At 43.7% G+C, this 71,777-nt stretch overlaps 3 protein-coding genes across 25 annotated transcripts; all 3 read left to right on the top strand.

Moving 5' to 3' along the window:
• The first annotated feature begins 41,320 nt into the window (after window positions 1–41,320).
• On the top strand, window positions 41,321–50,907 carry LOC103633066 (probable E3 ubiquitin-protein ligase ARI2). The gene is made up of 7 exons (XM_008654751.3): window positions 41,321–41,883; window positions 41,981–42,013; window positions 42,136–42,412; window positions 43,140–43,620; window positions 49,146–49,694; window positions 49,777–49,949; window positions 50,075–50,907. The coding sequence occupies exons 1-7, from the start codon at window positions 41,713–41,715 to the stop codon at window positions 50,212–50,214; spliced, it is 1,824 nt and encodes a 607-aa protein (XP_008652973.2). The 5' UTR covers window positions 41,321–41,712; the 3' UTR covers window positions 50,215–50,907.
• A 3,416-nt stretch (window positions 50,908–54,323) lies between these two features.
• LOC100281512 (ternary complex factor MIP1) lies at window positions 54,324–58,587 on the top strand. 3 transcript variants are annotated; one of them, XM_020551201.2, is made up of 11 exons: window positions 54,324–54,886; window positions 55,095–55,158; window positions 55,287–55,373; window positions 55,748–55,864; window positions 56,039–56,458; window positions 56,608–57,014; window positions 57,129–57,228; window positions 57,323–57,379; window positions 57,474–57,560; window positions 57,669–57,797; window positions 57,898–58,587. In XM_020551201.2, exons 1-11 carry the CDS (start codon window positions 54,864–54,866, stop codon window positions 58,267–58,269), a joined length of 1,863 nt encoding a protein of 620 aa, XP_020406790.1. In that variant the 5' UTR covers window positions 54,324–54,863; the 3' UTR covers window positions 58,270–58,587.
• Window positions 58,588–62,801: 4,214 nt separating this feature from the next.
• LOC109942998 (uncharacterized) lies at window positions 62,802–65,827 on the top strand. 21 transcript variants are annotated; one of them, XM_023301178.2, is made up of 8 exons: window positions 62,802–63,204; window positions 63,562–63,615; window positions 64,221–64,245; window positions 64,353–64,399; window positions 64,669–64,705; window positions 65,263–65,288; window positions 65,391–65,465; window positions 65,542–65,805. In XM_023301178.2, exons 1-7 carry the CDS (start codon window positions 62,971–62,973, stop codon window positions 65,406–65,408), a joined length of 441 nt encoding a protein of 146 aa, XP_023156946.1. In that variant the 5' UTR covers window positions 62,802–62,970; the 3' UTR covers window positions 65,409–65,465; window positions 65,542–65,805. The 21 variants fall into 21 exon arrangements, 20 of the variants coding, with proteins under 20 accessions (XP_023156946.1, XP_035819017.1, XP_035819010.1 ...); XM_023301180.2 differs by having other exon boundaries at window positions 62,817–63,204; window positions 65,270–65,288; XM_020545685.3 differs by having other exon boundaries at window positions 62,817–63,204; window positions 65,270–65,352; window positions 65,426–65,465.
• Window positions 65,828–71,777: the final 5,950 nt, after the last annotated feature.

The following is a 71,777-nucleotide window of genomic DNA, read 5'->3' as shown; positions in this document are numbered from 1 at the left end:
GGAAATGGGAGCCCTTTGACTTTTTAAATTCTTGTCTTCCCTTCGAAAGCCAAGCCCATCCTTAATTGAGGGGTGTCTACCAATAGTGTAGGCATCCCTTGCAAATTTTAGTTTATCAAAGTCGTTTTTGTAAGTCTTAAGTTGGACATTAAGACTTGCCACTTCATCATTTAATTTTGAAATAGAAGTAAGGTGCTCAACACATGCATCAATATTGAAATCCTTACATCTATCACAAATCACAACGTGCTCTACACAAGGACTAGATTTACTAACTACTTCTAGCTTAGCATTTAAATCGTCATTCAAAGTCTTCAAACTAGAAATAGATTCATTGCAAGTAGATAACTCAGAAGATAGTAATTCATTCCTTTTAATCTCTAAGGCAAGAGACTGTTGAACACTAACAAATTTGTCATGTTCCTCATACAAAATGTCCTATTGCCTCTCTAGCAGTCTATCTTTTTCATTCAAGGCATCAATCAACTCATTTATCTTTTCTACTTTAGATCTATCTAATCCTTTGGACAAGCTAGTGTAATCTACTTCATCATCACTAGAGTCCTCATCACTAGAAGTAGAGTACTTAGTAGTTTCTCGAGAGTTTACCTTCTTCTCCTTTGCCATTAGGCAAGTGTGGCGCTCGTTGGGGAAGAGCGACGATTTGTTGAAGGCCGAGGCGGCGAGTCCTTCGTCGTCGGAGTCGGACGAAGAACAATTCGAGTCCCACTCTTTGCCAAGGTGCGCCTCGCCCTTCATCTTCTTGTAGGTCTTCTTTTTCTCCCTCTTCCCATTCCTTTCTTGTTCCTGGTCATTTGTATTATCGGGACAATTTGCTATGAAATGACCAGTCTTACCACATTTAAAACAGGAGTGCTTTCCCTTTGCTTTGCTCTTGTTGGGATGCTCCTTTCATCCTTTTAGTGTCGTCTTGAAGCGCTTGATAATGAGGGCCATTTCGTCCTCGTTTAGCCCGACCGCTTCAACTTGCGCCACCTTGCTAGGTAGCGCCTCCCGGCTGCTTGTTGCTTTGAGAGCAACAGTTTGAAGCTCGTAGATGGGCATTGGGCCATTCAATGCCTCATCAACATATCTTGCTTCCTTGATCATCATACGTCCTCTTACAAACTTTCCGAGTATTTCTTTGGGCGTCATCTTCGTGTATCTAGGATTTTCACGAATCGAGTTCACAAGATGAGGATCAAGGACGGTGAAGGACCTGAGCATAAGTCAGATGACGTCGTGGTCCGTCCATCTCGTGCTTCCATAGCTCCTGATCTTGTTGACCAGGGTCTTGAGCCTGTTGTACGTTTGGGTTGGCTCCTCCCCCTGATCATTGCGAACCTTCCCAGTTCGCCTTCCACCAACTCCATCTTGGTGATCATGGTGGCGTCGTTCCCCTCATGAGAAATCTTGAGGATGTCCCAAATTTGCTTGGCGTTATCCAAGCCGCTCACCTTGTGGTACTCGTCCCTGCACAAGGATGCTAGCAAAACAGTGGTAGCTTGTGCATTTTTATGGATTTGCTCATTAATGAAAACGGGCTTGTCAGTACTATCAAAAAGTATTCCATTTTCAACAATCTCCCAAATACTTGGATGGAGAGAGAATAGGTGACTACGCATTTTGTGACTACAAAATGAGTAGTCTTCTCCATCAAAGTGCGGAGGTTTCTCAAGTGGAATTGAAAGTAAATGAGCATTGGAGTTAACCGGAATACGAGAATAATCAAAAGAAAAGTTTGAATTAACCGGTTTCTTTTTCTCGTCGTCGTCGTCTCTTGGGGAAGAAGAGGATTCGTCGCTGTCGTAGTAGACGATCTTCTTGATGCGCCTCTTCTTCTTCCCGTCTCTTTTCTTATGACTCGAGCCAGAGTCCGAAGGCTTATCATCTCTTGGCTCGTTGACGATGAACGCCTTTGTCTTGTTGTTGACCACCATCCCCTTTCCCTTAGGATCCATCTCTTCGGGCGATTAGTCCCTTGCGTGAAGAGAACGACTCTGATACCAATTGAGAGCACCTAGAGGGGGGTGAATAGGTGATCCTGTAAAAATCTAAAACTTGTAGCCACAAAACTTGGTTATGTGTTAGCACAATGAAATCAAGTGGCTAAGGACCGAGGTCTTGTGAAACACAATAGTCACAAGGAAAACAAGCACAAGAGACACGGTGATTTATCCCGTGGTTCGGTCAAGTATAACACTTGCCTACTCCACGTTGTGGCGTCCCAATGGACGAGGGTTGCACTCAACCCCTCTCAAGTGATCCAATGATCGACTTGAATACCACGGTGTTTTTCTTTCTTATACTCTTTCACGTTTGCGAGGAATCTTCACAATCTTGGAGCCTCTCGCCCTTACAATTGATGATCACAAAGAAGCACAGAAGTAAGGTTGGGAAGAGCAACACACACAAGACTCAAAGCACGAGCACAATCACGCACACAACCCACAACTTGAGCTCACAACACAACTCAAGGAGTTCTCTACTCAAATGGAGCTCAAGTCACTATCTCAAAGAATCGAATGCGCGAGAATGGAGTCTTGGTGCTTAGGAATGATCAAGGAATGCTTGGATACACCCTCCATGCGCCTAGGGGTCCCTTTTATAGCCCCAAGGCAGCTAGGAGCCGTTGGAGGCAATCTGGAAAGGCAATTCTTGCCTTCTGTCGGGTGGCGCACCGGACAGTTCGGTGCACCACCGGACATCCACTGTTCATGGTCCGGTGCGGATCTCCTTCCTAAAATAGCACAGCCGACCGTTGCAGAATTGTAGCCGTTGGCGCACCGGACACTGTCCGGTGCACACCGGACAGTCCGGTGCCCCCAGCCGACCGTTGGCTGGGGCCACGCGTCGCGCGCGGATTGCGTGGCCGACCGTTGCGCTGGCGGCCGTTGGCTCACCGGACAGTCCGGTGCACCACCAGACAGTCCGGTGAATTATAGCCATACACCGTCGACGAATTCTCGAGAGTGGCCAGTTCGCCAGAGCCCAGCCTGGCGCACCGGACACTGTCCGGTGTGCTAGACTGCGCTGAGTCTTGGCTGCTCCAGCCAACTATATTCCTTTTTCTCTTTTCTCTGATTCTAGCACTTAGACAAATAGATTAGTACACAAAAACCAATGTACTAAGTCTAGAAACATACCTTCTTGTTGATTTACACTTCATTCATCATTTGGCACATAATTACTCACTCAATATGTGTTGGGCACTTAATCACCATAATATACTAGAAATGGCCCAAGGGCACATTTCCCTTTCAGAAGCGGAGCACCACTTGCGTGTGGAGAAGGCCCGTGGCTCTCTACGGAGTTACTCGACCAAGGTGCTTGACCCTCGCGTGGGCTTCCCTTTGCATAGGGGCACCAACGAGGATTAGTCGGGACCTTGCGCGGTTCCGGATACCTCTGTAAAAATACCGGCGCCATCCACGAGAGTTTGTGAAAGGGAAATAGGGTCAAACCTTTTCCTAAATGATTTTGGTGGTTGAATTGCCCAACACAAATAAATGGACTAACTAGTTTTCTCTAGATTATATGTTCTACAGGTGCCAAAGGTTCATCTACAACTATTCTAAATCGACTGTTCGGAATACCGTAGATTATTCCGGACAGGAGAAGCTTTTGGAAAAATAGACTAAGCACGGACCGTCCGGGCCCTTGCGGCGGACCGTCCGCGACACCAGGATGACCCTCGGACAGAACCAACGCAAAAACCCTCTCACCAGCACCAACGGTCGACGCGCGATCAACGACAGCCACATGGAAGCCACGTCTGCTGGACCAACAGTCGGGAGCATCACCGGACAACCTGATCTGCATCGGACAGTCCGGTGTGCCAGGCGACCGAAGGTTCCATCAGCTGACTCAACGATCGGCTCGATCGAAGATGGAAAGAAATCGACCATTGTTAAGTGTCTGGTGTGCACCAAACAGTCTACACCCGCGGACAGAAGACAACCAGAGCCTTCCAAATGGAGCTCCAACGGCTTCTAGGTCCGTTGGGCTATAAAAGGACACCCTAGGTACCTTGGAGCTACACACAAGCACATTTTGAGAAATCTACAACTCCTAGGCTCCACGACCATGCTGCCAATTAAATAGATAGAGCTTTGAGCGTGTTCTTGAGCTGTGACTCTGCTGTTTTGATTCTTGCGTTCTCTTCTTGACTTGTGTGCGTGTTGTTGCTGTGATTGAGTTCTTGTGTGTGTTTCTACTCCCTACTTACTCTGGCTTTGATTAAGATCATTTGTGTAAGGTGTGAGAGACTCCAACTTGTGGAGATTCCTCAAAAACGGGATTTGATATAAGGAAGAAAACTGTGGTACTTAAGTTTGATATTTGGATCACTTGAGAGGGGTCGAGTGCAACCCTTGACCGAAGGAGGTCACCACAACATAGAGTAGGCATTGGCCGAACCACGGGATAAAATCACCATGCCTTTTGTCTATTTACTTTATTGCGATTATTGTCTTCTAGAGTTTTCATATTCACTTGTATTATTGCTCCTAAGTTTGATACACATCTCAAAGGAGCAATCAAGTGAAGAGTCCTCCTCTCCTCAATCTCTACTCTTACCAACTTGGTTTTAGCTTTCACTAACATTCATTATAAACCAAGTTTGTGTTGTTTAGAGTTGATTTTTTGCAGAATCACCTATTCACCCCCTCTAGGTGCTCTCAGTTTGTCAGACAACAGTTCAATGACTTTTACAAGTAAAGTGTTTTTGAATTCATGTGTGTTGATTTGTTATTGAACATTTGAACTACCAATTTGATCTATTAGATTTAGACATTGAACATTTGAACTATCAGTTTGTGAGTTTATGCTCTATATATGAAGATATGTAATATTTTTTCTAAAACCACTAAATGGCTTAACTAGTAGCTATAGTTGACTATACCCTTTATAGCCAATTCAAAACCTTACTGTTAAGGTTCTTAGCTATACATTTAAAACAATGAATAGGATACGGTTTCCACAACCCTACGTGCCTCTTTTCGTCGACATCAGGACTCTAAATGATGTTGTAGTGGTCGTGATGCTCCGGTCGGTGCCCACCCCTGAGACATGCATCAGGTTCTTCCTCTAGGCCGAGTGACATGTCGATTATAGCCTTACCGGCGCCTGCTTCATTGTGCTGGCAGAGGATTGTATTTTGATGATCGTGCTAGGACCAGCGTGAGGCTACTAATGGAGATTGAGGAGGATAACTATGAGGTGCTTGACAGGTTGCTGGTCGCTAAAATCCTAAACCTAGTTCGGGCCTGACGCAGCGTCGCTAGATCCTTGGGGCTGGAGGCAGTGATGCCTATGGCATCCGACATTTTGTGGTGGAGGCAGACACAGCGATCGGGTACCTCATCGTCGCCGTGAAAGGTGAAAAAGAGAGGGATTAGGACGAGTTGAGTCGATAAATATTTACGCACAGGCGAATGATTTTTTCGCGTGCGAAAGGATATGAAGGCTATTTAAGGAATTGTTCAAAGTTTTTTTAATTTTTCATAAAATATGTTTTGAGATTAGAAGTATTGAGAGCTATTGGAGATATTCTAAAATCCCCTTTTCTTCGGTTAACAAGCCCCATGTCCATGGAATGGTACCACATACTTGGAGCTTTTACATTCACCTCCCTTGTTTTCTCACTTGTTTCATAGTTAGAGATGGCAACAAATATATACCCATTGGGTAGTAGCATTTTATATCAGTATACATCACAAAAAATCATACCCGTCAAGTTATCTATATACTCTCGTGGGTATAAAATCTTACCTATGCTTGTACTTGTGTGGGTAATTTTACCCGTCGAATAACCCATACCCGCTAAGAAGATCTCAAATTATAATTTTCTGATCACTCAAAATCTCAAATAGACACACAAAAATAAGTTTAACTTCAAATATATCAAACCATATAATTACATAGCTTGACAGTTAAATAAACAATAGCCGAAGAAGGATTTTATTTTAACTAAGATGGATTTTATTAAATAACTAGTTAGTTGCTCGTACGATGCGACGGTACACGAACACCTCTTATAAAAGAATTAGTAGTAATTAATTTTGGATCACTTCATGAGATGTGCTCTCCCGACATGAGGAAAAGGAGGAAAGACCCATTCATTTTTTATTCATCAATTAGACCAAAGTAGAAGAAGCAACTAAACACCATACATGTTCATATATCAAACCCATATATTGTCTAATACCTACACCTGTGGTCAACAAGATGTTATTAATCAATAACAAGATTTCCTATGGATACGCGATGTGTCAATACTAATACGCCATTTTTTCATAAAAAACAATGATATAGGGATATGCTATTTTGTAAACATTAGTAAAGATTTGTAAATAGTTTATATTGGCTAGTTATTGATAATAGTTTTCTTCGGATGTTCTGCATCGTGCCCCTGACATAGTAGTCGACGGCCTGCTGCAGGGGTAGGCCCTTGTATTGTACTCCATGACAGTGGCCATGTCCCACTTGAGTGTGCCCGACACAGTGCACGCGCCACATGTGCATGTGCCGAACCTGATCAGCAATGAATCCCTAATGTGCCCGAGAATCTTGCTCATCAACCGTCTGTGGATATGGCCGCCGCACAACCCAACATCTCCTATGCGTACACACTGAAGGGCAACCCGTTCATCACCATGCCCGCCTTGTGTACGTTGTCGCTGTCCACACTGTTCGCGCTACACTTGTCCATTCGCGCTGCATTTGTCCATCCCCATCGGTGAGATGAGGTAGTCAACTGAGATAAGAACTAAAAATAGTGATGTACAAGAATAAACCAGGATGTTGCCACCTGTTGGCCTCCTTAGCGAGCTTGAGCATGCTGAAGGTAGTCCAACTGCACGAGGGCAAACAGAAGGAAAAAAGAACCATGGTTAGTTTTTTGCTGGATCAATTCTTCATTTTTTGGTAAACATGCAACTAAGATAAGAAATAAATGGAATAATGTATGAAACAGATGAACAAGAATGAACCATGATTTAATAAAATAGTTAGTTACCTCTGTGTTACTACATTTCTATATTCATAATATTTATAATATCTATCCTTTATAGAACATACACAAATATGAGCTCTTACAGTTTCAAGATCACTCAAGTCTCCCAAGTGTACACCGGAGAAGTTTGAGAAAAGTACCGATGATGAAGGTGGAGAGAGCTCAAAGATTATGCGGCGCCGAAGCAGCCGAAGATTGAGAGCGTCCAGAGGTCGCATGTGTATGTGCCGAACCCTGATCAGCGGTGAATCCCCAATGCGCCAGAGCATCTTGCTCATCAACCGTCTGTGGACATGGCTGTCGCACACCCCAATGTCTCCGATGCGTACACACTGATGGGCAACCCGTTCAACACCATGTCCGCCTTGTGTACGTTGTCGCTGTCCACGCTGTTCGCGCTACACTTGTCCATTCACACTGCATTTGTCCATCCCCTTCGGTTGGATGAGGTAGTCGAACTGCGCGAGCATGCAAAGTAGGAAAAAAGAACAACCATGGTTAGTTCACTGTTGAATCAATTCTTCTTCTTTTTTTGGTAAGCATACAACTGAGATAAGAAATAAAAATAGTGATGTATTAAACGGGTGAACAAGAAGAAACCAGGATGTTGCCGCCTGCTGGCCTCCTTGGCGAGCTTGAGCATGCTGAAGGTAGTCCAACTGCACGAGGGCAAACAGAAGGAAAAAAGAACCATGGTTAGTTCTTTGCTAGATCGATTCTTTATTTTTTTGGTAAACATGCAACTAAGATAAGAAATAAATGGAATAATGTATGAGACGGGTGAACAAGAACGAACCATGATTTAATAAAATAGTTAGTTGCCGTTGTGTTACTACGTTTCTATATTCACAATATTTATAATATCTATCCTTTATAGAACATACACAAATATGAGCTCTTACAGTTTCAGGATCACTCAAGTCTCCCAAGTGTACACCAGAGAAGTTTGAGAAAAGTCCCGATGATGAAGGTGGAGAGAGCTCATAGATTATGCGACGTCGAAGCAGCCGAAGATGGAGAGCGTCCGACCCTGGGCCTGCAGCGCAGGGTGGCGACGTCGGGGCCCAGGTGGAGGCGGGTGGCGCGGAGCACGCGCGCGAGCTCGCTCTGCAGGTGAAAGGGAAATGTGCCTTTGGGCCATTTCTATAATGTTTTGGTGATTAAGTGCCCAACACATATTCTTTAAGTCCTAATGTGCCAAGATTGAAGAAGTGCAAATCAAGGCATGAGGTATGTTTCTAGACTTAGTACATTTGTTTTTGAATACTAATGAAGTTATCTAAGTGCTAGAAACAGTGAGAAAAGAAGAAGAAAAGAAACCAAAAAGACTTGGCTCGGTGCAGCAAAAACTTAGCTCAGTCTGGCACACCGGACTGTCCGGTGCGCCAGGCTGTCTCTGGTGAAAAGGCCGCTCTCGAGAAAAGATCAACGGCGTAAGACTATAATTTACCGGACTGTCCGGTGGTGCACCGGACTGTCCGGTGAGCCAACGGTCGGCAGCGCAATCCGCGGGCGACCCGTGGCCCACACCAACGGTCGGCAGGGGGCACCGGACTGTCCGGTGTGCACCAGATAGTGTCCGGTGCTCCATCGGGCCCGAAGCTGCAACGGTCGACTGCGCCTTATATGGACGGCAATCGCGCACCGGACAGCTACAGTGACTGTTCGGTGGTGCACCGGACTGTTGTCACACCCGGTTTTAGAAGGTAAACCGAATGCGAACCATGTACGTGCCAGGATCAGTTATTCACGTACACAGCGATTACATAAATGACTCATCATAGCACAATGCTTCGAATTACAATAAAGAGTAAGTAATAATATTACAGACTAGAGCCATTTACATAATATAAATCAAAGTACACAGAATCGAAACGTAGCCAACGTAAACAACCCACCACAGGCAGCTGACTGGGGGAGGTCGCTAGCCTAATCCTCGAACTCGTCGACGTCCTGGAACTCCTGGAGATCCTCCTCGACGCCTTCTTTACATGAGCATAGATTGCACCAAAGGCAACCTGGTGTTTTGTGAAAGCAAGGGTGAGTACACATCAACGTACTCAGCAAATGTCCTGTTTGGCTGTAGTGGACTAGCTTTATGTGGGGTTAAGTCAAGCAGTTGCTTTTAGTTGGTCAGGTTATTATTACTAGTAGAAAGTCAGGTTTTAGCATTAACCCAAGTTCTTAACCCAAAGTAACCTTTCCAAATGGAAAGAATACCACTTACCATTACCATAAGCATGATCATAACCATCCTCATCATCATCTGTAAACCAACCATCTCTGATCAAGTATCACTAATCAATGGAGCTCCCTTGGCCGCTCATAACCGCGAGCACGGCTGATATATCAGTTTCATAACACTCTGCAGAGGTTGTGCACTTTACCCACAAGCCGTGAGTCCCTCTCTAGCCCGGGCTTGCAAGACCCTTATTCACTCCCGAGGTGAATGGCCAGGGATTCACTACGAAGCCTTTACAAAGATTCCCTGAGGCTGTAGCCGCCCGTTAGGTTTCCTAAATGCACCGCACTCCTCCCCAAGGGGCGAACCAACCTTGGCAGAGCGAGCCGCATACACCGAGCCCCATTAACGGCACGATGGCGAAGCGAACTACACCCCAGTTCCTCTAATTATTCAGCTAAGGGCATCCCATTCTACCTTCATGGTTGCACTGTTTTCCCGGACGGTCATCCAACGAACAGGTCCTTACGGAGAGGCACTCGAGAAACCGCTTGAGTCCCCTAAAGTATCACCAGTCCAACATCATAATCATAGAGACAACATCGTATCATAAGTGTTCACATCATGTTCATTGATTAAAGTAAAGCAATAGCATGAAGCTAACCATAATAAACCAAAAGGTAATCAAGGATAAGGTAAATACAAAGCTAGTCAATCCTTAGGTTGATCATGGTATGCGGGTTGATGAATTATAAAGTAAATGAGACATAATAGGTCAGAGAACACTTGCCTTCACCAAACAGATGCTCAGGGTCTTCAGCTTCGTAGAACTCGAAGAGCTGGGTCATTTGGTCGCCGAAGCTTGTCCGTCGATTCCTCGAAGCTCAGAAACGAATTGCGATCTAATCGCAACGCTAAGCGAAGACGAACAGGCACAAACAAACAAACATATACATATGCATAAGAACATTACACCATACAAGATAAAATGTTATAAAAGCTAGCAATAAAAAATAGAGAGCGCTTCTACGGTTACGCGAGAAAAAGAACCATGATAGACGAAACTATGGTCGAGGGGTTAGCACGTTTACGTTAAACAAGTACTAATTAGAACATCCAATTCAACATAATTATATTAATTGATATTAATCAAATGTAAATTAATACTACTACTTAGTTTTGACTAACTTACTATTTTAATAGTTCACAGTTAAGCAAGTAACTTAATGAATATGAGCGATTCTAAGCGAGACGAATTAACGACGCACGACGTGCAAACACGATGTGCGCAACGCGCGGACACAAAAGACTTAGCGCGCGGACAACGCGCGATACGCGCGAACAGCACGCGGCAAGGTGGGCGACACACGCGAACGGCACACGATAACGTGTGCGAACAACACGCGCGACCCTCGCGAACGACATGCGACGATGTGCGCGAAACAGCACCACGACACGCGCGGACCGACATGTGAAACTAATAATTAAACAACGTGATTAAACTAAATAATTATTAATAAATAACATTTCAGTTAAGGTTAATCATATTGGTGACTAATTATAAATGCGCAAAACAAATTCTTAAATTAGGTTTTTAAATTGAAACGTCGTTCTAGTAGCCACTGGTGAAACAAACGTTTAACTAAATTAAATAAAATATGCAAAAATTAGGATAAATATTTCTAAATTAAGATAATTTTAATACGAATCTAACGCAACTTGAATGGATCGAATCGGGTTTAAAACGTAAAAGTTATGAATGTTTTAAACCATACTGTAATTCGCGCGGACTAAATTTACAAAATTGTCATCGTCTTCTTCCTCTCTCCTCTCTACCTCACGTTGGAAATCCATGGCCATGGGGTTGCAGCTGCGCAGGGGTAGGGGAAGAGCTCGGACGCCGCCACGGGGGCCGGGGCCGCGCCGCCGTGCCACGCCACGCGCGCAGGGGGCGCCGGGACGTGCGCGCAGGGGGCCACGCCGCCGCCGCGGGCTGCCGTGCCCCAAGCAGCTCGGCCACCACGGCCGGTCGTCGTCGCCGCGCCACGGCAGGGGCAGGGTGGGCTCGCACAGGGGCAGGGCGGGCACGCGTAGGGGGCGGTGGGGAGAGATAGAGGGGCTGCGCAGGGAGGAGAGAAGAAATGAAGAACTAGGGTTGAAATCCATGGAGGAGGCTCACCGGGGAAGAAGACCTCGCCGGAGCCGAGGAAAATCCGTCGATTGCCGGAGATTCGGGGATCCAATCGATGAACCGAACGCGCTGCGACGAAGCCTTCGACGAGACGAATGCAGCGGTACCATCGGATTCAGCAGACGATGCACGGATTGGGAGTAATTGCTCGCCGGAGTTGTCGCCGGAGTTGGAACCGCCCCGAACTTCGGCGAGCAATACCGGGAGCTAGGGATTGGATTTAGGGGAAACGTTTTGTGTTCTGGAACGGGCTCGACGAGATGAAGCCGGACATGTATATATATCTAGGGTTTGGATGAGATGAAAATTCGGTTAAAATTCGGATTTTACTATTTTTAAAATTCGAAAAAAGCCTAGAAATTCATATTTTGTGCTTAAAATATTATATATGCTTTCAAAAATTCCAGGAAAATTCCTATAAATGTTTTGGCACCTAATGAACTCAAAAAACATAATTAGAATTTCTAAAAATATTTTTAAGTTCCACAAATAAATAGATTTTGGTTTCCGGAAAATAGAAAAATATTCCGAAAATTATGAAAATTTATCGAGCGCTTCTATAAGATATGTTAACATGTTTCAAATACATTTTGCACTTAGAAACACCATGCGCATGAATGCAACAACCAAAGTGCCTCTAGGGCTCATTCCACTAGGTTTACGCTAATATAAAACAAAATGATTCTCCATTTTTAGGGAAAAGAGAAAGGAAAGCGAAGAACTGAGAGAGTAACACCTGAATTTGGTGGATATTAGAAAAGAAATTTTATACTCCTAAATTCAGGGTGTTACAAATCTAACCCCCTTAAGAGAATCTCGTCCTCGAGATTCAAGAAGAGGCTAGCAAGAAAATGAGATTGGTTCATTAGTCTTTCATAGCTTCTCATGACTCAACTTTGACTCCACCGGCTTGACTTGTGGATTGGTTGTTTTGACCTTCAAATGCTTGAGACCGATTGATGCAATTCTTGATGATCTCCTGGACCTGTGGGTTAGGACCCACACACGCTTTCGTTGCGCCACTCTGATCTTGTTGGTTGATGTTGATCGCATTGTCTTCATTGGGGTTAGCGGCTAACCCCCTTAACAAGAGCATTGATACACACTTGATGAAGATGTTGCCGACCTTGATCTTGACTGATTTGGAGGAGTTGGAGGTTGCCAAAAGGACATGTGCAAGAGGAAAGAATAACGAGAAAAGGTAAGTATAGACGGATTAGAGAGAGCAGGGGGAGAACCCAACTACTTAACTCTATGGCACTAACCTAGTAAACATATTCCATTACAGACCAAGGGCCACAACACATCAACACTCATTCCAAAGAAGCAAATCAGTCATAGCAGAAGGACAAACATCATGAGCACACATCAACAAACATCTCGTTGCTATACGTTCGTTTTAATTAAATGGTGGTCTTTCCTCTAAGGCCAACAAAAGGCAAGGGGAATAATAAGACATGGAGGGTAGGGACATGAGCATAATAAAGGATGGAGCTAAAGCAATGATTGTAACCGATAAGGGAGAGAATGCAACCAAGGTTAGGATAGGTAAAACACCATTCTCAAATCGAGATGGAAAAGATGATATTTCAAAAGGTAGGCATAAGATAACATCATGGAAAGATCTAGAGATTACAAAGGTAAGGGAGGTGAAAGGCAAAAACACACCAAAAGATAGAGTTAGGACAAGACTTGCAACGCGACAGAGGAAAAAGGGAATGAACAAGAGCGGGATAGGCAAGACATCACTCTTGAAATGAAATGGGAGAGGAGGCTTTAAAATGCAGGTGCAATATAAGCATCATGGTAAAGATCAAGGGATGACAAGGGTTAAGGTGATAACAGACAAACACAACCAAGGATGTATTTTAGACAAAACTTGTGAGGCATCAAAGAAGGGGAAGCAATCAATGATGAAGTAGGTGAGGCATTATCCTCAAACAGCGATGAAAAAGAGCAGGCTTTAAAGGGTAGGTTCAAAGTAAGCATGTGGGCAAGGGCATAGGTATCACGAGGGTTTAAAGGTAATAATGGACAAGGATGTAGAAGAGGAGGTAAATGCGCATAATAACCAAGGATATAAGTACCACAAAGGATGGAGTTAAGACAAGACCTGCAAATGAAAAATAAGGAGGTACGTCCAATGGCCAGATAGGTAAACAACCACTCTCCAATTGAGGTGGAAGAGAGGAGATTTTAAAGAGCCAGAATAAAGATGAGTATCAAGGCAAGATCGATGGATGACAAGGAGGGGGTGATAGCAAATAAAACACATAGCAAAGGATGGAATTGAAACAAAACTTGTAAGGCGACAAGAAGTGAAGAGAAATCAAGGGAGAGGTAGGTAACTCGCAACTCTCAAACTGGGTTGAAAGAAAGGGGAGGATTTAAAGGATGAATTTAAGGTAAGCATTTAGGTAGAAGACATAAATATCGCAAGGGCCAAAGGCGATAACGGACAAGGGTGTAAGAGAAAAGATAAAGGCATAGAAGAGCAAGTGGTACAAATACAATAACGAATGGAGTTAAGTCTAGGCCTACACGCGGTAAAGAAGAGGATATAGTCAAGGGTGAGATAAGTAAAACATATCTCTCGAATTGAGATAGAAAAGAGGGGATTTCAACAAGCAGACCTAAGATAAGTATCAAGGCAAGATCTACAGATTACAAAGGTAAGGATGATATCAAACAAAAGCTACACAAAGGATGAAGTTAAGGTAAGACAAGACTTGCAAAGCGACAAAGGGAAAGGAAACGAACAAGAGCAGGATAGGGAAAATAACACTCTCGGATTGAAATGGAATAAGTGAGGCTAAGAAATAGGTAAACATCATGGTAAATATGGAGAGAGGTCAAGGGTCAAAGGTGATAATAGGCAAGGATATAAAGGAAGAGGTAAATGTGCATAAAAAACCAGGAATCTAGGTACAATCAAGAATAGAGATAAGATAAGTCTTGCAAGAGGTAAAGTATAGGATATAACCACGGGTGAGATAAGTAAGAGACCACGCTTGAACTAGGGTGGGAGATTGGAGGTTTTATATAACGAACATAGCGTAATCACCAAGGTAAGATTGAGAGATGAGAAGGGTAAAGGCAATAAGAAACAAAAGCACAACAAAGGATGAGGTTACAAACTCGCGAGCCAAAGAAGAGGATACAGCCAAGAGAAAGAAGGTATGAGACGAAAGAGGGGTGATTTTAAAGGGCAGGTATGAGACAAACATCAATGTAGGATATAGAGGTGTCAAGGGTGCATATGATAATAATTTAAAAGCATAACAAAGGATATAGTTAAGACAAGACTCGTGAAACGACAAAGTGGAGAAAACAATCAAGGGTAAGATCAGTAAGGTTCCAACATAAGGGTTGAAGTAAAGATTCATTACCGAGTGGAGTTACAAGGAGACAACGGGATCACCAAGGATATGCAAAGTAGAATGACCGCTCATGGATCATTAAGCAACAAGAGTGGTCAAGGGCACATTAACTGAAATGTCTTAAACATATATTGGGTTATAAAGGTAAGCACATATAAAAATAAGAGTGGGCAAGATTCCAATGGTACGAGCATACCAAGACCAAGGGCATAGAAATTGTCGAAAGATAGCGACTTACAACCGAATAAGAAATGATCCCAGAAGACAAGAAGGTCATGGACACCTAAACTGAACTGTTTAAATGAGCAATAGAGGTACAAGGGTAAGTACTTTAGATTAAGGGATAAGGGTGCTAAAAACGCAAGGATACAAGCATGTCACTAACAAAATGGAATAGAGATGGTCAAATAGTAGCAATTTAATAATGGATGAGGAAAGAGTCCCAAAAGACTAAAGGCTATGGTCAGGGGGCATCTACAAAGATGTCGCAAGCACAAGATGAAATCAGATCTAATAGATTGAGAGAAGTATAGACCATACTAGAATAAAATACTTTTTTGCAAGGGGGCATATAGGAGCACAACATAGAATTAGTCGAGGTGACTAATATTTTGAAGCAGAATCAAGGATGAGATGAAGTAATAATCATTAAGTCCTTAAAACGGCCAATGCTACTCTAGGTCAGCGGTCCTACAGTCAGCACGGCTTTGATACCACTTATGTCACACCCGGTTTTAGAAGGTAAACCGAATGCGAACCATGTACGTGCCAGGATCAGTTATTCACGTACACATCGATTACATAAATGACTCATCATAGCACAATGCTTCGAATTACAATAAAGAGTAAGTAATAATATTACAGACTAGAGCCATTTACATAATATAAATCAAAGTACACAGAATCGAAATGTAGCCAACGTAAACAACCCACCACAGGCAGCTGAATGGGGGAGGTCGCTAGCCTAATCCTCGAACTCGTCGACGTCCTGGAACTCCTGGAGATCCGCCTCGACGCCTTCTTTACATGAGCATAGATTGCACCAAAGGCAACCTGGTGTTTTGTGAAAGCAAGGGTGAGTACACATCAACGTACTCAGCAAATGTCATGTTTGGCTGTAGTGGACTAGCTTTATGTGGGGTTAAGTCAAGCAGTTGCTTTTAGTTGGTCAGGTTATTATTACTAGTAGAAAGCCAGGTTTTAGCATTAACCCAAGTTCTTAACCCAAAGTAACCTTTCCAAATGGAAAGAATACCACTTACCATTACCATAAGCATGATCATAACCATCCTCATCATCATCTGTAAACCAACCATCTCTGATCAAGTATCACTAATCAATGGAGCTCCCTTGGCCGCTCATAACCGTGAGCACGGCTGATATATCAGTTTCATAACACTCTGCAGAGGTTGCGCACTTTACCCACAAGCCGTGAGTCCCTCTCTAGCCCGGGCTTGCAAGACCCTTATTCACTCCCGAGGTGAATGGCCAGGGATTCACTACGAAGCCTTTACAAAGATTCCCTGAGGCTGTAGCCGCCCGTTAGGTTTCCTAAATGCACCGCACTCCTCCCCAAGGGGCGAACCAACCTTGGCAGAGCGAGCCGCATACACCAAGCCCCATTAACGGCACGATGGTGAAGCGAACTACACCCCAGTTCCTCTAATTATTCAGCTAAGGGCGTCCCATTCTACCCTCATGGTTGCACTGTTTTCCCGGACGGTCATCCAACGAACATGTCCTTACGGAGAGGCACTCGAGAAACCGCTCGAGTCCCCTAAAGTATCACCAGTCCAACATCATAATCATAGAGACAACATCGTATCATAAGTGTTCACATCATGTTCATTGATTAAAGTAAAGCAATAGCATGAAGCTAACCATAATAAACCAAAAGGTAATCAAGGATAAGGTAAATACAAAGCTAGTCAATCCTTAGGTTGATCATGGTATGCGGGTTGATGAATTATAAAGTAAATGAGACATAATAGGTCAGAGAACACTTGCCTTCACCAAACAGATGCTCAGGGTCTTCAGCTTCGTAGGACTCAAAGAGCTAGGTCATTTGGTCGCCGAAGCTTGTCCGTCGATTCCTCGAAGCTCAGAAACGAATTGCGATCTAATCGCAACGCGAAGCGAAGACGAACAGGCACAAACAAACAAACATATACATATGCATAAGAACATTACACCATACAAGATAAAATGTTATAAAAGCTAGCAATAAAAAATAGAGAGCGCTTCTACGGTTACGCGAGAAAAAGAACCATGATAGACGAAACTATGGTCGAGGGGTTAGCACGTTTACGTTAAACAAGTACTAATTAGAACATCCAATTCAACATAATTATATTAATTGATATTAATCAAATGTAAATTAATACTACTACTTAGTTTTGACTAACTTACTATTTTAATAGTTCACAGTTAAGCAAGTAACTTAATGAATATGAGCGATTCTAAGCGAGACGAATTAACGACGCACGACGTGCAAACACGATGTGCGCAACGCGCGGACACAAAAGACTTAGCGCGCGGACAACGCGCGATACGCGCGAACAGCACGCGGCAAGGTGGGCGACACACGCGAACGGCACACGATAACGTGTGCGAACAACACGCGCGACCCTCGCGAACGACATGCGACGATGTGCGCGAAACAGCACCACGACACGCGCGGACCGACATGTGAAACTAATAATTAAACAACGTGATTAAACTAAATAATTATTAATAAATAACATTTCAGTTAAGGTTAATCATATTGGTGACTAATTATAAATGCGCAAAACAAATTCTTAAATTAGGTTTTTAAATTGAAACGTCGTTCTAGTAGCCACTGGTGAAACAAACGTTTAACTAAATTAAATAAAATATGCAAAAATTAGGATAAATATTTCTAAATTAAGATAATTTTAATACGAATCTAACGCAACTTGAATGGATCGAATCAGGTTTAAAACGTAAAAGTTATGAATGTTTTAAACCATACTGTAATTCACGCGGACTAAATTTACAAAATTGTCATCGTCTTCTTCCTCTCTCCTCTCTACCTCACGTTGGAAATCCATGGCCATGGGGTTGCAGCCGCGCAGGGGAGGGGGAAGAGCTCGGACGCCGCCACGGGGGCCGGGGCCGCGCCGCCGTGCCACGCCACGCGCGCAGGGGGCGCCGGGACGTGCGCGCAGGGGGCTACGCCGCCGCCGCGGGCTGCCGTGCCCCAAGCAGCTCGGCCACCACGGCCGGTCGTCGTCGCCGCGCCACGGCAGGGGCAGGGTGGGCTCGCACAGGGGCAGGGCGGGCACGCGTAGGGGGCGGTGGGGAGAGATAGAGGGGCTGCGCAGGGAGGAGAGAAGAAATGAAGAACTAGGGTTGAAATCCATGGAGGAGGCTCACCGGGGAAGAAGACCTCGCCGGAGCCGAGGAGAAATCCGTCGATTGCCGGAGATTCGGGGATCCAATCGATGAACCGAACGCGCTGCGACGAAGCCTTCGACGAGACGAACGCAGCGGTACCCTCGGATTCAGCAGACGATGCACGGATTGGGAGTAATTGCTCGCCAGAGTTGTCGCCGGAGTTGGAACCGCCCCGAACTTCGGCGAGCAATACCGGGAGCTAGGGATTGGATTTAGGGGAAACGTTTTGTGTTCTGGAACGGGCTCGACGAGATGAAGCCGGACATGTATATATATCTAGGGTTTGGATGAGATGAAAATTCGGTTAAAATTCGGATTTTACTATTTTTAAAATTCGAAAAAAGCCTAGAAATTCATATTTTGTGCTTAAAATATTATATATGCTTTCAAAAATTCCAGGAAAATTCCTATAAATGTTTTGGCACCTAATGAACTCAAAAAACATAATTAGAATTTCTAAAAATATTTTTAAGTTCCACAAATAAATAGATTTTGGTTTCCGGAAAATAGAAAAATATTCCGAAAATTATGAAAATTTATCGAGCGCTTCTATAAGATATGTTAACATGTTTCAAATACATTTTGCACTTAGAAACACCATGTGCATGAATGCAACAACCAAAGTGCCTCTAGGGCTCATTCCACTAGGTTTACGCTAATATAAAACAAAATGATTCTCCATTTTTAAGGAAAAGAGAAAGGAAAGCGAAGAACTGAGAGAGTAACACCTGAATTTGGTGGATATTAGAAAAGAAATTTTATACCCCCAAATTCAGGGTGTTACAACTGTCCGGTGCACCGGGCACCACACGACAGAAGGCAAGATTAGCCTTCCAAGATTGTCTTCAACGGCTCCTAGCTGCCTTGGGGCTATAAAAGGGACCCCTAGGCGCATTGAGGAGTAACCCAAGCATTCACTAAGCATCCTAAGGCATCCAGACTCTGTTCCTGCGCATTCGTTTCGTTGTGTTAGAGATTTGAGCTCTGTTCGAGTCAAGGACTCCCTGTGTTGTCATTTGAGCTCAAGTCTTCTCTTGTGTGCGTGGGTGTGCTGCAATTTGTGTCTTGTGTGTGTTGCTTATCCCAACCTTACTCTGTGCTTTCATTGTGATCTTTGTTGTAAGGGCGAGAGACTCCAATCTTGTGGAGATTCCTCGCAAACGGGAATAATCATCTAAAGGAAAAATCGTGGTATTCAAGTTGATCATCGGATCACTTGAAAGGGGTTGAGTGCAACCCTCGTCCATTGGGACACCACAACGTGGAAGTAGGCAAGTGTTACTTGGCCGAACCACGGGATAAAAATCGCGTGTCTTGTGTTGATCTCTCTGTGATTGTTTGTGTTCACAAGAACTCGCTTCAAGTTATTTAGCCGTACTAACACTCATAACTAAGGTTTGTGGCTATTAGTGTTTGAATTTTACAGGATCACCTATTCACCCCCCTCTAGGTTCTCTCAATTGGTATCGGAACCGTACTCTTCATCTAAGGGACTAATCGCCTGTAGAGATGGATCCTAAGGGAAAGGGGATGGTGGTCAATGACAAGGAAAAGGAGTCCTTCCTCAACGAGCCTAGAGACGACAAGCCAACCGACTCAGGCTCAAGTCACAAGAAAAGAGACGAGAAGAAGAAGAGGTGCATCAAGAAGATCATCTACTACGATAGTGATGTCTCGTCTTCTTCACCACACGATGACGACGATGACTCCTCGTCAAAGAAGAAATCGGTTAATCAAAACTATTCATTTGATTATTCTCGTATTCCATTCAATTCTAATGCTCATTTGCTATCAATTCCACTTAGAAAATCTCCACACTTTGATGGAGAAGACTACTCTTTTTGGAGTCACAAAATGCGTAGTCACTTATTTTCTCTCCATCCTAGTATTTGGGAGATTGTTGAAAACGGAATGCATTTTGATAGCACTGATAACCCTGTATTCATTAATGAACGAATTCATAAGAATGCCCAAGCTACTACTGTCTTGTTAGCTTTGCTTTACAGGGATGAATACAATAAAGTAAGTGTCTTGGACAACGCCAAGCAAATTTGGGACACCCTCAAGATCTCACATGAGGGAAACGATGCTACAATGATCACCAAAATGGAGTTGGTGGAAGGCGAGTTGGGAAGATTTGCAATGATCAGGGGAGAGGAGCCAACTCAGACCTACAACAGGCTCAAGACCCTCATCAACAAGATTAGAAGCTATGAAAGCACATGATGGACGGACCACGACGTCGTCCGACTCATGCTAAGGTCATTCACGGTAATTGACCCCCATCTTGTCAATCTTATTCGTGAAAACCCCAGGTACACCAAGATGACGCCCGAGGAGATACTCGAAAAATTTGTGAGTGGGCGCATGATGGTAAAGGAGGCACGATACGTGGATGACGCCTTGAACGGTCCACTACCCATCTACGAGCCGCAGCCCGTTGCTCTCAAAGCAACAAGCAGCAAGGAGGCGCTACCAAGCAAGGTAGCTCAAGTGGAGGCTGTCGGACTCAATGAAGATGAGATAGCGCTTATCATCAAGCGCTTCAATACCACGCTCAAAGGACGCAAAGAATACCCCTCCAAGAATAAAACAAAGGGAAAGCGCTCCTGCTTCAAATGCGATAAGACTGGTCATTTTATAGCTCAATGTCCCGATAATGATAATGACCAGGAACAAGAAAAGTATGGGAAGAGGGAGAAGAAGAAGGTTTACAAGAAGGCGAAGGGCGATGCGCACCTTGGAAAAGAATGGGATTCGGACTGCTCTTCATCCGACTCCGACGATGAAGGACTGGCAGCCTCAGCGTTCAACAAGTCTTCTCTCTTCCCCAACAAAGGCCACACTTGCCTCATGGCCATGGAGAAGAAGGTAAGTGTTCGAGATACCTCTAAGTATACTACTTCTAGCGATGATGATTCTAGTGATGATGAAGTAGATTATACTGATTTATTTAAGGGTTTAGATAGAGCTAAAGTAGATAAAATCAATGAGCTAATTGATGCTCTAAATGAAAAAGATAGATTGCTAGAGAAGTAAGTGGACATTTTATATGAAGAACATGACAAATTTGTTAGTGTACAAAAATCTCTTGCTTTAGAAACTAAGAGAAATGAAATGCTATCTTCTGAGTTATCTGCTTGCCATGAATCTATCTCTAGTTTAAAGATTTTGAATGATGATTTAAATGCTAAGCTAGAGGAAGCTAATAAATCTAGTTCATGTGTAGAGCATGTTGCTATTTGCAATAGATGCAAGGACTTTGATGTTAATTCTTGTGATGAACACCTTATTTCTATTGCTAAACTAAATGATGAGGTGTCAAGTCTTAATGCTCAACTTAAGACTTGCAAGAATGATTTTGATAAATTAAAGTTTGCTAGGGATGCCTAAACTGTTGGTAGACACCCCTCAATTAGGGATGGACTTGGTTTTCGAAGGGAAACCAAGAACTTAACAAGCCAAAAGGCTCTCGTTCTCAACAAGGAGAAAGGGAAGGCTTCTATGGCTAGTAGTTCTCAAAAGTGTCATGCCTACATGTATGATAGAAAATTTTCTAGGAATGCTCATTATAATAGGAGTTATGATCATGATGTCTTTAATTCACATGCTATGTTTGCCTCTAGCTCTACTTTTGTGCATGGTAGGCCTAGGAGAAGTAATGTTGTGCCTCATGTGCCTAGGAGAATGTGCAATGACTCTTCTACCATTTACCATGCTTGCAATACTTCATTTGCGTTTTTATGTAAGAATGAAAGAGTAGTTGCTAGAAAGTTGGGATCCAAATGCAAGGGAGACAAGACTTGTATTTGGGTTCCAAAGGCTATTGTGACTAACCTTGTAGGACCCAACAAGAGTTGGGTACCTAAAACCCATGTGTAAATTGCCTTGCAGGTTTATGCATCCAGGGGCTCAAGCTGGATTATCGACAGCGGATGCACAAACCACATGACGGGGGAGAAGAAGATGTTCACCTCCTACGTCAAGAACAAGGATTCCCAGGATTTGATCATCTTTGGAGATGGGAACCAAAGCAAGGTTAAAGGATTGGGGAAGATAGCCATTACATCCAAGCATTCTATCTCCAATGTGTTCTTAGTTGAATCGCTCGGGTACAACTTATTGTCTGTGAGTCAATTATGTAACATGGGTTAGAATTGTCTATTTACCAATATAGATGTATCTATCTTTAGAAGGAGTGATGGTTCATTAGCTTTTAAGGGTGTATTAGACGACAAACTCTACTTAGTTGATTTTTCGAAAGAGGAGGCCGATCTAGATGCATGCTTAATAGCTAAGACTAGCATGGACTGGCTGTGGCATCGCCGTCTAGCACATGTTGGGATGAAGAACCTTCATAAACTTCTAAAGGGAGAACATGTGTTAGGACTAACTAATGTTTGCTTCGAGAAAGATAGACCTTGTGCAGCTTGTCAGGCACGGAAACAGGTGGAAAGCACTCATCACAGCAAGAACGTGATGACAACATCAAGACCACTGGAGCTTCTTCACATGGACCTCTTCGGACCTGTTGCCTACCTCAGCATCAGGGGAAGTAAGTATGGTCTTGTAATTGTTGATGATTTTTCCCGCTTCTCTTGGGTATTCTTTTTTGCAGGATAAATCAGAAACCCAAGGGACCCTAAAGCGCTTTCTAAGGAGGGCTCAAAACGAATTTGAGCTCAAGGTGAAAAAGATAAGAAGCGACAACGGGTCCGAGTTCAAGAATTTGCAAGTTGAGGAATATCTTGAGGAGGAAGGCGTCAAGCACGAGTTCTCCGCTCCCTACACACCACAGCAAAACAGTGTAGTAGAGAGGAAGAACATGACGCTTATCGACATGGCAAGGACGAAGCTTGGAGAGTTCAAGACACCTGAGCGGTTTTGGTTGGAATCTGTGAAAACAGCCTGCCACGCCATAAACCGGCTATATCTGCATCGCCTCCTCAAGAAGACCTCCTACGAACTCCTTACCGGTAACAAACCCAATGTCTCTTACTTCCGTGTATTTGGGAGCAAGTGTTACATTTTTGTGAAGAAAGGTAGACATTCTAAATTTGCTCCCAAAGCTGTAGAAGGGTTTTTACTAGGGTATGACTCAAATACAAAGGCGTATAGGGTCTTCAACAAATCATCGGGTTTGGTTGAAGTCTCTAGCGATGTTGTATTTGATGAGACTAATGGCTCTCCAAGAGAGCAAGTTGATCTTGATGACATAGATGAAGATGATGTTCCAACGGCCGCAATGCGCACGATGGCGATTGGAGAGGTGCGACCACAGGAACAACAGGAGCAAGATCAACCATCTTCCTCTACAATGGTGCATCCCCCAACTCAAGATGATGGACAGGTTCCTCAAGAAGAGGCGTGTGATCAAGGGGGAGAACAAGAAGAACAAGTTATGGAGGAAGAAGCACCACTGGCCCCTCCAACTCAAGTCCGAGCGACGATTCAAAGAAATCACCCTGTCGATCGGATTCTGGGTGACATAAGCAAGGGAGTAACAACTCGCTCACGTTTAGCTAATTTTTGTGAGCATTACTCGTTTGTCTCTTCTATTGAGCCTTTCAGGGTAGAAGAGGCCTTGCAGGATCCGAACTGGGTGTTGGCCATGCAGGAAGAGCTCAACAACTTCAAGAGGAATGAAGTTTGGAGCCTGGTGCCACGTCCAAGGCAAAATGTTGTGGGAACCAAGTGGGTGTTCCGCAAAAAGCAAGACAAGCATAGAGTGGTGACAAGAAACAAGGCTCGACTTGTGGCAAAAGGTTATGCCCAAGTCACAGGTTTGGATTTCGAGGAGACTTTTGCTCCTGTGGCTAGGCTAGAGTCTATTCGAATATTATTAGCCTATGTCGCTCACCACTCTTTCAGGTTGTTTCAAATGGATGTGAAGAGCACTTTCCTCAACGGGCCAATCAAGGAGGAGGTGTATGTGGAATAACCCCCTGGCTTTGAGGATGACAGGTACCCCGACCATGTGTTCAAGCTCTCTAAGGCGCTCTATGGACTTAAGCAAGCCCCAAGAGCATGGTATGAATGCCTTAGAGATTTCTTAATTGCTAATGCTTTCAAGGTTGGGAAAGCCGATCCCACTCTTTTCACTAAGACTTGTGATGGTGACCTTTTTGTGTGCCAAATTTATGTCGATGACATAATATTTGGTTCTACTAATCAAAAGTCTTGTGAGGAGTTTAGTAGGGTGATGACTAAAAAAATTCGAGATGTCGATGATGGGCGAGTTGACCTACTTCCTTGGGTTCCAAGTGAAGCAACTCAAGGACGGCACCTTCGTCTCCCAAACGAAGTACACACAAGATCTTCTCAAGAGGTTTGGGATGAAGGATGCTAAGCCCGCGAAGACACCGATGGGAACCGACGGGCATGTCGACCTCAACAAAGGAGGTAAGTCCGTTGATCAAAAGGCATACCGGTCTATGACATGGTCATTACTTTATTTATGTGCTAGTAGACCGGACATTATGCTAAGTGTATGCATGTGTGCTAGATATCAATCCGACCCCAGAGAATGTCACCTTGTGGCCGTTAAGCGAATTCTTAGATATTTAGTTTCTATGCCTTGCTTCGGGATCTGGTATCCAAAGGGGTCTACCTTTGACTTGATTGGATACTCAGACTCCGATTATGCCAGGTGCAAGGTTGATAGGAAGAGCACATCAGGGACGTGCCAATTTCTAGGAAGGTCCCTGGTGTCGTGGAGTTCAAAGAAACAAACATCTGTTGCCCTATCCACCGCTAAGACCGAGTATGTTGCCGCAGGACAGTGTTGCGCGCAACTACTTTGGATGAGGCAAACCCTCCGGGACTTTGGCTACAATCTGAGCAAAGTCTCACTCCTATGTGACAATGAGAGTGTAATCCGCATGGCGGATAATCCTGTTGAACACAGCCGCACTAAGCACATAGACATCCGGCATCACTTTCTGAGGGACCACCAGCAAAAGGGAGATATCAAAGTGTATCATGTTAGCACCGAGAACCAGCTAGCTGATATCTTTACCAAGCCGTTAGATGAGAAAACCTTTTGCAGGTTGCGTAGTGAGCCAAATTTCTTAGATTCGCGTAACTTGGATTGATCTACAACATACATGTGTTCTATGCCTTTGATCATGTTACTTCATGCATTTATGTGATTTATTGCTTATTTATGGTGCTCATGTTGTGCAAGGGATCTCCGGACCTCACAAGTCCATGTGTGAATGATGCACATATTTAGGGGGAGAAGTGCTACAACTTGACCCTTTGAGACTAACTTGTGTGCTTGAGTATACATGATGTAGTCTCAAAGGTGCAATGAAAGGGAAAGGTGAACTTGGACCATGCAAAGACTTCCACTGCACTCCGGTATTAGTGTACTCACTTCCAAGTTCATATTTATGATCTTATTGCCTTTTGCTCTTAATTGACATTGTTGGTGAGGCAATGGGGTTAAAGGGCCAAGAATGATCCTGTTTTGGTGCTTAATGCCAAAGGGGGAGAAATTAAGGCCAAAGCAAATGGATCAGCTACCACTTGTGAATTTTGAAAACAATAGAGTTAGAACTTTTGATTTGTTCGAAATACTCTTATTGCAAAATTTGGTCTCTTGTGGGGGCGAATTTATGATAATGGGAAAAAGGGGAGTTTTTGGCACTTGATCAATTTCACTCTTGGATTATCTCTCTTTATGCCCAAACAAGTGAGTTTGACTTAGAGATAGGAAAATGAATTTGATTTGAAAAAACAAACCAAGTGGTGGCAAAGAGCGATCCAAATATGCCAAATTATAGTCAAAAACTATTTGGTCCTCAATTGCATTAATGTTGCACTTCTTTTGGTTGTTTTTAGTTGTGGTGGCATAAATCACCAAAAAGGGGGAGATTGAAAGGGAAATGTGCCTTTGGGCCATTTCTATAATGTTTTGGTGATTAAGTGCCCAACACATATTCTTTAAGTCCTAATGTGCCAAAGATTGAAGAAGTGCAAATCAAGGCATGAGATATGTTTCTAGACTTAGTACATTTGTTTTTGAATACTAATGAAGTTATCTAAGTGCTAGAAACAGTGAGAAAAGAAGAAGAAAAGAAACCAAAAAGACTTGGCTCGGTGCAACCACAACTCAGCTCAGTCTGGCACACCAGACTGTTCGATGGTGCACCGGGCAGTGTCCGGTGCGCCAGGTTGTCTTCGGTGAAAAGGCTGCTCTCGGGAAAAGATCAACGGCGTACGACTATAATTCACAGGACTGTCCGGTGGTGCACCAGACTGTCCGGTGAACCAACGGTCGCCAGCGCAACGGTCGGCTGCGCAATCCGCGGGCGACGCGTGGCCCGCACCAACGGTCGGCAGGGGGCACCGGTCCGGTGTGCACCGGACAGTGTCCGGTGCGCCATCGGGCCCGAAGCTGCAACGGTCGACTGTGCCTTATTTGGAAGGCAATCGCGCACCAGACAGCTACAGTCACTGTCCGACGCACCACACGACAGATAGGGATGAAAACGGACGGAAAAACCCCTCTCCCGTTTCCGTATCCATATTTTATCATCGGAAACGGGATCGAGACCGGAATAGTCGGGAACGAAAACAGGAGCGGGATAAACGGAATTGCGAAAACGAACGGAAACGGAAATACTAACGGAAACTCATAATTTAATATAAATAGAAATGTTATTGATGTTTGACTATTGATTGATTTGCAGAGCAATAACATAAAACAAATAGATATAGAGAGGCAACATTTTATTGTTGTTTAGTTGCTAAATGTGTACATTTAGCTACATCTGATGTTGTTTAAGACTTTAGATCACTTGTCATTTGAAAAGAGCCGGTGGTTACAATGGTCAATTGTGCTATAATTTGTCACCTACATACATGAGAATTTAGTTTATATACTAATGCATATTAGGCTCATCTCATATTTGTCAAATACGGAATAAATACGGGTTCAATCCGGAAAAACGGGATCCCGCAAAAACGGACGGAATAAGCCCTCTTCCGTTTCCGTCCTGTTTCCATATTTTTCCGTAAATACGGAAACGGTCGGGTCCAATGTAGAAAACGGTACGGGTCGAGACGCGATTTTTTCCGTCCGTTTTCAACCCTAACGACAGAAGGCAAGATTAGCCTTCCAAGATTGTCTTCAAAGGCTCCTAGCTGCCTTGGGGCTATAAAAGGGACCCCTAGGCACATGGAGGAGTAACCCAAGCATTCACTAAGCATCCTAAGGCATCCAGACTCTGTTCCCGCGCATTCGTTTCGTTGTGTTAGAGATTTGAGCTCTATTCGAGTCAAGGACTCCCTGTGCTGTCATTTGAGCTCAAGTCTTCTCTTGTGTGCGTGGGTGTGCTGCGATTTGTGTCTTGTGTGTGTTGCTTATCCCAACCTTACTCCGTGCTTTCATTGTGATCTTTGTTGTAAGGGCGAGAGACTCCAATCTTGTGGAGATTCCTCGCAAACGAGAATAATCATCTAAAGGAAAAACCGTGGTATTCAAGTTGATCATCGGATCACTTGAAAGGGGTTGAGTGCAACCCTCGTCCATTGGGACGCCACAACGTGGAAGTAGTCAAGTGTTACTTGGCCGAACCACGAGATAAAAATCGCGTGTCTTGTGTTGATCTCTCTGTGATTGTTTGTGTTCACAAGAACTCGTTTCAAGTTATTTAGCCATACTAACACTCATAATTAAGTTTTGTGGCTATTAGTGTTTGAATTTTACAGGATCACCTATTCACCCCCCTCTAGGTGCTCTCAGCAGGCCCGGCCACAGCGTGTCGGTGTAGGGATGCGAGTGTAGCTCCGGCGCTGGCGCGTCCCCTCCGGGGATTGCGGGTGACGGGGATCGCAGCTGGAAGGGTGAGGAGGACGCGATGGGGAGCGGAGCAGAGGCGAAGGATGTCGGGGTGTGGGGGAGGGGGCAGAACAGTGCACCGTGAACGTCTACACTATAGTCTTAAGTAGTAGTAGAGAAGAGATTACTAACTAACTATAAATAATGAGGTGGCGATAAATCAACTCATTCCATTTTACAAACCAAATAAAAAATGAGGAGTAAGAAAATGATGGACAACCTTTTTACTCGGCCAAACACTCGTCCCCTCCGGGGATTGCGGGTGACGGGGATCGCAGCTGGGAGGGTGAGTGTAACACCACAAAAACCATCAATTAAAATAATGAATTTAGTTATTATATTAATTAGGGTAACAATTTTTTTCTTAGTGTTTAACTATTTATTTGCATCGTTTTTTTCTTCTTTGCATGCACGTGATTTCTTATCGGATGTTTAAATATCAACCCATTTTAAAAAGAAGTACTAGTAATTAAATAATAATTAAGTATTATAGTAATTATTAGTCTAAAAATAAGTACTTCATTTATAAATATTTTTGGTAAATTTTTTTATGATTTTTAGAGTTCTTTAAAAGTGAATTTCGGAATTAAAAAAAAAGAAAAAAAAACCAAAAACTACTCCTAACCCTAACCGGCCCACTAGGGGCCCATGCCCCCAAACCCTATGTCGCGCGCGCGCCTGGCTCCCTGAAGCAAGCCGCCGCCGCCCTGTGTCTTCTCTCCCTCTCCCCTAACTCTCTCTCTCTCCCCTCGCTTCTCTCTCTCGCTCGCGCAGGAGCTCCAAGCGCCGCGCCCTACGCATTCTGCGCGCGCCCCAAGACCCCAAGCCGGTCCCGCGACCCAGCAGCCACCGCGAGCGAGCAGCCGCGGCACCGCGCAAGCCCGCTCTGCGTGCCGCGCGCACTCCCTGGCCAAGCCGCGCGACGCCGACAGCCGCACCGAGCCAGCCGTTATGACGCCCGCGCGATGCAAGCTCAAGTCCGCACGTCCGTTGATTACTCGTCGATTACTCGTCGTTAATGGAGCATGAACTCGTCCGTTACTCCCTCTCCCATTTCTCCCCATTATGAGCAGAAAACCGACCCCATTAGTGGCGCCATGAAGACCGACGGCGCCCCATTGAAGAGACCGATCGTCCCTCTCTCCCCTGGCCGACCCTTCATCTACCTCCCTCTCTCTATAAAAGGCAGCAGAGCCTCTCTCTCCCATCCTCCCAACCAAGCTCATCCTATCTCTCTAGCTCGCCAGTGCACTGTTCGACGCCGTCGTTAGTCGCCGTTCGTCGCCAGAGTTCGCCGCTCGTTGCCGGAGTCCGTGGAGTTCGCCGGAGTTCACCGGAGCCGCGTACTAGCTGTCCGTAGTCGAGCCCCGCTCTCCGTCGATCCGTCCCCGTCACACGCACGAACCCGAGGTTGATGACGACCCAAATTTATTTTATGTATTTTATAAAGCGCTTTTGATTCGATTCATGTGTTGTATAGTTTGTTTATTGTAATATGAACACATGTGATTCCGATTTATGTATTTGTGTGCGCTACGGAATTTGTTAGAAATATGCGTGCATCGTGTTATTTCATGTAATCGACGCGTTGAATTTTGGATTAGGAATATGACAACATTTAGTAGTCACACTTTGGCAATAAAAATGCTAGATAGGAATTTTTTTTAGTTAAATTTGGTTACAATAAATTTTAGAAACTACTTGGAGAATTATAGGTGCATTTTAAATGGATTTAGAAAATGGTATAGAACTCATGTCATTTGAATAATATAGGATTTTAGATGATTTATCTAATTATTTTATTGGCATATTTTTCTTATAAAGAAAGGAGAAAATATCATTGGTAGATGGCAAAATAGGTTTTTGCTAGTCAAATAAACATGTTCGTAGATTTAGAACTTAAAATTGTTAGAGTACTAGTTTATGTCAAATAACCTCGCTTGTGTTAGAAAATATTCAATTAGTAGTTTATGTAGATTTTTAGAATATTAATATTATTAAATTCATTCTTGCTATACTAACTAATTTGAGTTAGAAAATGTATTAATTTATTTATTAGTATTAATAGACAATAAGTATTATTTATCTTCATTGATGATGTTAAAATAAGTTAATACTAGTTTAAAACTATATTTATTATACCCACTCATAAATTCACCATTAGGATCACATTAATAGCTATAATTGAATTAATAAGTATTTACGCGATTAGGACATATTTAAGATGTGATTAGTGCGATGTGTTAATGTGTATGTAATGGTGGATGATTATGTAGTGGTGCATGTTTATTTATTTGTGTATATTTTATTTTTGTATGTACGCTATGCGACTCTATTAGAAGCGGATTGTGCGGTAGACGATCCGAACTCGTTCGAAGACGATCCGCAGGACCCGCTTGAGCAAGGCAAGTGGATTCTCCCTCTGCATACTCTTTTTGTACCCAGTCATTGCATTTAATAATGTTTACTTTTGATATACTGCATAATTTGTTGGGTTATAACCTAATTAAGGATTTCCTAGATTTACTACCTGTATTCCTTGTTTAACCTGGGAAAATAATTAAGCTGTGCAAGATTCATGCTACCGCTCAACTTAATGATTCTTAATGTCACTCTTTAATTGGTTTTAATGTTCCAAAAATGTTAATTGGCAATTATGGCATTAACCCGATGGTTAAGATAATTTTATTACAAATTAAATTGGAACATGGAGTGACCACCCAGGATAACAGTGCAACCACGAGTGCTATCATGGCTCTGGCTTTGGTAATTAGCTCTATATGCTTAGTGCCTGGCGACCTTACCTGAAAGATGGGCAAGAGGGGGAGCGGTAGGTGCTGGCAGCCCACGTTAACATGGGGTCGTATTCTTGGCTAAGGTACCTCACCCAGGGGGCCACCACCATCGTCTTTAGAAACCTTAGCGGGTTGCTTCGTATTAAGGTATTTTGTGAAAACCTCATAATGGATCCCTAGCCATTCACCTCGGCAGTGTCTAAGGGTCCGATCAACCCGGGCTAGATGGGATACATGGCTTGTGGGTAAAGTTGTACCACCTCTGCAGAGTGTAAAACTGATATATCAGCCGTGCTCCCGGTTATGAGCGACCTGGACTCCTCACATGATAATTGAACTTGAAGATGGAATTAAATTGAGATCCGATGATCTGCCAATAATTTGCTTAAGTGGTTTCACTTAAGTGTTTTTGCTATATTCATATTCCTTTGTTTAAATGGGATATTTGGGACTCACACTTATTAGTAAGACAGGTGTTGTTAATAAAATGTTGACCAACTAAAATGCTTACTGCTCAAACTTAGCCTCACCTTGTTATACCTGCATTAGTTTTTCCCCCACTTGCTGAGCCCCGACCAGAAGTGAGCTCACCCTTGCTTAATTTTGATCAGAGGGTGATGCTGGAGACTTTGATGGAGATTTTATCGACGACGATGATTTCTAAGTCTAACGATGCGCCGGTCATCTTCCTGTGGGAGATTGCCCAGTTGTTTATTTCCGCTTACTTTGATGTGATACTTGTTAAAGATACAATGTTTCAGATGATGTAATAAAGTATTATACTCTCTTTACGCCTTTATTGCATTGTCTTTTGATATATTTCACTTGTGACGTCAACATATGTGTGGAAATGGATCCTGGCACACATATGGTATGCGCTCGGTTCTACCCCCTGGAACCGGGTGTGACAGAAGTGGTATCAAAGCCTATGCTGACCCTAGGTCGTTAGATTAGTTAGAAATGGAAAGCCTAGTTGTTCAAAACTTGCTAATTTCATTCCTATAAATTCCTTTATCAGTCTTACCTCTTTGAAATTCAACTAAGTTGACTCTTCTCTTGTAGATGGTTCGCACTCTCCAAACTACCCGCGTCAACACCAGCTACGCCCCTCAGCCCCGGCAGGTCCCGGTCTACCCAGTGGTAGTCGAGGAAGCTACAGCGGATCTCCCTCCCGTCCAAGTGGAGAACGTGATCAACCTGGAGGACAGCTCGGAGGAGCAGCTGCCGACCCCCACCCCGTTGGCCGAGTCCCTGGCCTTCGCAGCTGGGTCAGCGACGTCAGCACCAGCCTTCCAAGCACCTGCACCTGGAGGCGACGATCCCGACGACTCCGGAGACGGCGATGACGAGGATGACGACGACGACGACGATGGAGAGGATGAGCACATCAACCAGGAAGCTTACTATGCCCAGCAGGACCACTTCATGGGGATTGGTCCAGTTGTCGAACATTATACATCAATGTTCGAGACAGGACACTTCCCCAACCTGCTGCAGGCAGTGCTGCACGAGCTAGGAGCCTACGCCCGCCCCCTGTACGAGACGAGGCGAGTGAGCGAGCCTCCCCGGGCTTGCTATTACATCACTCGCATCCATGTCAGGGTAATGGATGCAGGTGACAGGGGATTCAGGACTCTGTCTGCTCACGAGTCCCTGATACCGCTGTCCACCTACGCTGCCTCGGTCAGCGATGCTGCCCGTCGGACCCTGTGGTCGCTCAGCCACACCTACCGACAGCAGCTGCAGAACACGAGGTTCAGGCACCTTCCTCAGCGCCTGCGTGGAGAAAGCCAGACCAACATTGTCCCAGGTGAACCTGGTGAGGATCGCCTCAACACCCTAGCTGGTGTAGTGGCCGGTCTCAACACCGACCTGGACAGTGCCACTCTGGACCTGTACAGTGTGCACTTGGAGCTGGAGAATGCCCACGCCAGGATTGCAGCCCTGGAAGCCCAACTGCAAGGACTGAATCCGCCAGAAGCTCAGGTCCCCGCCGTGGCGCTGTCTCCTCCCCGCAAGAGGATGCGCTATGGAGAGCCCGGATCAGTCACTAGGCTGCTTTAGGAGTTTTTGAGTCATGATGTAATAAGATATACTTCGCGTTAGACGATGATACTCTCTTTATGTTATCATATTAATAAATATCAACCATGTGATGGTGATTGATTGAAATGTTTGATTTGGATCTTTGTTTGAGTGCAATGGTCTTATGGAATGATGGCCATAAGAACATATAAAAATTTTAAAACTTAAGTCATTTCCCCTCTAGAATCTTTCTACTCTTCTCTTCTCTAAGATGTTCACTTTCTAACCAATCAGATGGTGAACCAACGTCAAGGACCTAACAACCGGAACCAGCGTGGACAACAAGCACCACCACCACCGCCACCACCTAATCCCAACATGGAGCAGTTCATCGCCGCCCAAATGCAGATTCTGCAAGGACTCACTGCTGCGGTTCAACAATTACAGCAGAACCAACAAAATCAGCAACCCCAGCAACAGCAGTATGCGCCCCCGGCCAGAGATAAGCACCGGGACTTCATGAGTCATCACCCGCCGACATTCTCTCATGCGGTTGATCCCCTTGATGCCGATGACTGGCTCAAAGTCATTGGAAAGAAGCTGGACATAACTCAGTGCAACGACCGGGAGAAGGTCTTGTACGCCTCGGGAAGACTCGAGGGAGCTGCGTCCGATTGGTGGGATGCCTTCACAGCGGCACATCCCAACGCAGATACCATAACCTGGCAGGAGTTCCAAGGGAACTTCCGCGCTCACCACATTCCCTCCGGAATCATGAAGTTGAAGAAGAAGGAATTCCTTTCCCTTACTCAAGGGAATATGTCTGTAAGCGAGTATCGTGATCGCTTCACTCAGCTTTCACGCTATGCCCCTGAAGAAGTGGACACTGATGAGAAGCGCCAAGAGCGTTTCCTGGAAGGATTGATTGGACCTCTGAACTATCAACTTCAGAGTCACACATTCCCCAACTTCTAGACACTGCTGAACAAAGCAATTGGCCTTGAGAGTAAAAGGAAGGAGCTCTCTGACCACAAGAGAAAATTCCAAGGTCAGTCAAGCAGGAACACTCGTCCGCATAATGCTCAAGGTTCGCAGTTCCGCTCTGGAAATCAAGGCGGAAACAATTATCAAGTACAACGCTCTGGACAGCAAAGCCAGAGGAATAATCAGAACCAGAGCCAGCAAAGGAGCAACTCCCAGATCAACCAGAGGTCTGGTGGAAATTCACAGAACCGTCAAGGTGGCACCAACAACACGCAGGCCAGGAACAACGCACCAGTCCAACCCAACGGCTGTTTCAAGTGCGGTGAACTGGGCCACTATGCCAACAACTGCCCAAGGCGCAACCAACAGACACCTCAGAAAAGCAATACTCAGAGGAATGACCAGAACACCCCCGCTCGTGGATCTGCTCAAAACAAGACACCACAGAACCAGAGCAGAGGAAGGGTCAATCACGTCACTGCAGAATCAGTGCCTGAGGATGCCGACATAGTGTATGGTATGTTCCTTGTTAACTCCATACCTGCATCAGTTTTATTTGACTCTGGAGCATCACATTCATTTATAACTGAGTCATTCGTGGAAAAACATAACATACCTAAGTACCCTCTGAAGAGGATATTACACATTAGTTCACCGGGAGGTGACATGAAGGCCACACACTCATGCCCTCATGTTAATATCAAGATTCAAGGAATAGATTTTACAGTCGACCCAGTGGTCCTAGGATCCAACGGGATTGATGTGATTCTTGGATGCAATTGGTTGAAAAGTTGTGATGGAGTGATACGGTGTGCCAATGGAACAATTATGTTGACAAGTCCTCAAGGTGAAAGAATCCAAGTTAACATAGACAAGTCAACAGATGAAAAAGGGAAGACAGTGATCAATCACTTGGAAGAAAAGCCCTTGGAAAATATCAAAGTAGTGTGCGAATACCCAGACGTATTTCCGGAAGAATTGCCAGGTATGCCACCTGACCGTGACATAGAGTTTTCTATTGAATTAGTACCCGGAACCGCACCTATCTCGAAAAGACCATATAGAATGGATGTTAAAGATTTAGTAGAATTGAAGAAACAAATAGAAGAATTGCTAGAAAAAGGTTTCATTCGCCCAAGTTCATCCCCTTGGGGAGCCCCAGTGCTATTTGTGAACAAGAAGGATGGTTCGAGGAGAATGTGTGTTGATTATAGAAGTTTGAATGAAGTAACCATCAAGAATAAATACCCGCTGCCTCGGATTGAAGATTTATTCGATCAAATGAAGGGAGCTAAGATATTCTCGAAGATAGATCTGAGATCGGGATATCATCAGTTAAAGATTCGAGCAGAAGATGTACCGAAGACAGCCTTCACGACGAGATATGGATTATATGAGTTTTTGGTCATGTCGTTTGGACTGACTAATGCACCAGCATACTTTATGAACTTGATGAATAAAGTATTCATGGAATATCTGGATCAGTTTGTGGTCGTATTCATTGACGACATACTGATATATTCTCCGAATGAAGAAGCACACGAAGATCATCTAAGGCTAGTCCTACAAAAGCTTTGTGACAACCAACTGTACGCAAAACTCTCGAAGTGTGATTTTTGGTTGAAGGAAGTTGCTTTCTTAGGGCATATTGTTACCGATGGTGGAATTAAAGTGGACCCAGGAAAGATAAGTGAGATACTAGATTGGAAGCAACCAAAGGATGCGTCCAAGATCAGAAGTTTTCTTGGATTGGCAGGATACTATAGAAGATTTATTGAAGGTTTTTCCAAGTTAGTGAAACCACTTACCTCTCTACTGGAGAAAGGCAAAGAGTTCAAATGGGATGAAGCTTGCCAGAATTGTTTTGAAGAACTCAAGAAGAGGTTAACCACTGCACCAATACTGGTAATGCCAGACATCCACAAGGGATTTGATGTGTATTGCGATGCATCACACCTTGGACTTGGATGTGTGCTAATGCAAGAAGGAAAGGTGATTGCTTATGCCTCAAGACAGTTAAGGAAGCATGAGAAGAATTATCCTACGCATGATTTGGAACTAGCTGCCGTAGTGCATGCTTTGAAGATTTGGAGGCACTATATGATTGGAAACAAGTGCAAAATCTTCACAGATCACAAAAGCCTGAAATATATATTCACTCAGAAAGAACTCAACCTGAGACAGAGAAGATGGCTTGAGTTGATTAAGGACTATGATTTGGAAATACAATATCACCCCGGAAAAGCAAATGTAGTAGCTGATGCTTTGAGCCGTAAGGGTCAGGTGAACAACATTACTACTCATTTGATGTCACAGGAATTGTGCTGGGAAATGGAACAACTCAACCTTGGTATGATCAATAATGTAGAAGCAACGGTGATGGAAGTTGAATCTACTTTGGAAGAAGAGATTCGTAAAGGACAAGAGTCTGATGAGAAAATTAAGGAAATTAAAACTTTGATTAGTTTGGGTAAAGCCCCAGATTTCACGGAAGATGAACAAGGCACAATATGGTTTAAGAAGAGAATCTGTGTACCAGAAATCGAGCACTTACGCCAACTTATTTTGAGAGAAGCTCATGATTCAGCTTATTCTATTCACCCTGGAAGCACAAAGATGTACCAGGATCTTAAGGAAAAGTATTGGTGGTATGGTTTGAAAAGAGATGTTGCTACTCATGTTGCACTATGTGACGTGTGTCAGCGAGTTAAAGCTGAACACCAAAGACCAGCAGGATTGCTACAACCTCTCAAGGTACCGGAGTGGAAATGGGAAGAAATCAGTATGGATTTCATAGTTGGACTACCCCGTACTCGAGATGGCTATGACTCAATATGGGTCATAGTAGACAGGTTAACTAAAGTAGCACACTTTATACCTGTGAAGACAACCTACTCAGGAGCCCAGTTAGCAGAGTTGTACATGTCGAGGATTGTTTGTCTGCATGGAGTACCGAAGAAGATCATATCAGATCGAGGAACCCAGTTTACCTCGCGCTTTTGGAAAAGACTTCATGAGTCCATGGATACCAATCTAAATTTTAGTTCAGCTTATCATCCTCAAACGGATGGGCAAACGGAAAGAACAAACCAAGTCTTGGAAGATATGCTAAGAGCTTGCGCTCTAAAGCATGGTAGAAGCTGGGATAAAAGTTTGCCTTATGCAGAATTTTCGTATAACAACAGTTATCAGGCAAGTCTAAAAATGGCACCATTTGAAGCACTCTACGGACGAAAGTGTAGAACACCGCTTTATTGGAATCAGACTGGAGAAAGTCAAGTATTTGGTCCAGAAATTCTCCAAGAGGCGGAAAAGCAAGTGCAAATTATCAGAGAAAATTTGAAGACAGCACAGTCAAGACAGAAGAGCTATGCTGATAATAGAAGAAGAGAGTTGATGTTTGAAGTAGGAGACTTTGTCTACCTTAAAGTTTCACCGATGAGAGGAATGAAAAGGTTTAAGGTTAAAGGAAAATTATCACCTCGCTATATTGGCCCATTCAAGATTTTGGAAAGAAAAGGCGAAGTAGCCTACCAGTTAGAGCTACCCGATAGATTATCTGATGTGCATGACGTATTTCACGTATCACAACTCAAGAAGTGCTTAAGAGTACCAGAAGAACAGTTACCCATGGAAGAACTGAATGTTAATGAGGATTTGACTTATTCGGAGTACCCGATCAGAATTTTGGAAACATCTCGCAGAATTACACGGAGTAAAGTCATTAACATGTGCAAAGTTCAGTGGAGTCATCATTCGGAAGATGAGGCCACTTGGGAAAGAGAAGATGAACTCAAAGCAGAATTCCCTCAGCTATTCTCGGAAGTTTCTTAATCTCGAGGACGAGATTCTTTTTAAGAGGGGTAGGTTTGTAACACCACAAAAACCATCAATTAAAATAATGAATTTAGTTATTATATTAATTAGGGTAACAATTTTTTTTCTTAGTGTTTAACTATTTATTTGCATCGTTTTTTTCTTCTTTGCATGCACGTGATTTCTTATCGGATGTTTAAATATCAACCCATTTTAAAAAGAAGTACTAGTAATTAAATAATAATTAAGTATTATAGTAATTATTAGTCTAAAAATAAGTACTTCATTTATAAATATTTTTGGTAATTTTTTTTATGATTTTTAGAGTTCTTTAAAAGTGAATTTCGGAATTAAAAAAAAAAAGAAAAAAAACCAAAAACTACTCCTAACCCTAACCGGCCCACTAGGGGCCCATGCCCCCAAACCCTATGTCGCGCGCGCGCCTGGCTCCCTGAAGCAAGCCGCCGCTGCCCTGTGTCTTCTCTCCCTCTCCCCTAACTCTCTCTCTCTCCCCTCGCTTCTCTCTCTCGCTCGCGCAGGAGCTCCAAGCGCCGCGCCCTACGCATTCTGCGCGCGCCCCAAGACCCCAAGCCGGTCCCGCGACCCAGCAGCCACCGCGAGCGAGCAGCCGCGGCACCGCGCAAGCCCGCTCTGCGTGCCGCGCGCACTCCCTGGCCAAGCCGCGCGACGCCGACAGCCGCACCGAGCCAGCCGTTACGACGCCCGCGCGATGCAAGCTCAAGTCCGCACGTCCGTTGATTACTCGTCGATTACTCGTCGTTAATGGAGCATGAACTCGTCCGTTACTCCCTCTCCCATTTCTCCCCATTATGAGCAGAAAACCGACCCCATCAGTGGCGCCATGAAGACCGACGGCGCCCCATTGAAGAGACCGATCGTCCCTCTCTCCCCTGGCCGACCCTTCATCTACCTCCCTCTCTCTATAAAAGGCAGCAGAGCCTCTCTCTCCCATCCTCCCAACCAAGCTCATCCTATCTCTCTAGCTCGCCAGTGCACTGTTCGACGCCGTCGTTAGTCGCCGTTCGTCGCCAGAGTTCGCCGCTCGTTGCCGGAGTCCGTGGAGTTCGCCGGAGTTCACCGGAGCCGCGTACTAGCTGTCCGTAGTCGAGCCCCGCTCTCCGTCGATCCGTCCCCGTCACACGCACGAACCCGAGGTTGATGACGACCCAAATTTATTTTATGTATTTTATAAAGCGCTTTTGATTCGATTCATGTGTTGTATAGTTTGTTTGTTGTAATATGAACACATGTGATTCCGATTTATGTATTTGTGTGCGCTACGGAATTTGTTAGAAATATGCGTGCATCGTGTTATTTCATGTAATCGACGCGTTGAATTTTGGATTAGGAATATGACAACATTTAGTAGTCACACTTTGGCAATAAAAATGCTAGATAGGAATTTTTTTTAGTTAAATTTGGTTACAATAAATTTTAGAAACTACTTGGAGAATTATAGGTGCATTTTAAATGGATTTAGAAAATGGTATAGAACTCATGTCATTTGAATAATATAGGATTTTAGATGATTTATCTAATTATTTTATTGGCATATTTTTCTTATAAAGAAAGGAGAAAATATCATTGGTAGATGGCAAAATAGGTTTTTGCTAGTCAAATAAACATGTTCGTAGATTTAGAACTTAAAATTGTTAGAGTACTAGTTTATGTCAAATAACCTCGCTTGTGTTAGAAAATATTCAATTAGTAGTTTATGTAGATTTTTAGAATATTAATATTATTAAATTCATTCTTGCTATACTAACTAATTTGAGTTAGAAAATGTATTAATTTATTTATTAGTATTAATAGACAATAAGTATTATTTATCTTCATTGATGATGTTAAAATAAGTTAATACTAGTTTAAAACTATATTTATTATACCCACTCATAAATTCACCGTTAGGATCACATTAATAGCTATAATTGAATTAATAAGTATTTACGCGATTAGGACATATTTAAGATGTGATTAGTGCGATGTGTTAATGTGTATGTAATGGTGGATGATTATGTAGTGGTGCATGTTTATTTATTTGTGTATATTTTATTTTTGTATGTACGCTATGCGACTCTATTAGAAGCGGATTGTGCGGTAGACGATCCGAACTCGTTCGAAGACGATCCGCAGGACCCGCTTGAGCAAGGCAAGTGGATTCTCCCTCTGCATACTCTTTTTGTACCCAGTCATTGCATTTAATAATGTTTACTTTTGATATACTGCATAATTTGTTGGGTTATAACCTAATTAAGGATTTCCTAGATTTACTACATGTATTCCTTGTTTAACCTGGGAAAATAATTAAGCTGTGCAAGATTCATGCTACCGCTCAACTTAATGATTCTTAATGTCACTCTTTAATTGGTTTTAATGTTCCAAAAATGTTAATTGGCAATTATGGCATTAACCCGATGGTTAAGATAATTTTATTACAAATTAAATTGGAACATGGAGTGACCACCCAGGATAACAGTGCAACCACGAGTGCTATCATGGCTCTGGCTTTGGTAATTAGCTCTATATGCTTAGTGCCTGGCGACCTTACCTGAAAGATGGGCAAGAGGGGGAGCGGTAGGTGCTGGCAGCCCACGTTAACATGGGGTCGTATTCTTGGCTAAGGTACCTCACCCAGGGGGCCACCACCATCGTCTTTAGAAACCTTAGCGGGTTGCTTCGTATTAAGGTATTTTGTGAAAACCTTATAATGGATCCCTAGCCATTCACCTCGGCAGTGTCTAAGGGTCCGATCAACCCGGGCTAGATGGGATACATGGCTTGTGGGTAAAGTTGTACCACCTCTGCAGAGTGTAAAACTGATATATCAGCCGTGCTCCCGGTTATGAGCGACCTGGACTCCTCACATGATAATTGAACTTGAAGATGGAATTAAATTGAGATCCGATGATCTGCCAATAATTTGCTTAAGTGGTTTCACTTAAGTGTTTTTGCTATATTCATATTCCTTTGTTTAAATGGGATATTTGGGACTCACACTTATTAGTAAGACAGGTGTTGTTAATAAAATGTTGACCAACTAAAATGCTTACTGCTCAAACTTAGCCTCACCTTGTTATACCTGCATTAGTTTTTCCCCCACTTGCTGAGCCCCGACCATAAGTGAGCTCACCATTGCTTAATTTTGATCAGAGGGTGATGCTGGAGACTTTGATGGAGATTTTATCGACGACGATGATTTCTAAGTCTAACGATGCGCCGATCATCTTCCTGTGGGAGATTGCCCAGTTGTTTATTTCCGCTTACTTTGATGTGATACTTGTTAAAGATACAATGTTTCAGATGATGTAATAAAGTATTATACTCTCTTTACGCCTTTATTGCATTGTCTTTTGATATATTTCACTTGTGACGTCAACATATGTGTGGAAATGGATCCTGGCACATATATGGTATGCGCTCGGTTCTACCCCTGGAACCGGGTGTGACAGTGAGGAGGGCGCGATGGGGAGCGGAGCAGAGGGGAGGATGTTAGGGTTGTTGGGGGAGGGGGCAGAACCGTGTAATGTGAACGTCTACACTATATTATTAAGTAATAGTAGAGATAATAATGATATGAAATATATTTTACCCACTAGTATGTAGATACCGGTAGTATATATCTATACCCGTACTGTTACCCAACAGGTAGGTTATTGGCCATTAAAATACCTGCATATATAGAAATCATTCCAATATATCATGTAAAACCTATCAGTTATTCGGTACCATTGCCATCACTCTCTAGTACGCCGCAAAAGACATCAGCCAGACTTCCCAATTTCCGGCCACAACCATACCTGCTACGCTTGCGCCGCCGCCTCCCCCCTTGTCTTCGCTTCCCGTGCAAGCTTCACCGCCGCCGTCTCCGACTCCCTTCGCGATGCGACCGCTTTCGCGCCACGATTCCTCTATCCCCGCCTTCCCCGCCCGCGCCGGTTCTTGCACTTGACCGACCCAATCCGCCTATCTGTTCCCCTCTTCCGTGCGAGAGGTACTATCGCCGGCCGTTTCGTTTCGAGGCTGATCGGATCGGCGGCAGATGGGCCGCGACGCTGAGGATACTTCGTCTCCGGTGTCCTCGTCGGAATTGGAGCAGGAAGACGACGACGATTGCTACCTGAGCGATCAGGGGGACGATGCCCTAGAAGAGTCTGTTCTCCATGTTCTCGAGGACGAGCACCTCGAGGACTGCCATTGGTCTGCCTCATCTGTGCGTGTTCTGTCCTGATTTTGTCCTGGGCATCTGTCTCCGTTGTTAGACCACTCTTGGTTTTCTTGATGCATTCCTTTGCTTGTGTTTGTTGCAGGTGATCACCAAGGAATCCCTTTTGGTGGCGCAGGTGACTGCGGGGGCTCTCCCCCATTCGGTTTCCACACTATACGCTATTCCTGATACACTGATGCTTAGTTTCATTTTTTTTCTCAACTCCATTTGGTTGTTGGGGCGTTTGTGGGTTTGTAGAGAGAGGATCTTAGGAAGGTGATGGAGCTGCTAGGGTTGAGGGAGCACCATGCCCGGACGCTCCTCATCCACTACCGCTGGGACGTGGAGAGGATTTTCGAGCTTCTTGATCAGAAGGACAGGGATAGGCTCTTCTCGGAGGCTGGTATTCCTCTTCAGTACACCAGGAATGCCGGCCCAACCTCCTCGGCGGAGGTGACCTGCAATGTTTGTTATGATGATGTGCCACCCTCGGCTGCCTCCGAGATGGATTGTGGCCATAGCTACTGCAATGATTGTGAGTAATGTCCGATTAGGTTGTCTCAGATGATTCCACATTTTCATCGTTTGCATGTTCTAGTTAATAGATTTTGGTAGAGAAATGGTGTAATGCATTGTTCGTAACAAAGAAATATGTAAGAATGACACGTCTTAACCACTATTCTGTCTAACAGTTTGGCTCTTGTCTATTAGAACTTGCAAGATCTATTTGCTATTCAGAAGCAGCTTTGTTCGCTAACAGCTTTCAATCCTCATATAGTATCAATAAAATACTTTAATATTCTTTCTTCATTTAGCTCTGCATTGTATCATTTTGGGCCTTTGGGACATTTTGTATCTATGGTTCCAACATATTTTTGCTTTCAATCTATTTTGTATCTATGGGCCTTTGGGACAGCTTTCAATCTATGCATGAAACTGGCCTCGTAAATTAGGAGCTATTGAGAACTGTTGCATGTATGGTTCTAACATATTTTTGCTTCAAATCATTTCATATGTTACATGTATGATTCATGCACACTCATAATATACTTTATTTGAAATATCAATCTAGAGTGGGCTTTTTAATTATATCGCTATATTTATGTTACATGAATGATATTTTTTTTCTACCTACCCCTTACAACCAGTCCACCACCACAAACATAGAGGAAAAAAACAGAGAACAGCCTTTCTATGATTGAGCTTTTGCTGCACCTAGTTTTTTCCTGGATAGCCACTTAACTTTTCTGCCCCTCACCTAGGTTGGACTGAATATTTCATTGTGAAAATAAATGAGGGTCAGAGCCGGCGTGTCAGGTGCATGGCTCCAAAGTGCAATGCTGTTTGTGATGAAGCAATAATTCGAAAACTAGTCACTGCAAGACACCTAGATATCGCAGAACGCTTTGAAAGATTTTTACTGGAATCATATATTGAAGATAATGATACAGTCAAGTGGTGCCCAAGCACACCACATTGTGGAAATGCTATACGCGTCAAGGGCGATATTTATTGTGAGGTGGAGTGCACATGTGGATGCCAGTTTTGTTTTAATTGCTCTTTACGAGCACACTCACCGTGTTCCTGCATGATGTGGGAGCTCTGGATCAAGAAATGCCGTGATGAATCAGAAACAGTGAATTGGATAACAGTAAATACTAAGCCCTGTCCCAAGTGTCACAAACCTGTGGAGAAGAATGGTGGCTGCAACCTGGTTGCATGTATATGTGGACAAGCATTCTGGTTAGATCTATGCTTCTTCATATTTACTTCTTCCAGTTCTAATTCCTATAGTTGATTAGACCTGGTATTAAGATTCCTTGTATGATGAAGTTTTTCTACTTGATTGTTTTTTGGTCTTAACCATACAACACTATTTTCTTGATCTCTAGTTTTTCTCCTTTGTACCATCATTGTAATTTAGAGTAGCTGTTCTATGCTTGTACATAGCGTGATCACAATTTCGTATATCTACTTAGAGGATGTTTCATTAAAGAATATGGTAAATCTACCTCCTTGTAATTTGGAAGGCAAGTCATGCACTGATTAGTAGGTTGTTTTTTATGGAATATACAGACAAATACATACTAAGTTAACTATTGCCCATTTCTAATGGAGATGAAACCTGAAAGAAATCCGTTGCGGGCTTAACCCTCTTAGCGGCGCGTTGTATCAGAACTTGAGTACGGTGTTAAATAGGCAAGGGCTGGTTTGGCACCCCTTGGTGACACGCTATGTCGGCGTCCATGTTTAGTGAAAAATGTGCAAAGGTCTTCACATCATCGACAGGTGTGAAGGGCAAGGAAGATAGTTGAACCAACTAGGACTTGTTTAAGTAGTTGTAATGTAGGGTCTATTACAGGTAAGTTAAGGGAAGGGGGGAGTTAGTTGAGAATTGAGATAACGACTAGGAGGCATGTAAATATCGTATGCGTCCAATAGACTAAATGGAAGGGTTAGAAGTCAAAGGAGTGGACAATACCAGCTTCAAGCTTTGGTACACTGGGACAACTGCAAATAGAAATAGAGTGGGAGTTTTGATTGATAAAACCCTAAAGAACAGGGTGGTGAATGTGAGAAGGCAAGGGGATAGGATTATCTTAGGCAAGCTTGTTTTGAGTAATTTGGTCTTGAACGTAATTAGCGTGTATGTCCGACAAGTAGTCCATGATGAGAGTGCTAAGAGACTTTTTTGGAGAAGACTTAGATGACACGATTAGAGCTATACATATTAGTGAGAAGCTTTTTATAGGAGATCTCAATGGGCACGTAGGTACAATAAGTGTAGGTTTTGAGGCGGTTCATGGAGGTTTTGAGTATTGTAGTAGGAATAAGGAGGGAAAGGAAGTCTTGGACTTTGCGATAGTTTTTGACATGCTGATAGCAAATACTTTCTTTAGGAAGAGAATCCCATTTAGTGACCTATATTAGTGATCAACACTCTGGTCAGATTGACTTTGCCCTCACAAGAAGAGAGGATAAACGAGCATGCTTGGATTGCAAGGTGGTATCTATGGAGTGTGTTGTCTCTTAAAATAAGCTTGCGGTGCCGTGGTGGCGATATTCCGTTTTTAGGTGTGTGCCTAAACTAGCCAACATTGCGAGAACAAAGTGGTGGAAACTGAAAGGTGAGACTAGGGCTGGAGCCAGTGGATTAGATAGCATCCTTTCCGCTCCAACGCACTAATCGGCGTCCTTCTTTCCTGGTCATGAGGGCAGTTGGTCATAATTTCATTGTACTTCTAGCTATCCTTGAGTGTGTGTGGGTGTGTGGGTTAGTTTGGCTTGTATGAGGTTTCTTATCCTCACCTTTTTTCCTCTTAATATAATGATACGCAGCTCTCCTGCGTCTTCGAAAAAAAAAACAAAAGTCTTTAAGGAAAGGACCATCAAAGAGGGCATTTGGAAGGAAGAAGATGACACAATATGTGGGAGAAAATGACAACCTATATTCGAAAGGTGGTCTTAGAGGTGTGTGGAGCAATCAAAGGGAGTGGATGCAAAGTTAAAGATACTTGGTGGTGGAATGAGAAATTCCAAATGGCTATAAAGGAGAAGAAATAATGCTACAGACGTTTATACCATGACAATAGTGGACAACATAGAGCACGAGGTAGCAAAGAAGACAACAAAGCAAGCAGTAAGTGTGGCAAAGGGTAGGGTGTATGTGAATCTTTACCAACATTTGAGTATGGAGGAAGGAGAGGACATATATAGGATGGCCAGGGGGTCCATGAGAGGAAGACAAGAAACTTCAACCAAGTTAAGTGCTTCAACCAAGTTAAGTGTACCAAGGATGAAACTGAGCACCTCTTAGTGAAGGGGGATGAGATTAGACATGGATGGTGATTGTATTTTGACAAAGTGTTCAATGGGGAGAATAAGGACAACCTTTATGTTAGATGGACCCTGATGGTATCACAATTGAGGCATGGAGATGCCTCGAGGACATAGCTATAGTATGACTAACCAAGTTGTTCAACCATATCTTCCGGTCAAACGAGATGCTTGACGAGTGGAGAAGTATATTGGTACTGATCTACAAGAATAAGTGAGATATTCAAAGTTGTACTAATTACCAAAGAATTAAGTTGATGAGCCATACTATGAAGCTATGAGAGAGAGTTATCGAGCATTGTTTGAGGGGAACAACTAGGATTTCTATGAACCAATTTGGTTTCATGTCCAGAAGGTCAACCATGGAAACCATTTTCTTAATAAGACAAGTGATGGAGCGGTATAATGATTAGAAGATGGTTTTTCATTGACTTGGAGGAGGCTTACGACAAAATACCAAAGAATGTTATGTGGTGGGCTTTAGACAAACATAAAGTTCCAATGAAGTACTATGGACTCATTAGGGCATGTACAACCCTGAGCCCCTGGAACGGTTTTCGAAATACAATAGATTATATAATACAACCCTGAGCCCCTAGATAATAAATGCAGTCAAGACACAATATATATAGAGAGTCGTGTGGAAGAGCCCGTCTCTTGATTTTTTCACTTAGCACCCTAGAGACCCCTCAAGAGCCTTCTCATTTAATTGGGTTGTACATGCCCTTAAGGACATGTACAACAATGTTGTTATTAATGTTCAAACAAGTGATGGAGACACATATGACTTCCCGATTGTAATAGGACTACATCAAGCCCTTACCTTTTTGCCTTAGTGATGTATAAGGTCACAAGGGACATACAAGGAGAAATCCCTTGGTATATGCTTTTTGCGGACGATGTAATGCTAATCTGTGTTTTCAAGTCGTCCGACTCATTGCGATTAGTCACGATTAGTCGGGCTAGTCGGTTAGTAGAGCTCGATTAGCACAACCGACTCGATTAGAGCACCTAATCGCCCTGGTCGTCCGACTAGTCGACGATTAGGGTCGATTAGTCGCTCGATTAGCCGGTTCTGCGCGACTAGGTTTGGGATCCAGATTTTTTGATTTCGTGGGCTTTTTTGGCGGGCGGCCCGGCTACAGGGAGATGGAACGCCAACAGTCTCTACTCTCTACTAAACCGACGGTTCACATCTCTACTTTCCTGGCTTCTCAATCTTTTTTCTTCTCTTCTTCTCTATTTCCCTACCGGCTCCTAGACTTCTTGTTCTAGAATCCAGACTTCACCTCACCAGTACACTCACGGTTCCAATCCAGACACGCGTGAATCCAGTTCCAAGTTCCGGACTTCACCGACCCAGATTTCTCGTCCAGAGTCTAGACACTAGCGGTTCCAATCCAGACACGCGCAGATCCAGAAATCCAGAATTTTTCGTCGGCATGAGTTCATCTTCTGGAGGTATTCTTTTGTGTAGTTCTGTTCTTCAATCTTCATCCTTCATCCTTGTATGTGTTGTGTCATTCTGGACTGGACTACTGAATTTTTGTTCTTGTACTCCATCAGTCCATCCTATTCGGCTATTCCTGTAGAGTGTAGACTTGTAATCCATCGTCCATCCTATTCCTTAGTTCATATATATTATATAGTTATATAATTATATACTATATAGTATAATAGTATATATTATATAGTATATACTATATACATAGGTCCTGGTCTCCTAGATGAACATGACGACTAGTAAACGACCAGGTTGACCAAAGATCGATTAGTCTACCTAGTCGATGACTAATCGAGATTAGTCGCCTGGTCGGTCCCCCAGTTCGACTAGCTGGTCGAGCGACCAGAAAACATAGATGCTAATTGATGAAAGTCAGGCAGGAGTAAATAGGAAACTAGAGTTGTGGCGGGAGACTCTAGAGTCCAAAGGTTTTAGACTTGGTAGAACTAAAACCGAATATATGATATGTGACTTCGACACTACTACACACGAGAAAGGAGATACTAGTTTGAAAGGTCAAGTAGTGCCTAGGAAGGATGTCTTTCAATATTTAGGATAAATATTAATGAAGATGTTAACCATAGAATCAAAGTAGGGTGGATAAAGTGAGTGGCATCAAGCGTTTAGCGTTCTATATGGCAAGAGGGTACCACAACAGCTAAAATGCAAGTTTATAGGATGACGATTAGACCTGCTATGTTGTATAGCGTTGAATGTTGGCCTACAAAATGATGACATGTCCAACAGATAAATATAGCAGAAATGCATATGTTGCATAGGCTAGGGATAGCACCAATTGAAGAAAAAACTTGTCTAACACCGGTTGAAATGGTTTGGACATGTTCAACGGAGATCTTTGGAGGCAGTAGTGCGCAGTGGGATTCTAAGGTGCGCAATAGCAATGGGAAGAGAGGTAGGGGAATGTTGAAGCTGACATGGGAAGAGGTAGTAAAAGAAGACTTAAAAGGACGGAATATAACCAAAGATTTAGCCTTGAATAGGAGTGCGTGGAAAATAGCGCTATCAATGTGCCTGAACCTTGACTTGTGGTTCATGCACGGTTTTGACTCTAGCCTACCTCAACTTGCTTGGGACAAAAAGACTTTGTTGTTGTTGTTGATTCCCTAGAACGTATGACCACAAGCATATAATTTATGACTGATTGGTGAATTGTCTGTGAGATGATTGTTGTTTCAATATTGGTACATATATATAATATATTTTAGTACCTTAGTCTTTGTATTGATTGTTTTTTCCATGCTCTTTTTTACAGGAATAAGATATTTGTAATTTGTAAATCTAATTTCTTTAGGTTAGAGACAACCATTTAAAATAGGGGCGGGCCCAGGGGGTATCATGGGTATGCATTTGAATACCCATGATTTTGCTAATCTATGGTATTTTGTCAATAGTGCATGACACACAAAAAGGGTTGGAGCACTAATTTCTTTAATCTTTTGATTTTTTTAATATCCAACCTAAAATGTCTGGGCCTGCTTTTGATTTAAATTTGCCACATAAAATTTGTTGCTAGTGGCGTGAATGATTCCAGTATTTTACTTGTAGTATAATATACAGCTTGGCAGAAGAATATGGATATCTGGCCTTAATGGTTATGCTAAATTTCTCCTGATTATAGAATGAGTATATAACATGGCATTAAAATGCTTAGGCTTTTCCCCCATGAGGATTGAGGGGAAAATGAACTAATTATGCCCTTGACCCATGTGGCAGATACTCAGAAATGTTACATTAAGTGTCGAAATTAGTGCCACATTGTGTTGTCCTTTAAGCTGTATGCTGTACTGAATACTGATTGAGGCTGCCTTCTATTTTTCTGCTTTAGATTTCATCCCCTTTTCCTTTCATGATTATGCTATCATTGTTATGTTACTCATATTTTGTTATGTGATACTTTTGAATGTAGCTGGTTATGTGGGGGTGCTACAGGTAGAGATCACACATGGTCAACTATTAGTGGCCACAGTTGTGGCAGGTTCACTGATGATCAGACTAAGAAGACAGAACAAGCAAGGCGAGACCTCTATAGATATATGCACTACCACAATAGATACAAGGCTCACACCGACTCTCTTAAGCAGGAAGCAAAGCTAAAGAATGAGATCCAGGGGAAGATATCCATTTCAGAAAATAAGGAATCAAAGATAAAAGATTATTCTTGGGTCATAAATGGGTTAAACAGGTTGTTCAGATCAAGGCGTGTTCTTTCATATTCGTATCCGTTTGCATTCTACATGTTTGGTGATGAGATTTTCAAGGATGAGATGACTCCTGAGGAAAGAGAACTGAAGCAGAATTTATTTGAGGACCAGCAACAACAGTTAGAATTTAATGTCGAAAGACTGTCTGGTTTCCTTGAGAAAGATTTTCAACTTTTTACCGATGATGAGGTCATGGATACAATGAAGCATGTTATAAATCTTTCCAATGTGGTTGATAGGCTCTGCAAACAAATGTAAGAACTCTCCTTGACAAAGTTTGTTTTGCAGTTTGTAGTTTCATATACAAATTATTATACTAAGTTTACTCTTTTGCAGGTATCAATGCATTGAGAATGATTTGTTATATCCTCTACGCACACCTCACAACATTGCTCCATACAAATCTAAGGGCATTGACAGGGCCTCGGAGCTCAATATTAGTTGGGATCCTGGTGAACAAAGTTCACAGTCAACAAAACATAGCCAGGATGAACACAGGAACAAACAAGGTATGCATATAATAATTAATATGGCAACTTTATATCGCATTTCCTTTATCCAGCTTACTATCACACGAGAGGATTACCCTTTTTTTATATACTTGTTGATGGGTATATTTCCATTTGCTGTGCAGCATCAAATATTTCGGGTAAACGAACTCATGAATTGCATGGTTCGAGTTCTTCTAACAAGCGAGAGAGGGTAGATGTTAACGGTGGTGGTGGTGCACTTTTTGATCTCAACGTGCCAGCTGAAGTGGTGGACAAGATCTGAAACTTCATTATCTGATGGGTGATGGCACATTCCTTTGAACTGTACAGCTGACTTAAGCTTCGTCACCAACATAAAGGAAAAAATACTGTTCTTTTTTGCTGCCTTACCACCATAGAGTACCTGCATGTCAAATTTTTACCCTGGTGCTTGTATCCCAAGGTATAGAGTAGCTTTTAAGTTATATGTTGTATTTCATGGCATGATCTGAAGCCAATGTTCATAGTTCTGATGAAGTTGTACCCCTCAAGCAAGATGAGGATATTTTGGAATAGAACCATGCCTGTGTTGCAAATTCCAGATATAATGTATGCAGCATGGTGAAAAGGGAATTGTTTGTTGAGAAGAATGTGAGTGATTATTTCCTGGCAAATGGGTGGTTCTATTGACAATGAAGACAATGACTGATTCGTCGTATTAAATGTGCACTTTGTTGCAACTGGCAACCATCTTGTTTCTAGGACAGCTTTGTATTCAACCTGTGAAAATCCCGGTTTTCTGGGCACACATTCCAGATTATTATGGATAACTGCATTCTACTGTAGCTGCGGGAGGAGCTGCAAGATATCAATCAGGTGCGGTGCGTGTTGACAGTGTGTTCCTTCGTTTCTTCACATTCAAGTGTTATCCGCCCTCCTGTATTTTACCAAGATAACACTTTCTCGAGAAAAGGGTCTTAGAGTTGTGTTTTGATGTGGGACTGAAGAAGAGTTTTTTTTTTATTTCAACCTAAATTTTGTTTTCAAGGAAGTCAGAATTTAAGATCTGAGGAGTGTTAACTAGACTGCTTAATTGATTAAACTGAAGGCTCTTTTGCCAAATTGGATCAAAATTGAAAGTTCTGTTTTTGTACATAGAAAAGAAAGAACTCTGCTTACGATTTGGAATGGAGTGGGTACATATTTGTCAGGTCAATATATGTTTGTCAAGTCAAGCTTTGGACCGTGCGTTGAAACGTAGCATCAAGCTATGCCGTAGCTTTCTAGAACCCATGTAGAGACACGCATATGGTGATCCATGGAAATTGGGAGCACCTGTACGATGCAGACACTTGAATCTTGTGCATGAAAGAACACTCTATATTGTCAGCTACTAGCTTGCCCTGAAGAAAATTGCTCGAGCTCTGAAGCCCTCTGACTTGGCTAATAGGACGCCGCCCCCAATTTGCCATGGTAGGGAGCATCAGAGTACTCGTTTCGTTCTCTACTGGAGCCGGTAAGTTCAGCCTCTGACAGCTTAGAGAACCGATGAGAAGAATCTTTCTGGATCTCGGCCTCGGCCCGATCCCATAATCAAATGCTCGTGGAGCTGGTTTCCAATGCGCATCGCCACGGCATCTGCCGTTTCTTACTGCCTCCCCAACATCTCCTCGCTTCAGTCTTCACCTATGCGTTCCAGCGATTGTTTACAGCCAGTAGCTGGACGCATCGGCACAAGAGGGTCCAAGAGCACATGAAACCTCGAGCATGTCTGTCGCCGGGGCATTTGTTTAACCCACCTCCACCCCCAAATGAGATTTAATTTTTGCGGATAAGTAGGGTTACCAAGGTTCCTCTTGTCGTTATAACCGGCACGCCTTCCTTAGGAAACAGTCATTGGCATCATCATTTGGATCTTAGTGCTGGTGTCTGGCCACTGCGAAAATCATTGTAGCCGAGCTCGCTGGGGATAGGAACTGCTCCCTTTCGGAGAACCGGAGATGCAGCAGCGAGTGGCTAGCTTACAGAACCAGCTCATTTGACGCACACCACACGCAGGGAAAAAAAAAGATGGCCCAGACTTGGCGTTCGCGATAATTTTTTTCTTCTTTTTGAGCAACTATTATTTGCTGCATGATTCACAAAAAGATGCGGCAGGTCCGGCGCTTGGATGTTGCTCACTTGCTCTGCGTCCTGCTTCTGGAACAGGGGTGGGGGCGCACGGCACGGGCCAAGCCTAGTGGCGCCAAGCGCACAGCAGCTGATGGCACTGGGATTAGGGCAAACCCCAAGGCGGCGAGATTCCGTGACAAAAAGCTACATGACGCCTGGGCCCGGATAGAGATGGCAATGGGTAAATACCCACCGGATATTACTACTCCATACCCATACCTACGACACAAAAATAACTCTATCGTGTCACCCATATACACTGGCGGGTATGAATTTACCCTCATACCCATACCCATATGGGTATGGGTCACCCATCGGGTCACCCGTACCCACAAAACTAAACATCTATTAAAATATTATATAATACAAATGTCAAGTATATCTATCTAAATATCATTACAAAATTTCTAGCATCATTTAACCATCCATTCAACACATCAAAAATAATTGGATAAAGTAGTAACACTATGATAATACTACATAACACATTACATGTTCCATTGCATAGTCATTAAATTGCCGTTAAGCCTTCTAGCCTAAAAGGTTGTTAAATATTAAAAAAGATGGATGACTAAAGTCAAAGTTCATACTTGGGCTAAGTTTATATTGGGTATTTTATACCCACGGGTTAACGGGTATGGGTGAAGGCGGAACGTTCTAATACCCGTTTACCCATTGGGTGAAGATTTTTGCCCAATAACAGACCCACGGGTAGAATATTTAGCCCACATACATACCCTAATGGAGTAAATACTCATTGGGTATCGGGTCGCGGGTACCCATTGCCATCTCTAGGCCCGGACGGTTGGGGAGGGGCACACTGCAGTCTGCCGATGGTATGGTACTGACGAGCACCTACCGATTCCAACTGCTTCACCCTTCGGCGTAGCGCTTGTCACGTATCCTCTGCTACCGTGCTGTTTTGCCAGCCATGTGTGTGGTCGTGGCGACGCAGGATTTTCCTTCTGTGCAAGGATTTTGGTAGAGCACAGGAAATCCTGCTTATACTAGCAGTTGCCGCGCGCGTCTCACTCGACGGTGTGAAAGATCTGTCGAGCACAAGAAATGTTCCAGTCCTCGGTACTCCAGTCCAGACATGAGGATCTGTATGGTGCAGCACCATCAGGATTCAGGACAGTAGTGCGGCTAGTGCCTGTGGCGACCTTGCATTTGCCACTGCGAGTACCGGTGCGTCACATGACCTGCCAAAATTTTTCTTTTTGGAGAGTGCAACAGAGGGCAGAAGTAGCAGGCTTAAGTAACAGTGCGCGTCAAGGCAAAGCTGCGCCTCTTTCTAGGCGGCGAGAGCGAGATGGCAAGCTCAGCGGCTTGGCCGGGCCGCCAGGGCGGCAGCACCAGCACCAGCACAGCGGTGGCCTGCCGGAGCCGGGGGTTTCTTGGCTGTCCTGTCCATGCAACTCGCTACCCCGGCACGGCATCAACTCGGTCACGTCTGTCCCTCTGCGCCGCGGCGTGTGTGGTCACGTACGGTACGACAGATAGGACGAGATCCATCAATATTTACCGGAGAGCATAGTGGGCCACAGGTCAAACGACGCCATGCATGCCACTGTCCTGTCCGGCTGCGTTGCTTCACAGTCCGTCCTTTGAATCCGCATGTGATCCTGCCCATGCCCATCTCATCATTGCCGTTGCCGCGCAAAAAAAAAAAAAACTTGCATCCAACAATGGAGTCGCCGAGTCGGATCGGATCACCATTTCTTTCTTCCGACAGAAACTGGAATAGCACAGCCAGGGATTGGAAACGGACACGAAACGGCAGTTATCTTTAACGGATTGGCGGGGGGTAAAAAAAAAAGGAACCGTTCCTTTCCTTGCTACAACTAACAAAGAGCAGATGCATCATTGTGGCACAACTGCACAAGATTCTGTTTACTGCTCCTATTTTAGTAATCGGATTTTCTGGCACCCTGATTATGATGTGACAGAGGTGAAAAGGTCAGCAGCCTTGGACGGAGTAAAATTACCTGCGTGCGTAAACAACAAGTAAACCGGGCAGATCTGCCCGTCTCGGCCTTGCATAAAATAGAAAAAAAAGAAGCTGGTAGTAAATGTTAAGGAGTCACAGGCATAAATATACAAGGGACTTGCCACAATAAATAAAGCATCGGAATAACCGGACACAGGACGACCGATCTCCAGCGCTGTTCTGATGTATAGCCACTGAAACAGTACCAGAACCACTGTACCTGCAGTGGAGTGGTGTGGTCCGTGTGACCGTGCGGAGTGGAGTGCCTCAAGTTCATCACCCTCAGGCCTCAGCAGGCCCCAGCCCTCGCACTCCTCACCTGTCCTCTCACGGCCTCTCAGTCTCACCTCACACTCACAGAGCAGGAAGGGGACTGGGAAGGAGGAACTCAGCCCAGCCGAGAAACAAAAGGCGAAAGCATTAGCAAGTCAAGAGGCTTTAGCAGGTGATCAACTCCTCGGCAACAACTCCGGCCCTCTCCACTTGCCGCGGACGATTCACCTGTGATGTGAGGCAGGTCAGGCAGACGCCGCGTCTCCTCTTTCCAGCCTCTCTACCTGTACCCCCCCCCCCCCCCCCCCCCCCCCCCCCCCCCCGCATCTGCTCGCCTTAGGTTCTTCAACCTCCAATGCGACGACAGGTTTCAGCGGGTTTGCTTTAACCAGCAGCGCTTCCGCAAGATATATATATATATATATAGCAATGGCGAAGGCCCGGTCGAGCTCTGTGTCAGCCCCCGCCGGAGAAGCTGTAGACCTGTATGTAGCCTAGCCCCCCCTTGCTAACCAGCGATGTCTCACAGCCGCTCCAGGAGGTGAGCTCCCTGCTTCTTGCCTTGTGCAGTCTGACGGACCCTGCGTATTTTAGCTCTGCGCTGCTCGCAGTATAATGTCTGGAGCATTGCTGCTGTCGACTTGCAGAAATTAGTCTTAGCCAAGAAAGACGGCTCTTGCATTTTTAGAAGCGGTTCTAGGCTGAATGCTCCCCCCGGGGATTTTTTTTTTATTTTTTTGCATTGGCAGCGATTCTATCAGAGTGCTCGGGATGGATAGCGCGGATTCCTCTTCGCCGAGGTGCCACGCTCAGGTAACTCTTGCGAGACTACCGCTTGCTTTCTTCAGTCTCCTGAAAAATATATCTGGTATATATCCTGACTAGACGTTACCTGCTGATTTCTGTTATGTTTTGGCTCTTGTTCAATATCTGTTGAGTAGAAGGATGCCGGAGAACTCAAGGACCAGAATAGCACCAGCAAGATGCCGTCCGGTGCTACTGAGCTTCCATGCTCCTTGAAGCGTGAGGTGAACTCAGATACCAGATCCTCCCTCCTAGCCATAGGTTATTAATGCTCATTCCACGGTCCGGACCTGTCTCAGCTAGTTTGTTTCAGAGGTGGTTACCGTTTATTTATTTTGTCATGTTTTCTTCCCCAAATGCCATATGTCAGTATAAGAATTTCAATACAGTATGTCATACCTCTTGGTGCTCTCAAGGATGGATGGTAAAAACCCTCATACCTAGGCACCATATCGCTTGCTTGGTCAGGGCGTGAGCTGAGCTCGATCCCGTGACCGAGTTCGGATGAGATCAAGCCAACAAGTTGCACAATTCATTCTTGTAATATATGTGTGATGGCATTTCTACCTTCTTCATATTTATGATGCTAGTTCTGCAGGTCCAAGTTCTTGAAAAGCGATTGAATGATCAATTCGTCATGCGCCGTGCTCTTGAGAAAGCTCTAGGTTACAAGCCTTGTGCTATCCATGCATCAAGTGAGAACTGCATTCCAAAGGTGAAAGTCCTACTCTTATAAAATTCATCTGGACGAGCTAACAAAAGTGGTGGTAGGGTACCATGTTATTCTAATGTTTTACTTCCACACCATGATATTATGTGTTTTTCCCCCCAAAGACAAGAGTTTGCACTTAACAGATAGCCTCTTTCTTTCTTGCATGTCATCTCTCAGCCGACTGAGGAGCTAATAAAGGAGATTGCAGTTCTCGAGCTAGAGGTCATATGCTTGGAGCAACATCTCCTAACACTATACAGAAAGGCATTTGAGCAACAATTTTCCCCTGCAAGTTCTGCTTGTGACATGGAGAGCAACAAGCAGCCAGCAAGGTCCTTTTCAGGCATACTCTCTGAAGCTCCAGAGCTGAGCTTCTCGACCCCAAGGAAGCATCATCAGCTAAACCAGTCCAGTCGAATGGTCCTGGCACGCAAGTCCACGCCTACAGCTTCTACAAGCGAGACTAGCAATGAGAAGATCAATATCGGACGCAGCCATTCCTCGCTCCTGCACCGCTCCGTTAGGGTATCTCCGTCGGCAAACAATCTCGCTAGAGCTCTGAAACCATGCCATACTTCGCCTCTATCTTTTGTTGAGGTACGACATGATACCTGAACTCTCTTTGGTTCTAAAGTATTTCAATAGGTTTGCTGCAGGGCCGGCTTAGTTATGCACCTGGACAGAGCCAGGGTCCCTTATGTTTTATCTGAAATTCCTAACGCAATCTGGACCGATGATATGGCCAGGAAGGGAAATGCATGGATCCTGGCGTGGTGAGTTTGGCAGACATCTTGGGGACCAGGGTCGCGGACCATGTTCCCCAAACGCCGAACAAGATATCCGAGGACATGATCAAATGCATTACGGCCGTATACATGAGGCTGAGAGACGTCCCCGCCGTGCAGCACGCCTTCTTCCCCTCACCGTGCTCATCCTTTTCTTCGGCGAGCGGGCTGTCTTCCAAATACACCGCGGACATATGGAGCCCCAGGTGCAGGAAAGAGAGCTTCGTTGAGGAGTGGCAGGACAACGGGTTAGGCAACGGTGAATCTAGGGAGCTGGCCCTGCCATATGATTCTGTGGTAGAGGTGTCTGCTCTTTGCAAAGGTGATCAGAGGTCCGCTGACGTGAAGGATATGCTGCGCAAATACATGTGAGTATTTGACATGTCCTTTTCTTTTTCCCCCCACCCAATCTCTTCCAGTTCATATATAGGGATCGAATTACGACGAGTATCTTCTGACTAGTTTCAGGTTGCACTCTGTAGGTCACTTGTGCAGCTTCTCGAAAGCGTTGATCTCAGCGGGATGAAACATGAAGAGAAGCTCGCTTTCTGGATCAACGTGCATAATGCGATGATGATGCATGTAACTATTTTCTTGCCCTGATCCTCGATATTCTTAAACCGTACCGGCGGGCCGATGGGTTTCGATCTAAACGTTTGATGTTTTTTTTTGTCAGGCCCATATAGAGTACGGGATCCCACAGAGTAACAGCAAAAGGATACTGCTTACCAAGGTGTGGAAAGACCTCTCGAAATGATTATTATAATAAATCTCAACCGCCTGATTCGAGCTTGAGCCTGACCGACGACAATTGTTTTGCGCCACAGGTGTCGTACATCATTAGTGGCCAAAGAGTGAACGCGGAGCTGATAGAGTACCAGATCCTGTGCTGCCGAGCGCACTCTTCTGGACAGGTTTCTAGTCCTGCCTCCTGCCTCCTGCCTCCTGCATTGTGTTCGTTATTTTGACCTCCAGTCCCGTGGATGGATTCATGGTGGTTCCTTCTGAATGAACCTTTGCAGTGGCTTCGGCTGCTGCTATACCCGAAATGGAAGTCCAGGGACAAGGACGAGCTGCAAGGCTTCGCCGTGGACCGCCCCGAGCCGCTGGTGCACTTCGCACTGTCCTCCGGTAGCTACTCGGATCCAGTGGTACGTAACGTAGCACGTACGCCGCGTCGAACGCACGCACATCACGTAACGTACGATGGCTCCGAAGCTAAGCATTCACAATCTCCTCCAACCAATCCAGGTGCGGCTGTACAGCCCCAAGAGCGTGTTCCAGCAGCTGGAGGCGGCGAAGGAGGAGTACGTCCGCGCCAACGTGGGCGTCCGCGGGCGGGGGCAGCACAAGATCATCCTCCCCAAGGCCCTGGAGCTGTACGCGAGGGACGCCGGGCTGGGCGCGCAGGAGGTGGTGGCCGCGGTCGAGTGCCACCTGCCCGAGGGCCTCCGGGACGCCGTGCGCCGGAGCCAGCAGCAGGCCGGCCGGGCGCGCGCCGTGGAGTGGAAGCCCCACAACCTGGCGTTCCGGTACCTGCTGGCCAAGGAGCTGGTCGGCGGGTCCCCCGCGTGCAGCCGGCCGCTGGAGCCGGTCAGTGCGCCGCTGCGGGCTGGTCCGTGATCCGTCATCAGATCGCCGTGGGCCCGTGGCCGTGCCGAGCCGAGCACGAGTTGAGATGTGCGGCGGCGGCACACTGCGTTCGGGCCTTGGGGGCGTTGTATGTACAGAGAGTCAGAGAGATGGACGGCGAAACAGACATCTGATTTTACTCGTACCAGTATGCGCCCTGCTGTCAAACTGTGAATAGTGAATTCCGCCTAGCCGCCCACGTTATTGACTGACGCTCGAGCGCTGCAGCTGCAGCTGGCCTGCTGCGCTTGCCCTGCGCCTGCACAACCCGCCCTCGTTTTTTTTTTGGATAAAGGGGAGTTTATTTCATTAAGCTAATGAAAAACAGTGCTCGGTCTCTACATTTGACAACGTATTGGACCAACCAAATAAAAAGATAGCCATACATCGGCTAAATGGACTTGAAGATAGTCATAACCAAATAAAAAGAGGCTGGGACCCACGCACTTGAAGTACGGCGTCGCGGATGGCCACTTCGAGGCAAGTCAAACTGCCAATTGGCCTCTATTCCTGACTTGGAACGACAAGAACGAAACCGTTCGTCTTCTAGACTGAATGACGATTGAATTTGAGCACGCTTCAAATAATAATCGTTACGTCGCGCTTCTTCAACACGATTCTCGAATACATACAGGTCACGAGGGTACGCGCTGCTTGAGACGATAAAGGAGGCGCTCCCCGCTGACATGTGGAGCCTCGAGATGAAGAAAGCCTGGAGCGAGGCTTACAACACCGGTTGCCGATTAACTCGTGTGATCTTGCGCTTCAGCAATTTCTCTCCGGAGAAGCGTGCAGTATTATCCTGTCAGAGCGTGTGTACTGTCTTTTCTTCTTGTGATTATTTTAGTCTAAATAATGAGGTAGCGCTCTTCAACTTGTTATATCTATCAGATTTTAAGATATTATGATTCATTAATATAAGAAATGGCTCATTAATAGGGTGTTTGGTTTGAGGATTGAGATAGTCCATCATCTTTTCACTTCTCACTTTTTTATTTGGTTTGTGGAATGGAATGTGTTGATCCATCATCACTCCATTCCTAATAGTTGGTTACGTAGTACTAATATAAGGAATGAGGTCATCCCACCAATTTTGAAGAATGCATCCATAATGCATCACCTCATTCTGGACGGAGTGATTCCTCAAACCAAACACCCCTAAAACTATTCCAATTCCAACTGTTTTATTTATTTTCATTATTTTAAACCGAGCTCTTAAAGTTTATAAATTTATATATGAACGTTCAGAAATACTCATTGAATCAAGTGTCCGGTTTTGAAAAATGAGAGAGAAGGCATTCTTGGTTTTAGAGTTGAGAAAGCAAAAACTGTTTTTTTTATAATAATGGAGAAAGATAAAAATTGACTTCTTTTCATACATCCATAGTTAGCGGCCTTTGGGCCAACCATGGTAAGTGCATCTCCAACAGTGCCTTAAACGAGTGTCTTAAATTAAAATATAGAGTATTTTCTAAAAAAAAGTACTTCAACAGTGTCTTATTTTAACAAAACTTATTAAAAACATATAGGACACCGATTAAAGTGCTGCAGATATATGACAATTCTTGGACTGCCTCATCCTTACGTTTTACCCAACTGAAAATTCACATAACCCTTCCTCGTTGCCTAGAACAGGCCCTCCCTTCCCTTCTCCTAGCCTAGCTCTCACGTAGCATGGGGAATTGAGGACTCGGCCTACAGGAGAAACAAAATGGCGACGGAGACTGGTCCTTGCTGCTGGTTCTCCTTCGGATCCCTGGCGGCTGCTCATGTTGGCGGCGTGTGGATGGCGGCTGCTTCTGATCCCTGGCGAGTGCTACATAGGAGAAAATGGCGATGGATGTAGGCGAAAAAAGAAAGGCGGCAAGCGGGAGGCGCGCGTATGAAGTATGGCGCAAATTGAGATTAGCGGGCGAAAAAAGAAAGGCGGCAAGCGGGAGGCGCGCGTATGAAGTATGGTGCGAATTGAGATTAGCGGGCAAAATATAACGGACTGTTTGATATAGGACTTTATTGTTGGAGTTTTTTTTGTGCCTTAAATTTTCCAAATCATCATTGTTTTTAAATTATATGACATTTTTGTAGGGTACATTGTTGAAGATGCTCTGAAACGGGAGTAAACAGAGTATACTTGCATGCATCGGTGGGGCTCCCATAGTTTCACTTAGTTTTCCATGAACTGAAAATAATATTCCCTATGACATTTTTTATTTGTCATGTTTTAGTTTAAAAGTAAATTGGCGGACGACAAATATTCGAAAATGGAGATAATATGTGTATGGTTTTGTCTACATGAAACATATCCTCTATCTTCTCATAATTTCCACTACAATTGCTTAAACTCAGTTCTACTATTTTTATTATGGAAGGAGCAAGATTAGCATCCAGTGATTATAGGTAGCTTAATAATAGAGCCAGATGTTTAGCTATATGTCAAGTTTTTAAGGTCAAGCTATCCAATAGCTATTTTCTGCTATCTCTATTTCAAATTTGTTAATATATTGTTTTTTCTACACATTTAGATATAGATTATATCAATATACATATAGTAAAAGTTGTACGTAAAAAACCATAACTATTAAGTTGCATGCACCAACTAGTTCTACTCAAAAGTTTAAGTTGATGAGAGGAGTAGACAATTCACTTATATTATATTCTAAGGCCCCTCATGTCGAGCCTCTTTTAGGTCTCTGATGTGGAATATATGTGTGAAGAACATTTTTTTAATTATGCTAATCATCATTCGAACTCGAGATATGTGGCTCCGATACTATATTAAATTGCATGTAATGATCGGTTTAACTCAATAGCTTAAGTTGATATAAGGAGTGGACAATTCACTTATATAATATTGTAATAATAACAACTTATATTATATAATTAAAATAGAGGAAGTACATATCTACAAATAATTATTTTTAACCATGTTAGACATTTTGTTTTTTATTCAACATCACATTTTGTTATGTGAACCCACCGCTCTATAAGCTCTCGTAGAAACTTGTTGCTTGTATGAGAACAAACTTTTTTGTCGCTCATAGCAACTTGTTGCCTTTATGAGAACAAGTTTTTTTTGTCTTTTCTTCTCTTTGCTTCTATGTATTAAAAATAGTAACAGGCTTACTATAAAACAATTAAGGGTATGTTTGTTACCTTCTCAATCGATGTGGGTTGAACGGAATTAAAAGTGAGTTTTAATCTATAGTAAGTCAAAATCTGTATTATTTTTTTAATATCATTCGATCCACATAGATTGTGAATAACCGAACAAGGTCTAATAGAGTTGCTCTTAAGGGCTTGTTCAGTTAGCAAGTCAAAATTTGTATTATTTAAGATATACTGTTTGCATTGCAGAGATGAGTTTAAAATAGAGAGTAAGATAAAAAGTGTGATAGGTAATCTGTTGAACTGTGAGGCCTGAGGCGTGACAGTGCATCGCTGCATCTGATGCTATACGCATGTATACTATATTTGGTCAGCAATAATAATGTTGTCACGCCGGCTTAGGCTGGCCGCGTCGTAACGCGCAACACGGAGCCGTTCCATGCTAGAGATGGCCAAACGGGCCGCCCGGTCCGATCCGGGTCCGGTGAAGCCCGACCCGTTTTGGACCCGGCCCGCCAGGCACGGTTAGAAAACTGGACCGGACTGTCTAAGCCCGCGATCTCGTTTTCCTGTTCGAGCCTGGCCCGCAGTGGTGCTAAATGGGCCGGGTCGGCCCGTTTAGCGAAAAACGGTCCAAAAACGGGTTAAGGTGGTTGGTAAGCCACTACACGACGGTTGATCTTTAGCGACCCTTATTAGGGACCGACGGTTGGTTGCTAAAAGTTATGGACCGACAGTTGGTCGCTAAATGCGTTTATAGCGACGGTCTATGGGTCGCTAAAAGTTTAGAAATTTAACGACTTATGGTCGGTCGCTATAGAGGTAAGTGTGTGACTGATGGTGGGTCGCTATAGGGGTACGTGACTTTTGTGTTTCTTATTTAATCACCAAAGCCCATGTAAAAGCCTACTAAACAAACAAAACCCTATTCCACGCAACAAACCACAAGCGCAGCCGCCGTCACTTCTGCCCCATCGCGGCCCCATCCCGCCGCTCGTCGACGACGCCACCCCGCCCCTCGGCCGTGGAGAGGAGAGGTGTGACACCATAAAAATCATTAAATAAAAATAATATATTTGGCTATTAACGGTATTTATGGTGATAAATTTTCTTTTAAGTGTTTACTATTTATTTGCCTTTGAAATGATTTTTGATTTCTCATAATTAATTTTGGATATCGAATAACATTTCTTGTTAAGTAAAAATCCAAATAAATAATATAATAAGTACTAGTTCAAAAAAATAATAACTATTTTATTTATAAATAATTTTGGGTTAATTGTTCTGAATTTTAGGGTTATTTCAAATTATATTTTGAAATTAGAAAGGAATTGAAAAAGAAAAAAACAAAACCTAACCTAACTAATCCTAACGGCCTAAGGCCCATTAAGCCGGTCGCCCCTGCTCCCTAACCTAGCGCGCGCGCCCTCTTCCAGCTGAAGTCGCCGCCGCCCTCTGCTTCTCTCTCTCTCTCTCCCACCCGCCTCCTCTCTCCTCCCCCTCGCTCCTCTCTCCGACGCGCAGCCGAGCAGACCGTGCCGACCGCGCGACCCCGCGACCGCGACACCGACGCGCCAGCGCCCTGCCATGTGCGCCTGCAGCCACCCGGAGACCGACCGAGCTCCCTGCGCCCATCGAGCCGCCCGCGCGCCTGAAGCCCTGCTCCACACGCACCCCGGACACCCGCCCCTGCTCATCTGGCCGAGCGCCCAGGCATCGCTGTCAGCCCGCGCGCAGCGCCCGAACCGAGCCCGCTCGACGTCCGCGCTCGGAAGCCGCGCCAGGAGATCGACGCCCTGCCCCTGCAACGCCCCGCGCAAGGTACTGGCCCCCTACCCTTACAACTCCTAGAGCTCTACCCTCACGCTTACCTTAGGGAGACGGGATGCTTTGCTCGCCTACTGGAGGACATGCTCTGATGGTGTTCCCTCTGCTACCATTTTTAGTTCTTGCTTGTTTCAATTAGGCATATTAGGTTTTGTACTAATCTGCTAGGGTTTTGCTTCACCTACGAGGCAATTTCCTTCTTCTCTGTTTTGGTTGGGGTTGGGTGGGGTTAAGTTTGGTTAAACAATTCCCCTTTTGGATTAGAGGGGACATAGGATAAGTAGCAGCTTCTACAACTGTTGTTTTACACTAGTTTCTGAATCTGATTGTACATGCATACCTTTCTTGAAGGCACAGAGCCTGTTTTGGCTGGAGGATTTTCCAGCTGCCACAGAGAATAATGAAGTAAGTTGGAGAAACACGATTCATGAGCTAACAACAAAAATATACTAGAAAGTAAAAAAAATAGTGGCAAGCTCAAAAAAACAGAATCTGTGGATGTAGTTAAATATTCTGCAATGATAACAAGCCAAATATACTTTCCACATTATGCAAAGGGGCTCACGGCAAGTGGCAATAACTTTCTGCAATTGTTCCTTCTTTCTGTCAAGTTATTTCAATTGTCTTATGCAATGATTCTGCAATTATTCTGCAATTGTTTCTGCAAGTGGCATATATGTGGATGTAGTTAAATATTCTGCAATGATAACAAGCCAAATATAACTTTCTGCAAAGGGGCTCATGAGCAATTGTCTTAACTTTCTGTCAAGTTCAATTCACCTATTCCTCATCAATTTCACCATATATGTCAATCATTGTCATAACTTACACCTCTTTAAGCTTAATGCCAAGCAGTTCAGCCTCGGTTAAACCAATTGTATTTTTTATTTTAGAGCTTAGTTCACTGATAATTGTTTTGTTTTTTCTCTGAAAAATTAGAGAAATTAATAACTTATTTTCCTGTTCCTACAACTTAATAAAGTCTCATTACAAGTCATGTTTTTAAGCAGGCTATGCGTTCTTTCTCCGAGAAAGGTAATCCTTCTTTTATCAATTTGAAGAAAACCATTTGTATTATGATTTTTCTATCCTAATTCCTGGAAACTGAATTCTGAATTTTCTATTTGTAATGTTCATTTCAGATATTCTTTCTCTAATTGCTAAACTTGTACTAAGGGGTGTTGAACAAGTAAGTCTGCAATCATATTCGCTTCCTACTACAAAGTAGTTTTTATTTTTTTGGTATGTGAAATTTAGGTTTGTATATGTCATTATAATATAAATAAAAGAAATGCTGAATGTTTTCTTAATCACCAACTCAAAGCCGAGTCTTGTTAGGCACAACATTATAGTATTGATTATCTAATCATACATTTGGGCTTTAGGGTAATTGTATTTGTTCTGAATTTCAAGGATATAGTTTAGCAGGAGAGCTAATACTTTTTCTTTTGCATAAAGATTTTTGTCGGAGGCGTTGCTTGGGAGACAACTGAAGGTAAAATTTATGTGTTATTTACTGGACTGCTTGCGCCTGGAGTTTGATTTTTCTATTTCGGTTCTTTAGATGTTTTGAATGCTAAAATAAAGGAGCTCATGGAGTTTTCTTTGCCTAGAACTAGATGGGTTCTCTAGATGTTTTGAATGCTGAAATAAAAATGTGGAAACATCAAACATGAACTATCGGCGAGCAGGTTGTCATATAGGGTTGATATGGCGTCTGTTATTGTGGAAAGTAGTGTTTCTGTTAGCATGCTTCCATTAAGTGTCTGACATGCCATTTTCCTTGTTTGTCTCTGTTCTTTTGCTACATTGGCTTAGTGTTATTCGTGTGTTTTCTTCCATATTTTGTTGCCTGTGGCATTATTCGTTATTTGGTTGGTTGAAGATATAGAGCATGCACTCATCATATCTAAGTGATCGGAGTGATATTTATTGGCTTATTAGATGGATATTGGCCCAGTTTATCTTTCATTTTTTCTATAGCTGTTAGAAATTTACTTTGCTCATAGTTCATACTATAATTAATATGAGACTCTTGTTTTGTGGTCCAAGTGTTCAGGGCTCAGGGTGCCTTGGAAGTACGCTAGCTTGTTGTCATGAAGAAGTCATTCAAGTTCCTTCCAGGGAGCTATTAGTTCATATGTATATTTCTGTTTATATCTTATCTTGTTTATGTTTAGATTTATATGAGCCAGTAACTTAATGATTGCACCAGCTGAAGTTGGTGCATAAGGCTGCAACACCATCTAGTGGAGGTAGATAAGGCATCAAAAATGTATTTTTATTTGCAAATGCAACAACAATATACTAATTTGATGTACTTTTTTCTAGGGTGTTCTGGACAAAGAAAGCTTGTACCTTAAAACAGGAGGATACAAGAAGCTGGAGTGGTTGTCTGAAGGCTTTTGAACTGCTTGAAGCATTAGTGTAGCTTTGGTGCTTTTGTGACTGATCAGCTCTGGAGCAGCTAGAGTGATATAGTTGTGGGCTTTTGAACAATAGTTGGAGTGATATGAAACATTAGTGATCTAGTTGTGAATGATATTATAATTGTGATGCTTTTGTGAATATATAATTGTGGTGCTTTTGTGTTTATGTGATGGATCTATGACTGTGGTATACTGATTAACTGTGTATGTCTTTATGATTTGTGTATAAAAATCAGTGATTTGTGGTGCTTAATTAAATGTATATTATTATTAATAACAACTGTAAAAAGGGCGACTTTCTGTTGGTTGCTATTTGTATAGTATGACGACTTACGGTTGGTTGTTAAATCTATAGTACAACAACCCGCGGTTGGTCGCTAAATATACAATATAGCAACGGACGGTCGGTCGTTAAAAAGATGTCGGTCGCTAAAGCCTTCAGCGACGACACTTACAGCGACCATCCTTATGGGTCGCTAAAAGTTTTTAGCGACCAACTGTAGGTCGCTGAAGGCCGTTTTAGCAACCAACCGTAGGTCGCTGTAAGTGAACCGTCGTGTAGTGAGCATGTTTTAGTACAAAAAAACGGACTTAACAGCCTTATAGATAACGGGCCGTGCCAAGCTAGCCCACTGTACCTAGTTTTTTATCCGAACCTGGCCCGCTTATTCGTACCGGACCGGCTCAGACCTACATAGAACCGGCACATCTATAGTTCCAGCACAGCAGCAATCAGTCAGCTGCTGCCATTCGCCACCAGGGCACGGGGAAGACGGGCACGGGCACGGGCTGGCTAATCACAAACGACGACGGCGTGACAGGGTTGCCATCGATACCACCAAAATAAGCGGAGCCCACTTAAATAGACGGAGCTGTCACCTATTGGCCATGTGATGCATGCATGCATCATTTGTCACACCGTACGACTGCATCATGCACTGGGCGTGCAGCTCAACAACTCCGATCATTGTAGTTTTCCTAGGGCTCTAGGCAGCAGGCACCACAATATCCGAAAAAAAATCTATGCATCCCAATGTAAATCCACTTCTTTGTAGCCTCTCACATATATCGAATAGTGGTCTACATAAATATAGGAAAAAAATTACAAGAGGTTATCGTGCGAATTTTAATTTATTTATGTGTGCCTCTAAATATTGGATGTGAATGGCTAACAGAGTGCTAATACTTCATTGTTTTCTTCTTATTAGGTCGAGAAGTTCCTCCTTATTGACGGGAACAGAGCTCATGCAGCTGTTCATGGTATTGGTACAATCGATCTGAATCTTACTTTAAGAAAGATCGTGCAACTGAAGAATGTGTAACATGTCTCCTAAATAAATAAAAACTTAATTAGTGGTTCGTTACTATATAGAGATGGTTATAAACTTGTGTTTGAGTCCAATAAATGTATAGTGTTTAATTATGAAACATTTATTGGTAAAGACTATGAGAGTGGAGGTTTATTCTACTTGTTATTATTTGATGCTTGCTTCAAATCTGTAAATCATGTGAGCCATGAAAATGAAACACATATATGAACTCGCCCTTATACCATATAAATTTTGGTTGCACAGACAACGACTATGGGTTCAGGTGCTCATATGCTTGGGTGAGGAATGTGCAATCATGTTCCAATGGTTTACAATTATGTTTGTCACTATTAGATTCGTTGTAGATTTATTAGATCCACATGTACACCTTTCTATTGTCACTAGCCATTTAATATCAATTTTCTAGATTGAAATACAACTGGAAGAGTCTAACTTTGTAACAATCCAAAAACATGATATGAGTTTTTTTACTTTTGGCTTTGCTATTATGCTAAAGCCAAATATTTTTAGGGCACAAACTACAAAAGCTAGCGTCCAATATGTGTACTATGATTGACAGCCATGTACTGTTATTTTGTTGCCAAAACTAGATCACCTGGACCACACATCACCGAAGAGAAGTGTATGTTATGGGATGCAGATACTATGTTCAAATGGGCAATAATCGACATGTTGAGAGATGGCACAATAGACTCTAATGTGATGATGTTCACTGGAAAGAGATGTGGGATGCAATGGGGGCAAATATGAGGTATCTGACACTAGTATGAGTTGTATATCATACAGAATGACTGATGGTCACCCTATAGTAGAACAAGCTCATGAGATACATGTACTGGTGAAAGAACTCGAAATTTTTTGTTACACTCTAACTGAGAAGTTTGTGGTAGGCTACGTTGTGGCAAAACTGCCACATACTTTGCTACCTCTCTGAAACATACGAGACATGTGTTAATGCATTGTTTTTATAAAAAAACTTGTATTTCTAGGAGCCGTGGAGAAGATATTTTACCCTTTTGCTAAAATCACTTTTTTGTACTAAATTGTATAAGTTTCCAGTATTATCATGATTATTGAACTGTGTTGTGTCAAACAACCAATTTTTTTAGTGTTATAACCTGCAATCAGTTCTATTCATATTTTCCTACAATAGATTACTAAAGAAGGCCAAGTTATTGTTGCTCCTCGTGTGATAGTTAAAGCACTTGAACAGGCATCAAGGAGGCTTGCTAAGGCTGTGGCTTATGTTGGTGCTACTATGGTTGAGCATCTTTACAACATGGATACTAGATAATACTATTTTCTAGAACTTAATCCCTGGCTGGAAGTTTGTGAGCTCTCTGGAATCCGCGTGGGGATGATCTTGTGCCTCCTCGACGAGCGCCTCGTCCCGACGACGTCGACCGTTGACGCCAAGGTCTTCTACCTCAGGATTAAGTCATTAAGGGGAACTGCCACCGCTACCTCATCAAGTTCAAGACTAGTGTCAAACACAAGGACGTTGTGGACTCCACGCTCGTCGCCAACTAGGACATGCAGGTGGGCGTTCTCACTTCACTTCATTGGATTGTATCTTGGATGGATATTGAGCATTTGAGCCTACATAACATTTGCAATATTCCTTCTTCTCTAGGAAAATAGCAAGGGGTTGCTTGTATTTCCTGCTGGTACATAATGAACCTCCTGGACATGTTTCTTGGTTGGAGTTTCAATATGTTGTTGATGACTATGGATGTAATAATTTGATGCATAGGGGAAATGTACAATAGATTAGTGCTCATCTTGTATAGCTGTCGGCGTTTTGGACCCGCGAGGACCCTCAACCGACTAGTGAATTTGACGCTGCGTGTCCCTGCCCAGATGGATGGATGCAAGATGAAACACGAGAGGGGGATGAGGCTTATATTATCTTGCACCGGGGTGCTCGTAGTAGGGGTTACAAGCTTCGCGGGAGAGGGTTTGGCCTTGAAGTGAGCCGTCTGAGTTAGCCTCTTTCGCGTGCCTTGGGAAGGCCCTGGGCATCCCCTTTTATAGATACAAGGGGATGGTCCAGCTGTACATATGTGGGTGTAGCTATGTGCGAACGTGGCCGGCAGAGAAGTGCTTGAGCCCTGTAGAAGCGTAGCTGGCGGTGCGGCCCTGGGTCCTGCTGACGTTTCTTTGCCTTCGTAGAGAGCTGATAGTCGCCTAGAGGGGGGGTGAATAGGGTGAAACTGAAATTTACAAATATAAACACAACTACAAGCCGGGTTAGCGTTAGAAATAAAACGAGTCCGCGAGAGAGGGTGCAAAACAAATCTCAAGCAAATAAGGAGTGTGACACAAGGATTTCTTTTACTGAGGTTCGGTTCTCGCAAACCTACTCCCCGTTGAGGAGGCCACAAAGGCCGGGTCTTTTTCAACCCTTTCCCTCTCTCAAACGGTCCCTCGGACCGAGTGAGCTTCTCTTCTCAAATCACTTGGGAATCAAACTTCCCGCAAGGATCACCGCACAATTGGTGTCTCTTGCCTCAATTACAAGTGAGTGTTTGATCACAAGAAAGAATGCGAAAGAAAAGAAGCGATCCAAGCGCAAGAGCTCAAATGAACACTACAAATCACTCTCTCTAGTCACTAAGGCTTTGTGTGGAGTTGGGAGAGGATTTGATCTCTTTTGGTGTGCTTTGCAATGAATGCTAGCTCTTGTATAGTGGTTGGAAGCTGGAAAACTTGGATGCAATGAATGGTGGGGTGGTTGGGGTATTTATAGCCCCAACCACCAAACATGACCGTTGGTGGAGGCTGTCTGTCGTATGGTGCACCGGACAGTCCGGTGCACACCGAACATGTCCGGTGCGCCAGCCACGTCACCAAAGCCGTTGCGATTCGACCGTTGGAGTTCTGACTTCTGGGCCCGCCAGGATGTCCGGTGGCGCACCGGACATGTACTGTAGAGTGTCCGGTGCGCCAGCATGGGCGTGTCTGACGCCTGCGCGCTCTGGCGCGCATTAATTGCTGTTGCAGGCGACCGTTGGCGCGAAGTAGCCGTTGCTCCGCAGTTGCACCGGACAGTCCGGTGTACACCGGACATGTCCGGTGAATTATAGCGGAGCAGCCGTTATGATTTCCCGAGGCTTCCAAGTTCCGGAGCCGCGTCTTCTTGGAGCACCGGACACTGTCCGGTGTACACCGGACAGTCCGGTGAATTATAGCGCGCCGGCTCCAGGAAAATTCCTGAGGCTGAAGAGTTCTGCGCGAGGTCCCCTGGTGCACCGAACACTGTCCGGTGCGCCAGACCAGGGAACCTTTCGGGATGCCTTTAGCTCTCTATTTTGAACCCAACTTTGGTCTTTTTAATTGGCTTGTTGTGAACCTTTGACACCTATAACTTATACACTAGAGCAAACTAGTTAGTCCAATTTTTTGTGTTGGGCAATTCAACCACCAAAATTAATTAGGGACTAGGTGTAACCCTAATTCCCTTTCAATCTCCCCCTTTTTGGTGATTGATGCCAACACAAACCAAAGCAAATATAGAAGTGCATAATTAAACTAGTTTGCATAATGTAAGTGCAAAGGTTGCTTGGAATTGAGCCAATGTAAATACTTACAAGATATGCATGGATCGTTTCTTCGTTTTTAACATTTTGGACCACGCTTGCACCACATGTTTTGTTTTTGCAAACTGTTTTGTAAATCCTTTTCAAAGTTCTTTTGCAAATAGTCAAAGGTAAATGAATAATATTTTGTAAAGCATTTTCAAGATTTGAAATTTTCTCCCCTGTTTCAAATGCTTTTCCTTTGACTAAACAAAACTCCCCCTAAATGAGATCCTTCTCTTAGTGTTCAAGAGGGTTTTGATATATCATTTTTGAAATACTACTTTCTCCCCTTTTGAACACAATAAGATACCAATTTGAAATTTACCAATTGAAAATCTCTAATTTTAAAATTAGGTGGTGGTGCGGTCCTTTTGCTTTGGGCTCATACTTTCTCCCCCTTTGGCATGAATCGCCAAAAACGGAAACATTAGAGCCCTCGAAGTACTTTCTTCCCCTTTTGGTCATAAATAAATGAGTTAAGATTATACCAAAGACGAAGTCCTTTTGCTCTCTCCCCCAAAAATGGAGAGTGGCTTGGAGCGACGACGAAGGATGAGTTACGGAGTGGAAGCCTTTGTCTTCGCCGAAGACTCCAATTCCCTTTCAATACACCTATGACTTGGTTTGAAATAGACTTGAAAGACATATTAGTCATAGCATATGAAAGAGATATGATCAAAGGTATACAAATGAGCTATGTGAGCAAGTTAGCAAAAGAAATTGCGCGAATCAAGAATATTGAGCTCATGCCTAAGTTTGTTAAAAGTTTGTTCATCAAGAGGCTTGGTAAAGATATCGGCTAATTGATCTTTAGTGTTAATGTAAGAAATCTCGATATCTCCCTTTTGTTGGTGATCCCTAAGAAAATGATACCGAATGGCTATGTGTTTAGTGCGGCTATGCTCGACGGGATTATCCGCCATCTTGATTGCACTCTCATTATCACATAGCAAATGGACTTTGGTTAATTTGTAACCGTAGTCCCGCAGGGTTTGCCTCATCCAAAGCAATTGCGCGCAACAGTGGCCTGCGGCAATGTACTCGGCTTCGGCGGTGGAAAGAGCGACCGAATTTTGTTTCTTTGAAGCCCAAGACACCAAGGATCTTCCCAAGAACTGGCAAGTCCCCGATGTGCTCTTCCTATTGATTTTACACCCCGCCCAATCAGCATCCGAATAACCAATCAAATCAAATGTGGATCCCCTAGGATACCAAAGCCCAAACTT

This window comes from Zea mays, chromosome 1 (assembly GCF_902167145.1).
Source record: "Zea mays cultivar B73 chromosome 1, Zm-B73-REFERENCE-NAM-5.0, whole genome shotgun sequence".
NCBI lineage: Eukaryota > Viridiplantae > Streptophyta > Magnoliopsida > Poales > Poaceae > Zea > Zea mays.
This window is presented reverse-complemented; position numbering and strand designations above follow the sequence as displayed.

Excerpts from the sequence above, each read along its gene's own strand:
- LOC103633066 (XM_008654751.3), top strand. The coding sequence starts at position 41,713 with ATGGGCCGCGACGCTGAGGATACTTCGTCTCCGGTGTCCTCGTCGGAA. Across the intron at positions 41,884-41,980 it reads GCCATTGGTCTGCCTCATCT|GTGATCACCAAGGAATCCCT; the intron begins GTGCGTGTTCTG and ends TGTTTGTTGCAG. Across the intron at positions 49,950-50,074 it reads TGAACACAGGAACAAACAAG|CATCAAATATTTCGGGTAAA; the intron begins GTATGCATATAA and ends TTTGCTGTGCAG.
- LOC100281512 (XM_020551201.2), top strand. The coding sequence starts at position 54,864 with ATGTCTCACAGCCGCTCCAGGAG. Across the intron at positions 54,887-55,094 it reads TCTCACAGCCGCTCCAGGAG|CGATTCTATCAGAGTGCTCG; the intron begins GTGAGCTCCCTG and ends TTGCATTGGCAG. Across the intron at positions 55,865-56,038 it reads GTGAGAACTGCATTCCAAAG|CCGACTGAGGAGCTAATAAA; the intron begins GTGAAAGTCCTA and ends GTCATCTCTCAG.
- LOC109942998 (XM_035963096.1), top strand. The coding sequence starts at position 62,971 with ATGTGCGCCTGCAGCCACCCGGAGACCGACCGAGCTCCCTGCGCCCAT. Across the intron at positions 63,205-63,561 it reads CCTGCAACGCCCCGCGCAAG|GCACAGAGCCTGTTTTGGCT; the intron begins GTACTGGCCCCC and ends CCTTTCTTGAAG. Across the intron at positions 64,246-64,352 it reads GCGTTCTTTCTCCGAGAAAG|ATATTCTTTCTCTAATTGCT; the intron begins GTAATCCTTCTT and ends TGTTCATTTCAG.